Source organism: Vicia villosa, linkage group LG3 (genome assembly GCF_029867415.1).
Source record: "Vicia villosa cultivar HV-30 ecotype Madison, WI linkage group LG3, Vvil1.0, whole genome shotgun sequence".
Lineage (NCBI taxonomy): Eukaryota > Viridiplantae > Streptophyta > Magnoliopsida > Fabales > Fabaceae > Vicia > Vicia villosa.
The window spans coordinates 56,912,314-56,982,668 of NC_081182.1; the positions used below are offsets into that span (position 1 = coordinate 56,912,314).

Here is a 70,355-nt window from a genome sequence, read left to right on the forward strand (position 1 = left end):
CAAAATAAGAGATATTGAAAACTTTTGAAAAGATATAAAAAAAAGTTGAAAATGTTTGTGAGTGGGTTTGTGAAAATTGTTGATCTTTAGAAAATTATTGATGGAGAAAATTTTAGAAAATAGTTGGTTGGGGGAGGATGAGAATTGTTGATAATTGTTAGAATGAGGGCTAGAAAGTTGTTGGTCGAGGAAAGTTTCAGGAAATTGTTGATTCTTTCCTAAATTATACAATTATGCAATATTAAAAAATATGAACAAAAATAAAGATTTTAATGAAAAAATAATATTTTAAAAATGCCTAATAAACAAATACGAAAATAATAATTAAATGATGAAAAAAAATACTATTTTTGATTTTTTTTAATATTTTATGATTTTTGGTAATTGTTTTACTAAAAAATACATAAAAGTAAAAATTGACTACTTTAAAAAATGCCAATTTAATTAGTACAAAAATTAAAGTTAAAATGATAAAAAAAATGCATTTTTTGTGATTTTTGAATAAATGGAAATAAAGTTAGAACTAAAATTAAAAAGCAAGCAAAAGGGAAAATGTTCGAGCCCTGGACCTCTCGCTCTTGTACCTTTTAACATCAAATCCTTACCAACTGTACCATGTCAATTATTCAAAATAAAATAACATTTGCAAATACATGAGGGCAAATTTTGGGGTATGACATAGCGGTTTGTTTAGTTTCATCCTATCAATTGTTACTTTTGTTGTTGGTACTAAAATAAATATTAAGGGCATTGGGTAACTAAAGAATTTAGGGTGGATTCTATAAGTTTTGGTAATTGTTTTTTTCTTACTAAATGACTGCTGACTATTATGATAAACATAAGTCATTTGAGTGATCAAGGTCTGAAAGTATTTATTATAAAGGGAGAATGTTTTGTCTCTAATGAGATGTATGAAGTTCCTCTGAGGATTTAAAAACAATTGCTATTTTTGGACTTCACAAATATTTAATTGCTTATCTTTTTGCTTGATGTTCAAGGAAGATGAATTCAAGATGTCACACCAGAAGGTGCAACATCAGAAAGTTGCAAAAGCTTTAGAACATGTTCTATGGATCTGATCAGTTCAATATAAGATGAGTGTCCTGGTGAATAGAGACATATATGTGATTTTCTTTTGTGACCTTAACAAAGTAAATCTATTATTTGAGAAGTCTTCAAAGGTTATTATTTCTCCTTGAATGAGAATAAGGTATGCTTCGGAGTTACCCTATTGAGAGAAGTACTTTTAGTGATGATTAACATCAGGACCAAAGTCAATGATTTGTTCATTGAGAATGGTACTGATGTTCAACCAGATGTTGAAACATGATCATAGTAGTTTGATTATACAAACATTGTGGAAGACTCTAAAAGACTGGGAAGCATTGAATAAGAAAGTTCTCAAGAAAACAATTAGTTGTTTAAAAAGGGAATTCATTATTCGAAGTTTATTTTGGTCGGTGATCATCAGTTGTTTCAAAGATGAAATATATAATGATTTTGAGTCTTGGAGTAAAAGGCTATTGGCCAAATCTGAAGACGATTGTAATATTGGGGGATATTATGGTCACTTGATTAGAATTAATTGAGTATTGGTATATCTCTATGATTAGGTACATTGCTTAAGAAAAATGATTTTTAAAATTAGGTTGGTTACTAAAAGAGTATAATGTGAAAGTGGATGTCCTGACATTGAAGTGTAATATGCTTCTGCAATCAAGGTACAAGGATCTTGTTCTGCTTACACAACAAATTCATTAGTTTTGTCATCATTATGTCAGGGGTATTGCTACAGGCAAGTATTGGAATTCCTATGCTTGGTATGGTTGAGAAGCTTTGGGAAGTATTATTCCTTATAACTTGAGGTGCAAGTTACTTTGAGAAAATGAAGGATAATTCTGGAAGTGCACTGCTAAAGTAGTATGGTAGTAATTGTTTGGACGGTTGTACCAACTATTCTCTCTCACATAGTGATGTGTGCAATCTCAGAAGAATCATTTTCAATGGAATGAATAATGTCATTTCAAATGTAACATTTCAAGCAGTCAAAGCTTGGAAAAAGAGAAAGTTGGGCAAGAACGTGTCTCTCTCCCATGGTGAGTGGTGCACTATTACTAAGGTTGATCTTATCTTCTTAAAAAAATGCTCTCTGTGATTGGATTGTCGTTACAAACAAGGTGTCGTTACAATCTAGATAACCCTCATTGTATTTAAAAGCCTTACTATAGCACCATCCTCACAAGCTGGGATTCAACATGAGTAAGTCTTCTAAAATTGCTGATGCAAAAAAGGTTCTACTGCTGGAAACCAAGAGGGAAGTGTGTTTTGGTCAAAGAAAGTAGTATCTAAAATGTGTAACCAAGATGATGTCCCCCAAGAAAAAGCATGATCAAATACTTGATTCAGACCCATATGCTAATAAATATTAAGTCACTTTTATTGATTCAGAAGGTAGAGTTAGATAGCTAATGTATGCTATCTTTATTATAAAAATAGTGTATTCTTCTGTTTGGACTTTTTCTATTTGTTGAGTCTATTTTTTTCCTTATGTTTTCCTTTTGCAGTTTGGTTTGCATTGTATGTGTCTTCTTTTGTTTCTTTCTATTTCAGTTTCTTCTTATTTTTAATCAATTGGCTAAAAAGGGGGATAAAGGTGTTAGTAAGGCTAGTCCAGTATTGTTGCTTAATGTATGAAATAATTTAGGGGGAGCATGATTGTCCATCATGTGATTATGTTAAGTCTGTCTTGTGTCTTGCCTTCAGCTACTCTTCTGTTGTGGTTGTTTGCAGGATGTCCCTTTGAATTTTTTAACATCCTGCATGTTATGTTTTTCTCTTTTGTCTTGTGTTCTGAGTTATGAGCATAATTGTGTCTTGTGCTCTGACTTATGTGTGCTGCTTCTACTGCATGTTCTTCTAATATGTTGAATTGTGATAATTCAATGTTGTGTTCAGGCTAGCTCTCTTGTGCCTCTTGTAAAGGTTCTTTTTCCTCTTGAGGGGGTGATTTGACTTTATGTGATGAGAATTGCTTATGTGTTTCAGGGGGGAGTCTTACATCTTCTTCATCATGTACAAAGTTACATATTTATCATGTAACTTGTAGTCGTGTAAATGCTTTATCACTAATATACATATTTTGTGAAGTTTGATTTGTGGTTTTATCCCTTTCTCCAGATTGTTTGATCTTTGGTTTTTTAGTCAAAATTTACCAAAGGGGGAGATTGTTAGTACCATGGTTTTAGGATTGGCACAATTTTGCTAAAACATGGGTTACAACAAAGATGTTGTGGAAGATGCTCTAACATGTTATTCAGGAAGGATATTTTGACAGATGTTGTGACATTATGTACCAGAACATGTATAGGTTGTTTTTAGATCTTGACAGATTTGATTTGATTCTGTGATATCTCTTTTGGATATATCTCAATAGTTTTCGCAGGTCAAGAAGATTTAATTTGGAACAAGTTTCATATCTCCCGCTATACACAAGTTTCCAAAATTGGATGAAAATACAATTTAGGAAACTTGTTATTTTTGTTCCAAGATTTAAGGAGATTCATATGTACAATTAGTGTATCACTCAGCTAATGAATCAAGAAGTATCTGGATGCAGATTTCGAAGCCCATGAACTACTAAGGTGTGTTTAAAGAGAAAACCTAACCTAATGTAATGAAAACTTTCACATAATTTGCAAATTAGGGGAAGCTTAGAGTCTTAGATTTTGAGAATCCCTTCTGTAGTTGTAAGTCATCCTTGTATCTTTTTATACTTGTGATAGACGTAATGTTCTCACTCAGAAGCCTTTAGGTAATGAGTTGAGTATTATTCTCACTCTTGAAGCTTTTAAGCAAAAAAGTTGAGTTTTTGTAATGGGAGTGTAATCTTCTTGTTGAGTTGTTTTTTTATGCAGTTATTGGGATTTGGACTGTTAGATATCACTAAGGTGATTTAGAAATTTTGCATATTTGGAAACCTATTTAATGACATTAAGAAGTGAAATGTTCAATGCTACTTTGCAGAACACGTCCAATATTTCCTTGTCCCTTTCTTCCTCATCCATTTTTGTTGGTTTTAACTAATCTTTATGGTAAAGAAATTGGTGGAACATACTCTTTCTCAATAGCAACTTCAAATATGATCTCAACAACCTTTTTATTTTTCCGAGGTTGGTTTAAAACTTTTCCGGATCTTAATGAAATTGCACTTACATTAGGGCATTTTGGATTCATTAATATTTGGGAAGGTAGTTGGTCGGATCCTTGAACCTGCATGGCATTCATTGAAGTGTCAAGTTATCTAATATATGTCTCTAAATTCAGAATATTAGAATTTTTTTGTTGTTGAAATTGGAGAATTTGTTTGTTGCTTGATTAGGTTCTCTGATGATGGTTCATAAGCTGCAAAGGTAGTCACTTGTGGAGTGTTTTTGTGGTGATGGATTCCCATACCAAAGGTTTGGATGGTATTTATACTAGTTAATGTTCTGATGATTGTAAATGTTTTCTATGTATGCTTGTGGCAAAATCGATAATTGCACCCTCTTGCAATGTAAGACATGTAGTTGTTGAGTGTTCATGGGAAGTGCAAATGCAACATAACCTTGTTGTTTGAGTTCTCCTACTACCAATTGTATCACAAATGAAGTAAGTTCATCAATTTTGGTTTCTAAATCCTTGTTGGAGGAATAAGCTTAAATTGAATTAACTCATTTTGTTAGGACCACGCAATTGTTTCTGGTTGTGAACTGTTGGGAGTTGAGTGACATGTTCTTAATTAAGGTTTTGGCTACATGTGGGGTCTTGTCAACAAGGTCTCCTCCACCAGCAACATCCAAAATATTTATGTCCATAGGTAACAGTCCTTCCTAAAAGTACTGGATTAGCAATTTCTTTTAAATCTAGTTTTGAGGACAACTTAATACTAACTGCTTGAATCTCTCTCGCTATTCGACCAATGATTCTATGTCAACATGTCTAATGCCACATACTTCTTCTGATAGAATCAACTCTTGAGGCAGGGAAATATCTTTCTAGGAAGACTTTCTTCATATTATTCCAGCTCGTAACAGAATTTGGCTCAAGATAGTACAACCAATCTTTCACAACCTTGTAGTGAGAATGGAAAGGCTCTGAGCTTGACATGATCTTTGGTTATTCCTCGAGTCCTCAATGGTGTATAGCACACAACCTGAAATTCTTTCAGATGTTTATGCGGATCCCCACCTACAAAACCACTAAATCTTGGCAACATGTGTATTAACCAAATTTTAATTCAAAAGGTACAACAACTTCAAGATACCCAATACTCAGTGCATTATAATTCACCTCCGGTGGATCAAGTTCTTTTTCACCCATGTTATGATAATTAAACTCAAACTCAGAATCAAACAAATTATGAGAAAAAACAGGCTTAGAATCATTAGTAGTTACACATCATGAATCAACAATGCAATAAATATGAAAATAGAAAAACGATTAAAATAAAATTTTAAGAAAAAAACTGAAAAACATAAATAAAAATCAAATTAAATCAAATAAAGACTCCATAATTTTTTTGGATTTTTTTTTTTAAATACGAAGAAAAAATAAAAGTAGAAAAAAGAGGAATTTGCGATTTTTATGGTCAAAATCTCTTAGAAGTTTCTTCAAATGGAGTATTGTTTGTTGATTTTTTTCTAATTTACTGAAAAAATCCTGAGCAATTCGAAGCAGTAACTTACAGAGTCAACAAATAGGCTGGGATACTTACCACAATACTGCAACACTAAAAATCTACAAATAAAAACAAAAAACAAAAGGGGGTTTAGGTTTTTGATTAAGATTATGATCAAAATAATTTGATTACAAAAAAGATTAACAAGTTTAACTATTGTTTCTGTTTCCAGCTTATTATCGATTATTATAATCTCAAAACCCTAAGCGGATTCTATTCCCTTTTTTATTACAGCAACAATCAACAAGCGCAATTGATGATATGTGTTTGTAATTTCCGAATTAAGCAAACGGCTAAAGCAAATGCGAATTAAGGAAACGCGACTTAATCAAATGCGAATTAACGAAAAAAAACTATGTTAACGCGATTATGGTATGCATCAATCAAAATAAATCAATTCTATTTTATAAGCAACAAGCGAATTAAACAAGCGATAGCAATCATATTAAGCAATCAAATTCATAGATTGAATTTAAAAGAAATCAAAATTAGTCATTAATTATTTTCATGTGTTTGGCAATACATATTATATGTTTATTGGTCGTGAATAAAGAAGAAAAATTGATCCAAAGAGCGACGATGGTATTTTTATCGGCTATTATATCAATAGTAAGGCGTAATGAGTGTTTAAAAATAATTAATGCTGGAGTCTATAAATGACGAACAATCTAAAGCGTCACTGAGGTCATATCCCAAATTTGCTCCACCTTTCATATGTTTTGCAGTGCTATTTAGTTTTAAATAAATAATAACATATCACAGTTGGAAAAAAAAAAAAAAGCATGTCTAAGAAAGTAGAAGTGAGAGGTTTCAAATTTCCTCACTTTTTACATTCTATTTTATTTTAACTTTTTTTTTCATTATCATATAAAAATCACAAAAAATAGTATATTTTTATTATTTTATTATTATTTTCGTACTATTTAACCTAATTTCTCCATCCTATAAATGGGACCTTTTTCAAATTTGCACAATTTCTATTCACTAATATTCACATTTTTTTCACCCCAACTTTGTTTTGTTTTTGTCTTGAAATGGACACTAATATTTTCCATGAACAATTCTAACTTCTCTCACAAATTCCATTCTAATACACTTTTTTCCAAAAAAAAAAAAAAAAATTAACAATTTTAATCTATTTACACCAAGTGATGACTATATGATGATTTAGCGATAACCGTGGTACTACTAACAGGGGCTGGTGTGTGAGGGACAACCGTGGTAATTTTATCTTAGGTGGCACAGCTTGGGATTTGGATCTTCTTTCCGTTGTCGAAGCAGAGGCTTTGGCCTTGAAGGAGGCAATCCAAGGAGCCATAGCAAATCATTTGGACAAAGTTATTTTTGAAAGTGATGCTCTAAAGGTGGTTCAAGCGATTCATTCTCACCATTGTGGAAATTCTGAATTTAGTATGCTTATTTTATCTATCCAAAGCTTATTACAAATTTATTCAAACTTTGAGGTTAAGTTTGTTAAGCGCCAAGCGAATATGGTTGCCCACTCGTTAGCGAAGGCGGCCATTTCTTGGTCTAGGCGCAGTTATTTTAATGTACCTCCTTCTTGTATTAAGAATACTTTGATTAATGAAATGTGTTAAGTTTGTTTTGTTCCAAAAAAAATAAAATTATATCTTATACTCTTTGTGCAAATTCTACTCATACACACACATTAGAAATCTATCTTTCTCTTCACTTTTTCTTTTTCTTTTTTATGTTATTCTAATATTAACATTGATAACTTGTTACATTTTACTAACACTACTAACTTCTACAGTTCTACTCATATTTTTATCTAAGTTCCTACTAATTCTCTTTAGTAATCCTTACTAATTTTTCAACTAACAATTTCAAAACCACTCTAATTTCAATATCTTTCCAAAATTTTGACAACCAAAAATTTACCTTTGAAAGATCACTTTTTCCGTTAAATGAAAAAACTTTATCTTCCTTATCACACAAAAGCTCCTATTTTTCTTTAAACCCACTAAAAAAAAAACTCAAACCAAAACCTTTAACTCTTTTTCACAGTGCACTAATTAATTTTTTCAATTAAAACTCACTAATCAACACAACATTACCGTCATAATAACAACTTGCACACAACAATATTTCATTTCATCCAAATAAAGATCTTCAATTTGTAACAACAACACCATTTAACCTAGCGGATTCATTTTCAAATCTATCATATAAGAAAAGAAGGTGTTCTTTAAAAACCTAAAATACCCTTCTTGCTTCATATCATGCCAAGTGGATGCCTCTAACTTCAAGCAATTAAATAAATTAAATAAAAGTAAATAATAAACTAATAATTAATAATGATAATAATTACTAATTAATTTTTCACACAAATTTTCTCCACTTACAAAAATCACCTTTAAACCCACTATTTCATTAACTTCTTCCATCATCCATAAACCACCTTTAATTCCACTAATTCATTAACCCCTTCTATCATTCATTTGTTCATAGATTTTATAAATCATTTCATATTCTATTAAATCTTTTATATCCATACTAGTGTCTCTACCCGTGCGAGGCACGGGTTAAAATTTCTTATACTTAAAAAATATTTTATAATTATTTATAATTTATAAATGAAGTTAAATTAACATTATAATTTTTATTTGTTATTAGTTGTAGGCAAAAAAGTTTTTATCAATAATAAACTATATTACATTTATAAAAATATCTTTATTACTTAAAATTTTAATTTATTTAACTATAAAAAAATTTTAATTTTTAAATTATGATGCTAATTTAAATCGAGTAGAATTTGTTAATTTTTTTTAGGTTACCAAAAAAATATTTAGTCTTAAAATATATTATATCAATTAAGAAATTAAAACGAAAATCTATTTTAAAGTTGCTCGATATGAAATAAATAAATAAAATTTAATTTTAAAGATGACCTTTATTTCTGACAAACAATCTATATGAAATCAAATTTAATTTAGAAAACATATATATTTATAAATTTTTGTGAATAAAATGATAAAGATTAGAATACAATCAAAGAAATTATAGAAATTAAAAGTTTAAATATTTATAGTATGTTATGATTTGAAGAGATTTAGTTTTTGGAAAACAATTTAGTTTTATTATTCTATGTTTGAAATAATTTATAAGATTTAAAATGTCAAATAAAAAAGTTTTGAGTAATTTAAAATTAGTTTGTCAAAATAATAATTTTTTAAAAAAAATTTTTTTTTAGAACCCTAGATTAGTTGAGTTTATTATCTATGTAAGTGGATTGATACAATTTTAAATGATTTTAAGTTTTTCTATCATTTTAGAATTTAATTAAACAATTATGAATTTGTGGTAAAAATAAAAGCATTAATTTTTTAAAAGCAAAAGTTCTAGAAATTTTTCTATTTAGTTTGAAAAAGTTATTGTTTTTTATTTGGCACTCGTACTATTATAATGATTCAATTTGTAATTAAATTATTAATTTACTACATAAATTTTTATTTCATTTTTAATTATTATTCCCTAGATTTATTTGATAGTGAATATTTTAATAATATTTAATTATGAATAAAAAAATAAATAAGAGATCAATTTGATTGTGTCTTAAAAAAACAATAGATGAATTATATCTTAAAAATAGTAATAATTGCAAATATTAAAAAAGACGACTAATTATTATCACCTAAAACTACATATTCCCAATCATATTTTTTTGAAACTCTACAAAATACATTAAGTCTTATTGATACAACTAATAATTACCTACAATTGCCTATAAAATAAATTATTATCACTTAAATTTAGTTACAACTAATTAAAAAAGACGATTAATTATTACTACCTACAACTAAAACCTACTTCTATTGGGTCCTTGCGATAAAACAAAAACAAAAAATATTTAATATTTAATTAAATTAATTAATCATTTTATTAATAAATAAATTATATTAAAAATATTTATTTCATCAATAGAACTTCAAATAAAAAATTAAACGACAACATTAATTATGATAAAAAAAATAATAAAAGAATTATATTGGACAATAAAACTTTTCTTATCAAAGTGATAAGATTTCAGATGAATTACTCCATTTATTATTAAGGGTTTAATAATAAGAATTGCAATTATGAGGCAAAAAAACTTTACGACTCCCTTGAGAAATTATGTTGCTTAGCCCACTAAAGAAATGCAGATGAATGAATCTGAATTGAAGAGGGTGAGTCATGCGTGATTAAAATAAAAGCGATAAGGGCATGAATTGGTTTATTTCAACAATCAATTAATAGATTTATTATAAATGTTATGATTTTTTGTGAGTATCATACGTTATTATAATAGTAAATTTCATAGTTAAAAACAATATAATTTCTTCCCTTAAATACATACTTATAATTATAATTACAATTTAAACAAAATTAATTAAATATAAAAATAAAGATAAATATAGCAATATTTCTATTAATAATATTTTTGAAAATAGTAAGGACTCTAATATTGTGACAAATGACAAACTTGCCAAAATACTCATTTAACTTTATTATATTTTATTATATTTTATGATTTTATGATTCATGATTTAAATATTATACAATATATTTAAACGTATATATAAATTTCAATTAAATTTTTTAATTATAAAATAAAGAATAATTATATAAATTTAATTGTATTAGATAAGTAAATAACTAAAAATTGTGAGACAGAGAAAAAAAGAATAATTTTGACATTAGAAGATAATTATTTTGCCTCTTAAATAAAAATAGGTATTTATTAAAATAAATAAATATTTTAATGATACTATATCAAACACCATGGAATGTTTTAATATAAAAAATAAAATAAAACATACAACAATTATCACACATTTGAGATGCATTAACCGAAATGTAATATTAGTTATGTATCCTAAAAAAGTTTTTAGTACAATAAAAAAAAAATTTAAGTTGAATAAAATGTCGCACAATATGCGTGAAATAGAGGAATGAGTAGATACAAAATATATCAATATATTTTACATTTTTCTATGTAAATTTTTTTTTTGACCGAACATTTTTCTATGTAAAATTAATCATGACTTCAATTTTAACGATGGAAAATTAAATGCCTTCTCCCACATCAATTCCTGTGAAAAAGGAATGAAAAAATTATTGCCATTAACCAATAAATAATTAATAATTAAAAAAATCCTATAAGATAGCTGGTTTACATTATATCATAAGGAACATTTTCTAAGCATATACCATTCAAGATGTATGATTCTATATAGGCACTTAGTGACTGCAGTCTGCACAAATCTCTTTCACATTTTCAAAATTGTTTTCCCGATATATATTAACAAACTCAGGGTTAGTTGTTCACCTATACTTAAAGGAATATATATGATATGAAAGCATGAACTAAGCACATGATAATATATTTGTGAAAACAATTCAAAATTTTCTTTCAATGAATTTGGTATTTCATTTGAAATCAGTTTTGACATTAAAGTTATTCCAAAACCTTCTCGATAGCAGTTGTAGAGATTGAATCATGGTTATTCTTAACAAATTTAGCGTCAACTGTCACTCGACCAACTAACAATTTATATTGATCTGTAACTTTTATCACACGAATATTTGTTTGACATCATAGTTTGAGAATGATTGTAACTCAAAAGGTGAAATAAACAATAATATTTTTATAGCCTCACATCATTATGAGCAACAACAAATTAAAAAAAATAGTAGAGATTCAAAAAGATCTGCCCTTAAGAATGAACATGAGTGAAATCTTTATGAGTATTAAGTCACCATAGTTCCATCTCAATCTATCGTTCCCGCTCAGGCATAATCTGCATCAACCGAGTAGCTGAAGAGTTTAGAATTACGTCATAACAGAGTACATGAATAGAATGAAAATTTGAAATCAGACCAAACAATCTATTTCAAACCTATAGTTGTATCTAGTGATGATAACAATAAAAGGATTAATTACCTAGAACAATGGTATAAGAACCCCAAATAATCATGAACTCTGCTAAGCACACAATCTCAGGTTTTTAAATGGAATATGAATTTCCGAGGTATGCTAAGCACACAATTCAACATCATCTCACCTGTAGCTCGCTCCATGGATCCAATAATTAATTTTCAAAATCCACCTTTGAATAGATGATATAAAACAAACCATTTACCTTAAACTTATTTTCAACAAACATCAATTTATAAAACCAGTTTGCTAATATATTAAAAAACCAACAGTTTGCCCCTCACTTTGGATGAATAAAATCCATTTGTAAACTATAATCAACAACCATTGAAATAAAATAAACACAGTAAACATCTGCAATAAGCAATAACCATTTCATTATCAATTGGATTTCAAAGTAAAATTTTAGAAATGGAATAGTTAGAGTATAGGTGTTCCACCACCTGATAGATAAAACAGATCACTGAAGTCTGAAGCTCGATAAAATGGTCTTACTTCTATGTTGATGCATTGATTGCCTAACACAGGAGAACCAACATATCTCAGGTACAAACTAATGTAAAATTCAAATAATATTTCTTGGAGAGCTATGAAGTCGAAGCAAGTAAATACATTGATAGCAGAACATTGAAACCAAGAAAATATTGACAAAAGATGAAAACACGAACATTACTATCAATGAAACCATGAAAACATTAACACTAATTTTAGTAAATAACAGTACAACACAACCATGAAACAGATTTATAAATGCTATGGAGAACCGGTTATGCGAAGATGAAATGAGCATATTTATAATTGTCATGGATAGTTAATAGACACTAAAGATGGGAGAACTTGGGGAAGACAAAGTTGTTTTGATAAAACAAAAAAATTCAACCGGTTTGTGTTGGAAACAATAACAAATATGAAATCTCAGAAGGTTAGTGGTGATTGGTTGAAGGGAAAGGTGAAAGTAATCTCCATGTAGCTTTTAATGTATAAGAAGAAGAGGATTGTTTTGATTGGTTAATAGAAAGGCAAATGATAAGTTATGAAAAAAAATATATTGAAAGGTGAACCGTTTCTTGTATTTTGATCGTGGAAAACATTTACAGAGAAACCAAATTGAATGTGAATTAAACTTAAACAACTTAAAAATAATAATCAAAATATTAATTAATTATACATTAATAATAGTGATAATAATAGAAACATTTCTATAAATAGGAAACATAAATATAGTAAGGGCTCTATTTTTTGACAAATGGCAAACTTGCCAAAATACTCCTTTTGCTTTATTATATTAAATGATTTTCTAACCAAATGCTTACTCTTTGAATGTATCTAACTTGACTTTCCCGTTATGATATTAATTTTTCTTCTTTTTTCAATGCTTAATGTTATTGTTGTTTTCTTCTATGGTGGCTAGCTATATATTTGTTAGAACAAGATTTGTTCTGATCAATTATCTTAGTTTTGATGATAACAATAATATGAATTTTGCTTAAGATAATATGGTACTCTAATCCAATGCAATTTCCTTTTCAGGAAATATATAAAGAGTACGCATAATTCAGCGCTCAGAAGCTTTGTCTCAAAAGGTTCAGCATGCAACATCAGAACATGGTCTGGCAAGACATCAGAAGATGGTCGAAGCAGAATCAGAACATGGGTCTATGGAAGCATCAGAAGAACAAGAGAACAGAAGCACTGAAGTACTGATGGTATCACGCTCAGAAGCACTTCAAGGTCAGAAGATCAGAAGATGCTATGCACCAAGCTGTTTGACTCTGATGATATTCAAACGTTGTATTCACAAACATCAGATCAGAAGGAAGTACAAGTGGCAAGCTACGCTGACTGACAAAAGGAACGTTAAAAAGCTACTAAAGGCTACGTCAGTAGACACAGCGTGAACAAGGCTCGAGGTAGTTGACAAAAGCGTATAACATTAAATGCGATGCTGTACGGAACACGCAAAGCATTAAATGCACTCAACGGTCATCTTCTTCAACGCCTATAAATATGAAGTTCTGATGAGAAGCAAGTTTAACGATTCCGCACCAAAACAACTCATATTAACTTGCTGAAACGCTGTTCAAATTCAAAGCTCAGAATCTTCATCTTCATCAAAACTCACTACATTGCTGTTGTAATATATTAGTGAGATTAAGCTTAAACGTTAAGAGAAATATCACAGTTTGTGATTATCGCTTTTAAGAAGCAATTGTAATACTCTTAGAATTGATTACATTAAGTTGTAAGGAACTAGAGTGATCGTGTGGATCAGAATACTCTAGGAAGTCTTAGAGGTTATCTAAGCAGGTTGTAACTAGAGTGATCGTGTGGATCAGTATACTCTAGAAAAGTCTTAGAGGGTATCTAAGCAGTTGTTCCTGGAGTGATCAGTGTGTGATCAGAAGACTCTGGAAGACTTAGTTGCTGACTAAGTGGAGAACCATTGTAATCCGTGCGATTAGTGGATTAAATCCTCAGTTGAGGTAAATCATCTCTGCGGGGGTGGACTGGAGTAGTTTAGTTAACAACGAACCAGGATAAAAATAACTGTGCAATTTATTTTTATCTGTCAAGTTTTTAAAGCTACACTTATTCAAACCCCCCCTTTCTAAGTGTTTTTCTATCCTTCAATTGGCATCAGAGCGCCGGTTCTAAGGTGCAAGCACTTAACCGTGTTTAGAAAAGATTCAGGAAGAGAAAAACGCTTCAGTAAAAGATGGTTGATGAAAGTGAAAAGTCTACACCTGCATCTACATCTGGCTCTGCTGAGCAATACAACGGTAACAATGGTTATACTAGACCGCCGGTATTTGATGGTGAAAACTTTGAATACTGGAAAGATAAACTGGAAAGTTACTTTCTTGGTCTAGATGGTGATCTATGGGATCTTCTGATGGATGGTTACAAACATCCAGTAAATGCCAGTGGCGTAAAGCTGACAAGGCAAGAAATGAATGATGATCAGAAAAAGCTCTTCAGGAATCATCATAAATGCAGAACTGTTTTGCTGAATGCTATCTCTCATGCTGAGTATGAGAAGATATCTAACAGGGAAACGGCCTATGACATATATTAGTCCTTGAAAATGACTCATGAAGGAAATGCTCAAGTCAAGGAGACTAAAGCTCTAGCTTTAATCCAGAAGTATGAAGCCTTCAAGATGGAGGATGATGAAGACATTGAAAAGATGTTTTCAAGATTTCAAACTCTTACTGCTGGATTGAGAGTTCTTGACAAGGGATACACCAAGGCTGATCATGTAAAGAAGATCATCAGAAGCTTACCCAGAAGATGGGGTCCTATGGTGACTGCATTCAAGATTGCAAAGAATCTGAATGAAGTTTCTCTGGAAGAGCTTATCAGTGCCTTGAGAAGTCATGAAATAGAGCTGGACGCAAATGAGCCTCAAAAGAAAGGTAAGTCTATTGCATTAAAATCCAATATCAAGAAATGCACTAACGCTTTTCAGGCTAGAGAAGAAGATCCTGAAGAATCAGAATCTGAAGAAGAAGATGAACTGTCTTTGATCTCCAGAAGGCTAAATCAACTCTGGAAGACCAAGCAAAGGAAGTTCAGAGGCTTCAGAAGTTCAAAGAAATTTGAACGTGGAGAATCTTCTGATGACAGAAGATTTGACAAGAAGAAGGTCATGTGCTATGAATGCAATGAGCCTGGACACTTCAAGAATGAATGTCCAAATCTTCAGAAGGAAAATCCCAAGAAGAAGTTTCATAAGAAGAAAGGTCTTATGGCAACCTGGGATGAGTCAGAAGATGATTCAGACTCTGAAGATGAGCAGGCTAACTGTGCGCTGATGGCGACAGAAGATGATAGATCAGAATCTACATCAGAATCAGATTCTGAAGAGGTATTTTCTGAACTTACTAGAGATGAGTTAGTTTCCGGTCTAACTGAACTTCTGGAATTCAAGTCTCAGATGAGTCTCAAATACAAAAAGCTGAAAAAGCTATTTGAATTTGAAACAAAGAAGCTTGAGTTGGAGAATTCTGAATTAAAAGAAAAACTTTTAAAATTATCCAATAATGTTGGATCTCCTTCTGATTCAGAAAAATCCACTCCTAGTCTAAACCATATTCTGAAAGAATATGATTTAAGTTTCAGGAAGTTCTTATCTAGAAGTATTGGCAGAAGTCAGCTAGCTTCTATGATATATGCTGTGTCTGGAAACAAAAGAGTTGGCATTGGTTTTGAGGGTGAAACCCCATACAAACTTGAACCTGTTGATGAAATGAAATTCACATACAAGCCATTGTATGATCAGTTCAAGTATGGCCACTCCCATGATATTAGGCACACTTCACATGCTCAAAGTTTTCACATAACACACACCAAAAAGCATGTGACACAACCTAGGAAATATCATGGAACTCACATTAAGAATTATCATGTTGTTCCTCCTATTGCTTACAATGTTAAACCCAAGTTCAATCAGAACTTGAGAAAATCTAACAAGAAAGGACCCAAAAAGATGTGGGTACCTAAGGATAAGATTATTCCTATTGCAGATATCCTTGACTGCAAAAAGGACAAAGCACAACATGTCATGGTACCTGGACTCTGGATGCTCACGACACATGACAGGAAGAAGGTCTATGTTCCAAGACCTGGTGCTTAAGTCTGGAGGAGAAGTCAAGTTTGGAGGAGATCAGAAGGGCAAGATAATTGGCTCTGGAACTATAAAGTCTGGTAACTCTCCTTCCATTTCTAATGTACTTCTTGTAGAAGGATTAACACATAACCTCTTATCTATCAGTCAATTGAGTGACAATGGTTATGATATAATCTTTAATCAAGAGTCTTGCAAGGCTGTAAATCAGAAGGATGGCTCAATCCTATTTACAGGCAAGAGGAAGAACAACATTTATAAGACAGATCTGCAAGATCTTATGAGTCAGAAGGTGACTTGTCTTATGTCTGTTTCTGAAGAGCAGTGGGTCTGGCACAGAAGATTAGGTCATGCTAGTTTGAGAAAGATTTCTCAGATTAACAAACTGAATCTTGTCAGAGGACTCCCTAATCTGAAATTCAAATCAGATGCTCTTTGTGAAGCATGTCAGAAGGGCAAGTTCTCCAAACCTGCATTCAAGTCCAAGAATGTTGTTTCTACCTCAAGGCCATTAGAACTCTTGCACATTGATCTGTTTGGCCCAGTCAAAACAGCATCTGTCAGAGGGAAGAAATATGGATTAGTCATCGTAGATGATTATAGCCGCTGGACATGGGTAAAATTCTTGAAACACAAGGATGAGACTCATTCAGTGTTCTTTGATTTCTGCATTCAGATTCAATCTGAAAAAGAGTGTAAAATCATAAAGGTCAGAAGTGATCATGGTGGTGAATTTGAGAACAGATCCTTTGAAGAATTCTTCAAAGAAAATGGTATTGCCCATGATTTCTCTTGTCCTAGAACTCCACAGCAAAATGGGGTTGTAGAACGAAAGAATAGGACTCTGCAAGAAATGGCCAGAACCATGATCAATGAAACCAATATGGCTAAGCATTTCTGGGCAGAAGCAATAAACATTGCATGCTATATTCAGAATAGAATCTCTATCAGACCTATTCTAAATAAGACTCCTTATGAATTGTGGAAGAATAGAAAGCCCAACATTTCATATTTCCATCCTTTTGGATGTGTATGCTTTATTCTGAACACTAAAGATCATCTTGGTAAGTTTGATTCCAAAGCACAAAAATGTTTCCTTCTTGGATATTCTGAACGCTCAAAAGGCTACAGAGTATACAATACTGAAACATTGATTGTAGAAGAATCAATCAATATCAGGTTTGATGATAAGCTTGGTTCTGAAAAACCAAAGCAGTTTGATAATTTTGCAGATTGGGATATTGATATATCAGAAGTTGTTGAGCCAAGAAGCAACGCATCAGAAGCAGAACCTCTCAGAAGCAAAGAATCAGAAGATCAAGTATCAGCTTCTCTGGAGAATCTAAGCATTTCTGAAGAACAATCTGTCAGAAGATCATCCAGACTCATCTCTGGTCATTCAGAAGATGTCATTCTTGGAAAGAAGGATGATCCAATCAGAACAAGAGCATTCCTTAAGAACAATGCAGACTGTCAATTAGGTCTTGTATCTTTGATCGAGCCAACTTCTGTTGATCATGCTCTAGAAGATCCAGACTGGATAATTGCTATGCAAGAATAACTGAATCAGTTTACAAGGAATGATGTTTGGGATCTTGTTCCTAGACCAGATGGATTCAATATAATCAGTACAAAATGGGTCTTCAGAAACAAGCTCAGAATGAGAAGATGAGAAGTTCTTATGTATGAGTATCTTCTGAAATGAAATTTTTTTTAAGAAGTTCTGATAGAAATCAATTAGAAATTGTGATTCTGTTATTACTAACGTTTCATTGTCTAAGTTGATTCAGAATCTCTATAAAAGCAAAACAGCTGTAACTGGCTATCCAGATGGTAAACACGTGTTCACTATTCCTGGACAAGCGTGCGTGCAGTTGAGGGGACGTCTACTTAGGTAACTGTGCAAATCACGTCTTTTGTCATTATTATCTCTCCTCACGTCACGTAACATTAAATGCTTTTCATCATTTACTCTCTTTCAGTTTTCTTTTTATATTCTTCAAACGTTTCTTTTTCCCTCTTATATTTCTCTCACTTTGCATTCAGTTTCTTTTTCGTTCTCTCTCTTTGCATTCATATCATAAACCCTAGCAGTTTCCAATATCTGCAAATTCATCATGAATCCATCGTCAAGCTCTGGGAATCAAGATAATGATCGGAAACAAAAGAGAAAGGCAACTGCTGAACCAGAAACCAAACCAAAAAGAGTAAGGATCACCTATGGCCCTCTCAAAGTGTATCAACCCCTTGACGGTACCCCTCAATCACCTCCCTCTTCAAAGACCTCCACCACCTCTTCCTCCTCATTCATCCTCTCGGAACCACCTTCTTCACCATCTGATATCTCCTCTCCTTCAACCCTTCCATCAGATATTTCTTCATCTCTTTCACACCCTTTTCCCACCAGAACACCTAATCCCTATAGTGTTGTTCTTCCCGACGCCAGGTTCACTGTCAACCCTCCAAACCCTACCACTCAATCATATCTGGAGCTTTTACATTCTGATGTAAATGGCTGATTGGAGATTCTAGGTGCTGCTCACCTTAACCATCTGGATGAGTATGCTACAAGCAACCTTTGGAATACCTTTCGTCAGGATTTTCTGGCTAAGGCTACAGACACTCAGAGAAGGATTATGTCTGAAGCTCCTGGTGTTCGTGGTATTCGGTTGGAAGTTGGTGAAAGCAGCCATCATCATCTCATCAGGAACAGCAGTGTTCTTGAAGGGAAGATACCAGCAGATGAGTTGGAAGAAGAAGAAAATCTCTGCAGAGACATCGTGGTGTGGAGACCATGGTTTCCTGTGATGACTGGAGATTTTCAGTGGCTGTTCAACTGGTTCACAATGAACCCTTCTGAGAAAGCACCTCACATGGTCTTTCCAGTAGTGGTTTATCCTGCTGAAGTTGCTGGTCCTACTCCTCCAACAAACCTAGCAGCTATTCTTCAAGCGTTGGAAGATGGAACTTCTGAGCTGCCTGAACCAGAATATGCCAAGGCTACTTCTGAGTCAGACTCAGATGAGGAAATGGAAGATGCACAAGCTGAAGATCTCCCAGAAGATCACTCTGCTGAGATTGTTGTCCCTCTTGGCAGAAATACTGGTGCCTCCTCTTCTGGTGAAACCTCAGCTCTGATGGAGACCTTGGAAGCTCTTCATCAGAATCAAGCTATGCTGGCTTCTCGTTTGGACGCACAAGAAGTAGCCAATGCTGAGTTTCGCTCCTTCATGGCAAGGCAAGCTACAAGCACTGACGGGATTCATGATGTTCTGGCGCGGATTTTGCGTAGGCTAGAATCTTAGTCCTTTGGTCTTTGTAGTTTTTCTTTCCTTGTTGCATCTGTTTTCCTGCATTCCTCTCTTGTAATCTTTTTTGATTATCAATGAAAACTTTCTTTGATTTACATTCCAGTGATTTTATTTATCGTTTTATTCATCTGAATCTTTTGAAATATTCTTTTTGATGTTATGACAAAAAGGGGGAGAAGATAAATGATAAATGATTTGATTAATCTATCAGTTGCTGGGTAAAGCTCCCACACATTTACTAACAAGAACTGCAAGTTCTATATGGTTTAAGTGTTTTGCAGGTATAAAGAAGTAAAGAGGATCTTCAAAGCAAACACAAGAAGCAAAACCATAAGAAGTGTTATTCTGTAAAAAGAATAAACTCATGGAAACTGAAGCAAGCTGAGTGCTGTCAAGCTTCAGAAATCAGAAGCAAGAAAGAAGAATGAATCAGAAGCACTGACAATAGAATTTGATCCATATTTGTCTATTTGATCTGACAAAATTCTATTTGCTCAGATACATTATTTTAGCCTATATGGCTCTGATACATATAATGTGTTCTAATATACATTTTATGTTCTGACTCGTTCATGCTGACTTTTGTCGTTTAGTCTTTGTTCTGTAACATTTCAGGATGTAGAGATGCTCAGATGATGCTCTGGTACATTCAACAATGTTCTGATACAAATCTAGCATGAAGTGATGTTGGTAGAAATTCAAAGCTCTGAAGCTATCCGAGGGAAGCAGAAATCAGAAGCTGTGAATGTTCTAAAGATCCAGAAAACTCAAGTTCTGAAGCTGTCCTAGATGGAAGCAGAAGTCAGAAGCTGTGAATGTTCAGAAGATCAAAGAAATTCAAGTTCTGAAGCTGTCCTAGATGGAAGCAGGAATCAGAAGCTGTGAGTGTTCTAGGGATCTAAAGAAATTCTAGTTCTGAAGCTGTCCAATGGAAGCAGAAGTCAGAAGCTATGAATTCTCTGAAGACAGAAGCTTATATGATCGTCTCTACCGAAATAATCAGGGAAGTCTTTTATTAAAGTTCTTCGAGTATTTATTTCAGGGGGAGATTATTTATCTCAGGGGGAGATTGTTAATCTCAGGGGGAGACATATTCATATGCTTATGCTATAGCTGTGTAATTTGTCTTTTGCCGTCTATTCTTTCTGATCGCAAATTCATATCATTTATATATGTTTTTGTCATCATCAAAAAGGGGGAGATTGTTAGAACAAGATTTGTTCTGATCAATTATCTTAGTTTTGATGATAACAATAATATGAATTTTGCTTAAGATAATATGGTACTCTAATCCAATGCAATTTCCTTTTCAGGAAATATATAAAGAGTACGCATAATTCAGCGCTCAGAAGCTTTGTCTCAAAAGGTTCAGCATGCAACATCAGAACATGGTCTGGCAAGACATCAGAAGATGGTCGAAGCAGAATCAGAACATGGGTCTATGGAAGCATCAGAAGAACAAGAGAACAGAAGCACTGAAGTACTGATGGTATCACGCTCAGAAGCACTTCAAGGTCAGAAGATCAGAAGATGCTATGCACCAAGCTGTTTGACTCTGATGATATTCAAACGTTGTATTCACAAACATCAGATCAGAAGGAAGTACAAGTGGCAAGCTACGCTGACTGACAAAAGGAACGTTAAAAAGCTACTAAAGGCTACGTCAGTAGACACAACGTGAACAAGGCTCGAGGTAGTTGACAAAAGCGTATAACATTAAATGCGATGCTGTACGGAACACGCAAAGCATTAAATGCACTCAACGGTCATCTTCTTCAACGCCTATAAATATGAAGTTCTGATGAGAAGCAAGTTTAACGATTCCGCACCAAAATAACTCATATTAACTTGCTGAAACGCTGTTCAAATTCAAAGCTCAGAATCTTCATCTTCATCAAAACTCACTACATTGCTGTTGTAATATATTAGTGAGATTAAGCTTAAACGTTAAGAGAAATATCACAGTTTGTGATTATCGCTTTTAAGAAGCAATTGTAATACTCTTAGAATTGATTACATTAAGTTGTAAGGAACTAGAGTGATCGTGTGGATCAGAATACTCTAGGAAGTCTTAGAGGTTATCTAAGCAGGTTGTAACTAGAGTGATCGTGTGGATCAGTATACTCTAGAAAAGTCTTAGAGGGTATCTAAGCAGTTGTTCCTGGAGTGATCAGTGTGTGATCAGAAGACTCTGGAAGACTTAGTTGCTGACTAAGTGGAGAACCATTGTAATCCGTGCGATTAGTGGATTAAATCCTCAGTTGAGGTAAATCATCTCTGCGGGGGTGGACTGGAGTAGTTTAGTTAACAACGAACCAGGATAAAAATAACTGTGCAATTTATTTTTATCTGTCAAGTTTTTAAAGCTACACTTATTCAAACCCCCCCCTTTCTAAGTGTTTTTCTATCCTTCAATATTAACTTTCTTTGATGTTGTTTTAAATGTTAATTTGAATTTGGATACGCTTGAAGTTTTTGTGATTAAGAGGAGAATCAACATATTAAGGATGAAGGATTTGCAAATAAAATTAAGGTATTTTTCATTATTGAATTATGTTGTGTTACGATTTATTACATTGTTTATAACTATTTAATCGTCAAAAAATTATAATAAATAATAACTATTAAAATTAAATAGATATAAATATTTAATTGAAGTTCTATTTCTAATAAGTTGCATTTCTACGCATAACATGTATAATTGAGGTAAAACAAGACAATAATAAAAATTGAAAGAAAACACAATCTTCTTCAAATTTGAGAATCATTTTGCATTTCTGTTTCAGATTAAAGAGAAAAAACAATAGTGGCCAATTATAAAAAAAATAATTTTAACATTTAACTCTACTAATTTTTTTATAGTTTTGTTCGTTTCTTCTTTATGTTATGATATATTATCTCTTTTTTTCTTTATTTCTATTTACTCATAAGTTATTTATATGTTGAATGTTGAATAAATAATTTTTATTATTTGTTATTATTTATATGTTGAATGGTGAAGAAATTGCTTAGACTATAGATTTTGTTTTTTTGTGTGTTTTAATTTAAGTTTTATATTCTTTCTATTGGTATATTTACTTTTAAATTGAGAGTTAGAGTTTGTTATTGATTTTCATAGTTATAAATGTTTACATGAATCGTGCCGAGGATGATGCACCGTTTTCTTGCGACGGTGAATGTGACTATCTAAAGGGGTTTCGCGTTTCTGGATGACATATGATTGTGGCAATGTGAAAGACAAAGATTGATCTGTTGTGCACGGTAAGGAAATGTTTAGTTTCTGATAACATAAACTTAGGCAAAAAGTGAAACAATGAAATAACTAATGATGCTTTTGTTGAATTTTATAATAATAAATACTTTATAAATTAAAAAAATTACAAAAATGGAAATACAAATAATAATATTTATAAACGGGAAAATAATCTTTTTATTCAAATATTTGTATATTTGAAAATATTATATTTATGCTTCAAATATAAATAAAAATATGTTTTACTTTTAAACATATTAAACTTTCTTGGTTAAATAATTTTGTCTTTTAGTTTTTTCATTCATATTACATTTAAGAAACATATGCGCGTAACACACCAGTACCCGTACGAATGCACGGGTATCCATATCAGAATTGTATGAATCCGAACACGAGTAAAATATATTTATTTATGGTACTAATATTTATTTATACAATTAAAATAATATTTTTAAATATTAATTACGTTGTTATTTAATATTTACATGCGAAAAAATATAGGGTTGATCCAAATATTTGTATATATGGAAAAACAATATTTATGCTCCAAATATATTTAGTTTTTTAAGGCATATTTATATTATTGTTTATATACTTAAAACAATTTATGAGTTCAAATATGAAAAAAAGTGTGTTTTTTAATTATTAATGTTATTAATATCTTTAATTTAAGATATAATTTTTTTTTTATTTGTCAAAAAAAAAGATATAATATTTTTTTAAAAAATTAATATACGTGAAAATACAAAACAATTATCACTAATTTTAATTTATACAATTCAAAACATTAGTATCAAGTGTTCTATCCGACCCTAGCATCTAGGGATGACAATTTGACTGATCTCCAATGGGCACCCGCAAAAATTATCATTAACGAGTATGGTAAAACCCGTAAAATAGGCACGGATAATTACCCACTAAAATAAACGAGAATGGGCGCGGACGCGAGTACCTTAGGTCCCACCCTGCCTCATACCCGCATAATGTATATTTATATATTTATTATTATTATTATATATACATATATGCTTATCAATTTTATTAAATACATCACTATTAGATTTATACGCTTTTTAATACAAACGTTTGTTAATTTCTTAACTCAACAATAACATCTTTAATTTTTTTATGAATGTTGTTAAAAAAACTTAGAATCACATGATAAATTATAATTGATCAGGAGTTTTTAATAAAAATGCGGATAAATGGGTATGGGTACTTAGGTACCCATAGGGTACGGGAACAAGCTCAAATGTTGATGCCCACGCGGATATGTGCTCGAGTACGGGGATTTTTCGAACTGCGGGTATGAGAACGAGTACTATAGTACCTTATCGATACCCTACCTATTGTTATCTCTACTAGCACCTATCATTTGTTATGTCATTATCTTTTTGTTGTTAAATAAAATATTTAAATCTTTTCAATGTATTTAATATAACCAAATTTAAATCACAATTAATATTATTAATAAATTAGATATAACATTAGACTACTACTACCTATCAACAACATAAATGTATTTTTTAATTATTTATATTGTTAATAAATACAAAGTTTTTTCACTGATTCATAATAGTTAATAATATCAGAGATATCAATACACAGAACAATATTTTTGTAAATAATACAAAAAAAAATTATGTTTATATAAAAAAAATTCATTTAAAAATTTTATATATATAAAAAATATAGACACTAATTTATTATTTTTTAAAAATAAAATAAAATTTGTTGGTTAAATTAATTGACTTTCTTTTATTACATTTTGAAAACAAACATGTGTACCATATCAGTACCCGTGCGAACGCACGGGTATCCCGCTAGTATATTCAATCAAAAGCATCACCATAAAAATGGCCACACAGTACCAATGAGGAGTGTTTGCGGTACGGTTTGAGTGATTTTGACGATAAAAGTCATCTGAATCGCAAGAGAAAAAGACGTACGATTTAGTTTGATTCGATTGGCTTTTAAAAAAAACGAACCAAATCAAATCAAACCAATGTGGTTTAGTTCAGTTCGGTTTTTTACAAATATTTATTGAGTCATACATACACATATAAATGATAACATAACTTTGTATTTAATCATTCATACACTATTAAATAACCACAAAACTCATCATATTTAGAGTGAATTTTTTTTTTGACGTGCATATTTAGACTGAAATTGAAAGAGAAAATATTTGTATAAAAATGAGAAGGTAAAAAAGAAAGAATATAACAATAGATATTACATAAGAAGATGTAAGATGCAGGGCCGGTTCCGACTTTTAAGAAGTTCAGGGCAAAAAAAATGGATCCTTAATAAAAATTTGACTTTTTACTCGCCTTCAAAATGAAGAAGTATCTTGGAGACAAGATCAAAAATTTGAAGTCTTGGTTGTTTCTAACTACAAAAAAAAAATTTAATGCGGATAAAAAATTATATGCAAATCATTAAAATCATTAAAGAATTTAAAATCACATTATAATTAAGTGAATTAAGAATGAGAATTTTTTAAGGGCCTTGCTCTAATTTTTAAACAACAAATGATAGCTAGTTTGATTTCATAATAATTTTTTTATAATAAATTAGTTAATTATATGATAAACTTTTTTAAATATATAATTATAGTAATATATAAATATCTCTAAAATTTATACTAAAATAAATTAAGATAAAATTATAAGGATTAGAATAAATAACCATAAAAAATAATATTTGATTTAAAATTTCATTATAAATTTTAATTAATTATATAGAAATTCTTTTATAATTAAAATTTGAGAAATATTAATTATCACAATAATTATATTAAAAATTTATTGAGAAATGCTAATTTCTTTTTTTGTTGAGTAGTGAGAAATGCTAATTTTACTGAAATGAGTTATTTTCTTTCAATTTAATGTATTGTCATTTTATTCATTGAACTGAGTTATATTCTTTCATACCACAATTTAATGTATCGCCATCTATATTTACTTTAATGTATTGTCGTGCTAATTTATTCATTGAAGTGACTTATATTCTTTCATACCACAATTTAATGTATCACCATCTATATTTAGGGTCGGCCCAATTAACGCAAATTTTGAAAATGAACTCAAATTTAAAATATAAATATAATTATAATAATTAAAAAAGACACATAAAAATTATATTTATGTATTAATTAATAATATATTTTATTAAAATTATTTTGAATTTTGATCTATCTCAATTTTTGTATGTATTGAATTTTTATTATAGAATTTTTTGATTTATTGAATTTTTATCATAACATTTTATTTATTTCAATTAATATTTATGAAAAAAAATTGGCCCAAGTTTGGAGCCCCTAAAATTTAGAGTCTGTGCTGTAGCACTTCTTGCACATGCACAGGGCCGGCCCTGTATATATTTATTGGACTGAGTTATATTGTTTCTAAATGAAGAGTTCCTGATTTGTAAAAAAAAAATGAAAATTATAATTTATATATTCCCAAGTGTGATGACCAAGCCACGAGGCTACATGCAACGAATTGATTGACAATTTCGCTAACAAGTATATATTATATTTCAATACTATATCTCTACGATAATTCTTAAAATTGAGGCTCTATTTTTTTTAGGTCCTGGCTTGTGCATTTGTTTGTCCGGATCAAGGGGCGGCCCTAGTAAGATATATGTGGTGAAGATGGTGCGATAATGCTAAGAGATATTTGAGATGACTGAAATTGAAACCATAAATGTAAGGATGAGAAAATTGTTCGTAATCATTAGGTTAATGTAGAATAGGTTTAGGTTTGAGTTGGATGTGAGTTATGGAAAACTTATGTTGTAACATAATGCGGTTTGATTCGGTTTTGAAAAACAAACCGAACCGAACCATACGATTTTGTTAAAATATGACTCAAACAAATTCGAATCAAATGCGATTTTTTGCAGTTTCAATTTGATTTGGTTTGATTTTGTAGTTTCAATTTGATTTGGTTTGATTTTGCAGTTTTCTATTAGGATGGATTGGTTTTGAACATCCTTAACAGGAGTAACATGTAACAAAGACATGTTCAAATTCAAACACAAAACTCACATTGCTTCACCAAACAACTTACCAAAATCCAACACCATCACTCCACCCACCGCTACCATCACTCCAATTTCGGTATGTGTTCCTAACTTAATTTATTTTTGACATTGTGTTTTTTTTTTTTTCAGGTTGTTTTGTTCCGCAGATTTGAGAAGAGAATTGAAAAGGTTGAGACTCGAGAGGAAGAAGAGAAGCAAACAGCGCTGCGTTTTGAAAAGTGAAAGAATTGATGTATTCTTATTGGTATATCATATGGCCATCTAATTGATTTGAAAGGTCAAAATAAACTCTCCATAGACAGCATCATGCAGCGCCCCCTTAATATGCTGTTTGTTTTTTGTTTTTTGTTTTTTGTTTATTTATTTATTTATTATTTAAAAATTAGGGTTAGTCATTATATTTGGGCCTTGGGCCATTCTATTAGTTGTCTAATTTCACCCATCCCTCTTACTCGATCTCCTTCTTTCCTTTAATTGATTATAGTAACTACTTTTTGTTTTAATTAATTTGTAAAGTATGTGTTATTTGGTATATATGCTAGTTATTGAGTTGATTATGTGGGTAATTAAACTTAATTGGTTTATATTAATACTAGATTGTCGACCCGTGCTCCGCTCGGGTATATTAGAAACAAAACTACATTATTTTATAATAATTCATATTAAATTTTTTATTTGCATATAAAATTACTTTATAGTCTATTTAGATTATGTTTAGAATTATACTTTTAATTTTTTAATGAGAAACAATTATACAAAAAGTGTTTTGTATTATTGTTTTTTCTAGGTTATCAGAAGATCTATTATGATTGCATTAATATATTAAAATAAGTAAATTATTTTAAAACAAAATGAGTATAAAAATATTACTACTTGAGCTATAATAGAATAAAAAAACATATTAAAATAAATGTATTTATGTCAACAACAATCTCATATTTATAGTAAATATACTATAAATATCAAATTTGAGAAAAAAATAATTTCCACTACTGTATTGAAAAATATAGAGCTATTAAAATTTCAAAACACAATTATGAAATTATGTTGTAGTAAATCATGTTATTCTATATACAAAACATTTACATGTAATAAATCTATATAATACACAAATGATTAAATACACAATTATTTATTTTATTTTATTAATTAGATCATATAGTATTGATTAAATAAATATTTTATTTATTAGCATTATTATCAAATTTTGAACATTACAATTTATTTATTACCGTATGATTCTATATTGAAAATAAAAGGACAAATCAATTGCACAACATGCTTGCAAGTTCCAATTGTTCTGATTATACTCATTTTTGGTTCGACATAAGACCAACATAAGACCAAAACAATGTCACTGTCGTATCTAAAACAACATAAGACTAAAACAATGTCACTGTCGTATCTAAAACAACATAAGACTAAAACAACTGAAGAAAAAATGAAAATGAAAATTCATCTAAACTAAAATAATATCAAACAAACAACATCAATGAACCACATGCCATCATCACACTTACTGTATAATTTTTATATTCTTCTTTCTTCCGAACATTCAAATCATGTAAAAATTTGCATTGAAATCTTACCCAATTTAAAAAACTCACATAATATAGACTTGGGATCAACCCGTAACAAAATTCAGACACATTAGTTCCCAGCACCACCGAATAACACAAACTTATTAAGAAAAGTATGAAAAAGATAGAGAAAGAATAAAAGAAAGATGATGGAGAAAATATGAGTTTTGGTGGAAAACCTAGGAAAGTGGTTTGGAAACCCTATTTTCACTTTTTTTCTCTTGTCGAAGTTGAAGAGATTTGAATGAAGTTGTTAAGCGGGCAGATCTGAATCCAAATATATCGGTGGGAGTGTGAAGAAGAAAAAAGTCTAGGTAGATCTGCAAATGAAGTTATTAGATTTAGGGTTATTTATGGGATATGTGGTGCACATGTAACGATTGTGAAGTAATGGTTGTAGGAACCGTTTTTTTGTATATGGAAGATAAATTATTTTATAACCGCTATAGAAGGAGAAGGATGCATCAAATGTGAAACTGTCGTAGAAGTTGGAAGAAGAAATATCACGTTGGATATTTTACCCATTAATAAAAAATAGTAACCGATAAACAAAAATAAAGTATTGTATTAAAATAATAATTTTTATGGCACCTTTAATTAATAGTTTAAGAGATGAAAAAAACTGAAAATTAAAAAGTTGTAGGTGGTTATGAAATATAAAAAATATTTATATATATATTTAAACCAAAATATATTATTACTATTAGAATTAGAGTAATATTAAAATTTTAAAAAAATTATAATATAGGAATATAAATAAAATATAATAATAATTTTTTAAAAATAAATTTATATTTTGAAATTAAACAATGAATGCATCAATTAAAATTAAATTTTATTATGAAAATGGTAAAATATAATAATATCTTTATAATTGTTATTATTATTTTATTAGATATCATTAATAATTGAAATAGGAATGTAAATATTTTTATAAGGCTTAATATTTCAATTTATTAGATACCATAATTTTTTAAAATTGATTGTTTGAGTATAATTGAACATTATTTTAATAGATTGGTTAGATTATCAAAATTAACTAAGTATTATAAAAATAGTAGTTATGTAGAGTATTTTAAATATTTTTTATGAAAAATTATGTTTACACATCATTTAGGGAGAAAATAAAAATGTTAATTTCATTGCAAAACTAAACATTATGGAAACATTGATATTCTGATTTTCACATGGCTGCCTTAAATTGATAATTGGTATTGTTTTAATTCCTGTAACCAAAAGGATGATCAAAGATAAAAATAAAAAAAACTAAAAAGTTATAGAATATCAAAATTATAAAAAAATATTTAGAAATTTATATCATATACCATCACCTTTTATAATTGTCTTAAGAAATAAATTATAATATAGGGATTGATTTTTTTTTTTAAATTGTCAAATTGTTTAAATAACAAATAATAAAATAAAATATTACATAAAACTTATATAATGCAAACTCACCTTTATAACTGTGGGAGGAATGAATTTTTATGTAAACACTGCAATTTTATAAAGATTGCAAAATTGTTAAAATAATAAATAATGAAATAAAATAATACATAAAAGAAATTTAAAATGAAAAAAATATAAAATGTGAATGATATTTAAAAGAACATTGTTGAACAATTGTATGGACAAATTGGTGAATGAGTTCAGGAGCAACAAACGCTAAATATATATAGTATTTTATTTGTTATGAAAAAATTAATTAGATATCTATGAATTCAAAATATAACTGATTTTGTCATTCAAAACTTATAAATTTTAATAAAATCTATTAAAGTCAATATAGTAGAATGAAATATGTAGTGTTACGTTATAAAATATAAAATTGAAATTAATTTATTAAATGCTTTTGTCTCTTAATAAATAGTATAATAGAATATAAATGATAATAAAAATACTTTTTAATTCACTTGCAGCAAACGTAATAATAAAGTGAGACATGCACAGTAATAAAATATGGTAATGGGTCAAAATATCTTAGAAGTTTAAATTGTAACAGATAAATATACTTAATATAAATCTACTTAACATAAAATAAAATAGAATTAAAATTGAAAAAACACTCAAATAAGAAATGATTTGCTGCAAATAAATTAAAATCGTAATATATATATATATATATATATATATATATATATATATATATATATATATATATATATATATATATATATATATATATATATATATATATATATATTTTCTCTATTATAAATTAATTATATAAAAGTTATTTACAGTTTTTAATATAATTTAAGAAATATTTTATTTTATTTTTATTTTTACATAAATAAGTTATTTCTCAAATGTTTTATATATTACATATTTATATAATTATTATTAATATTTGTGGTTTCATATTATATTATATTATGATTATTATGATTATTATATTTATTTATTTTTAATATAGAGTTAAATTAGTAAAAATCAAAATTAAGATTTTTGTTTAGATTTACTATCAAGGTGACATATGGCAAGTTTTGTTTAGAGATACTACCAAGGTGACATGTGGCTAGGGTTGCCATCATGACAGCCTTGGAATTATATATACTAGATATATGGCCCGTGCGTTGCACGGGTATGCATATAATTATTACTTCAAATATCATTTTTCAAGAATTTAATTGGAGAATAATTCAATAAAAATTTGTATTTCCACATACAAAAGTGAATAAAAATATAATATATATATATATATATATATATATATATATATATATATATATATATATATATATATATATATATATATATATATATATATATATATATATTTTACTAATGATATTTATTTTTGTCTATTAGAATAATTAAATTTTTGTAATAATAAGTAATATGATTGACCTTATTATCAATTATAATAATTATTATTAATAAATAAGTAATCCATCTTAATTAAGAATAAAAATGTTTATTTTTTTAAAATGAATGAATAATAACGTCTCATTTATAAAAGCAATCACAAATTTTTTAAGTTAAATTTAAAAATAAAATAAAAGTGCATAGAAAATAATATTTATAGATTTCAAGTATTTGTTGTAAAATTTTATCAACATTTTTTTCAAATAATTTGTTTATCCAATACAATAAATTAATTTCGTGTGATAGGTATTTTAATCTAAACTATATATAAGTTAAAGAATATAATTATTTTCAATACAATCAACTTAAAAAGTGAATAAATATTTCAATATAATTTAATATAAACATCTTCAAGACTATAAATTAATTATAGTAATATAATTTTTTATTTTATTAAATTGATTACACCATATCAATATTTTCGTAAACAATTTATATTTAAATTCATAATAAACTCAAATACATCTTATCAACAAAACTTATAATGTTGTATGGTTTATTATAAATTCAATATAAATTAATAAAAAGAAAAGAAAATTTCAATAGTGAGAGGGCATGACAATTACAATTAGAATTACAGTTAAAATTAAAGTAATAATAAATTTAGAAAATACAGTTAAAATATAGGACTATTAATAATAATAATAATTTATAAATTATTTAAATTAATTTGTATAAAATATAGAGTTGTATAACATATTTATTATTATTATTATTATTATAACTATTATTATTATTATTATTATTATTATTATTTTATTACTTATAGTAGTGGTATCTGAATTTAAATTTTTAATATTATTACTAATTTTAAAATTAAGAAAAGTAATTTAGTTTTTTTTATATTCAATGATAATTAATTGGAGTTATAACGATAGTAATATGCCTTTATGAATGATAATTGTGATATAAATTATAAAAAGTAATATTGTAGGAGTTTTTTTAAGTTAATGAAGATAAATATCACAATTACTATTAGAAGTTAAATAAAATAAAATAAAACAAAGATATTACTGAATAAAATTCGTGCAACGAACGGGTAGTTTACCTAGACAATTATTATTATTATTATTATTATTATTATTATTATTATTATTATTATTATTATTATTATTATTTATAGTAGTGGTATCTGAATTTAAATTAATACTATTATTACTAATTTTAAACTAAAATAAAGTAATTTGAAATTTTATAATATTCGATGATAATTGGAGTTTTAAAGGTAGTAATTTAAATTACATATTAAATTGTATAAAATATTAAAAGGAATTGGAAGTTGAATATGAAATGTATAAAATATAAAATTAAGTAAAATATTATTATTATTATTATTATTATTATTATTATTATTATTATTATTATTATATAGTTAGATGTGTTAATATAATTTATAGAATTCCATAGGTCTTACTGTATAAATATAAAAAATTGTTATATTAATGTTAATTTGTATTTAAAATTTGAGTATTATTATTATATAATATGAAAAGAATTTTTCTTAACTATTTATTAAAAACAATTTTTTTTTATAATATTCATATTTTTTAAAATATAAATTGCAAATGATTTTTATTTTTATGAGTTTTTATTTTATTAATTTGCTAAAAAATTGAATTAAATTTATGGATTTTTAAATTTAAAATGTCTTAATTAAAGTCAAATATATTATTATTATTATTGTTGTTATTATTTAATAGTGTTAGCAAAATATTATAAGGTTATTATTATTATTAAATAAAACCAATAGTTAACAACAATAGTTATATTCAAATAAACAATAAAAAAGAAGAAGAAATTATAAAAGTAAATAACGAAATATTATATTGATTCTTAAAATAAATTATTACTTAACACTATTGATAAAATATTTAAATAATTGATACATAGATTAAGTTGAGTCAATGACAGTTAAAAATTCATTTATTCAAACTTCTTCCTCCAAATTTCATTTGATCCTTCACCATAAAATTCTGCACAAATATTCCTCCATGATTTGACCTTCCATTAGAGTACCTTCCATAGAACCTGAAAATTCAGCTTCACTAACCTTAAACTCATTGAACTCGCACCTTCAAATCAACACAAAACCATACACAAAAACTTCCTCAACCTTACCTTCAAATTCTGCATAACTTGACAATTCCTTCAAAATAACCTATCACACATGTTCATCATCTTCACCAAACTAAATTCACCTGCAGATTTTAGAAAGAACAACACGCATCAGTTTCAAATCGGATTTCACATCCACACACTTTCATCACCTACAAACCGAATCATAAAAACAAAACTCACCTGTGAATTTCAAAGTTTCACACAGCTTCAACGATTCGGCTTCAACTTTGCAATCCTTCTGCAATCAAAAGACAGTTAAAATATAAGTGATAACTAAGAAAAAATAAAATAAAAATATCAACACAATAGAAAAAGAAGATCTCATTTCCATATAGACTTTGAAGGTAAATAAGACCTATTTATATTGAATATTTTTTTAATAATTAAAGAAATTGAAACCAAATTGATGGGTTACCATTTTATCATCAAGAACATTTAATGTATTACCGTTTTATTATCAATATAATTTATATAATTTATTAGAAGAGTTACAAATAATATTTAAGAGTAGCTTTAATTTTGTAATCATTATAATTAAAATATGTTTATTGTTCAATATTTCTAATTTGAACACTTGTTTTTAATTTTTTTTATTATAGAAACAAAAGATTAAAATTAACAAAAGAATTATTTGTGAATAGCATAACATGTCTTTTTTATTTTTTATTTTAAATTTTTATTGAGTAGTAATTAAAAATGCATTTATTTTTTTTCATGTATAATATATTATTATCAACATATTTTATTAGTTGCAATTTTAAATAAAGAACTAAATAATTTATTATTGTAATTATCAAATTTAATTCATAATAATAATTTTGTTTTAATATTAATTGTTAATTATAATGGTTTTAATCAATTACATATACAAATTCTCATTTTAAATATAATAATGAGCATGTGAGAGGTCATGAGTGTTACTAAAAATCCATAAAATTAATAAAAATAAAGTTTTTTAAAATAATAAAAAATTAGAGCTATTAATAAGAGAAATACAGATTTTATATGAAAATAATTGAGAATTAAAATAATAGAATTTAAAAAAATGAGAATTTAAATAATATTGTAGAAGGATTATTTAATAGGGACTTTTTTGGGCTAAAATTTTATATTAATAGAAAAATTAAAGATTTTATATTAAAACAATTGAGAATTATAATAATGGGAGTTACATAATAAAAATATAATTTAAATATTTATGTGGTATTATTATTTATAGTAATAGGTGTTATAGTCTTACAGAATAGAAAAAGATGTAATTTAAGTATTTATGTAATATTATTATTTATATTTTATAAATTACATATTTAAATTATTATTTTTGTAAAGAATGAAAATTCTATTATAATGCCACATCAGCATTAGGGTTAAAATTGTGTCTAGGGTTGTCTTCATGACAACCTTAGATTTATATTAAGTAGATTTAAGTCATTTTATATTAGGTGAACATATAAATAATTACAGTTTTATCTGAACGAATTCGTGCATTTGTATGTATTCCCCCAGATTTCTATCAAATTAGCTTAATTAATTTTTGGCAAAATACCCTTTTTGGTCTCGTATGTTAATCTCGGGGTTCATTTTGGTCCCTTAACTCTTCTAAAGATGTCATTTTAGTCTTTTCTGTCATATTAGCGACTGATTTAGCGATCGAATTTTGAGTTTTTCCGTCGCTAATATGACAAAAAGGACTAAATTGACACCTTTTGGAGAGTTAAGGGACCAATATGAAACTTTTTGAAGTTAAAGGACCAAAATGAACCCTGAAGTTAACATACGGGACCAAAAATAATATTTTGCCTTAATTTTTGTAGTCAATTAATTATTACTGAAGGAGATAACAAAAAATATAAAGATATAAAAAAAACACTTTCATTCCATTAGAGTAATTCATTAACCTTAATTCGCTTAGGCAGAAAAAAGAAATACAAAAAATAATACTGTTAATTATTTCTTGTAAATAAAATGTAAATTATTTTGTTCCACTTGTAAATAAGTCTCAATCTATGATGCTTGTACATAACTAAGTAATTGAAGTATTTTTCGTAATTAAACTAAGTAACCTTTTTCAAATATCAGGATAGGTGGATATATATCCATTACGTCCTTGAGTAATTAATTGGTTGATTTAACGCATCGAATGATTTTTCAAATCAAAACTAACTATGATTTTTTGCAAAGAATAGGATAGGTGGATGCACATCCACCACATCCTCGAGAGTAACTAATAGGTTGGCTTAACACCATATCAATTAATTATTCAAATTAAGACACCAAAATTCATGCAACTCATCAATCTATTTTTTTTCGCATATGTGTGATAAATCAAATCAATTTTTTTGCCCCGCGCGATTTAAATATAATTCAAGACAAACACCTTTCAAAAACTAAAAGCAACCAACCAACCCTTCGAACTAAAATCAACTATGAATTTCTCATTGTACTATGAGAATACGTAGGCACACGGTTGTGAAACCAAGGCAAGTCAGATAATAGTTTTCCCGTTTTGATCCCCTTGTACATAAAAATTAAAAGCAGAATAAGCAAGCAATAGATAAACACTTAGTAACCCTAGGTTTAGATAAGGTTCCCCTTCAGTACAAGGGAGGTGAGGGGTTCCTAACACATTCCTCTTGTCTAATCGACTCCTGAACCCTTAACTTGGTCGCGATGACCGCTTTATCCATACCTTTAGGGTTTTCCTATTATCTTCCCGTTCTTAGGACAAATAAATAATACTAGCGACTTCATTGAAATATTTTCCAGACACAGAAACTGACTAGGATGAAAATGAAGATGAAGATGTTAGTCTCTCAAGTCAAAATAAGGAGAAAGATGTTCCAAATGATGTGGAGAACAACTTGCAGTCTGTTGAAGAGGGTGACAATTTAGATAATGATGATGAGAATATTATTGATAAAAGAAAAGAACCATCATCAAGAATCATGAATAATCATCCTATTGAAAACATCATAGAAACCTATATGAAGGAGTCATTACACCGAGAAAATAACCAGCTAATTACATAGAGATGGTATCCAATATGTGTTTTATTTCAAATATTGAATCCAATAATGTAAAAGAAACCCTCATTGATGAGTTTTGGGTCAATTCTATACAAGAGCTTGTTCAATTTAAGAGAAATGGAGTATGGGAGCTTGTTCCTATACCCAATTAAGCAAATATCATTGGAACCGAATAGATTTACAAGATTAAGTTTGATGATAATCGATATGTTACTAGAAATAAAGCTCATATTGTGGCCCAATGCTACACTTAAATTGAAAGAGGTTGACTTCGATGGGACCTTTGGTCCTGTTGCTCTTATCGAAGCTAACATATTATTACATGGCTTGTAATGTGTTTCTAACCATGTCTACAAACTCGTAAAGGTCTTTATAGCCTTAAACAAGCTCCTGGGGCTTGATATGAAAGACTTATAGAATTTCTTACCATGGATGGTTATGTCCGAGAAGGAAGTGACAAGACTCTATTTTTGAATAAGGACAAACCGAATTTTATTATAGCTCAGATATATGTTGATGATATTGTGCTTGGAGGGATACCAAACAAAATGGTGTATCATTTTGTCTAATAAATGTATATTGAATTTGAGATGGGCATGGTTGGTGAACTTACCTATTTTCTTAGATTCCAAGTGAAACAAATTGAAGATGACATATTTTTCCCCAAAGTAAATACTTTAAGAACATTGTGAATAAATTTGTCTTAGAGAATGAACGACACAAATGCACACCTGTTTCCACTCATGTCAAGTTGTTAAAAGATGAAAAGGAGTATTGTTGATCAAAACATTTACATGAGTATGATTGGTAGCTTCTTGTACCTCACTGTCAGACATCATCTTTTAAATGGGAGCATGTGATTGTTATTAAGTGAATCCTAAGGTTATCCATCTCACTTAGGTCAAACATATAATCAAGTAAATAAATGGAACATTCGACTATGGAATTTTGTACTCTTTTGATATAAACTCCTCATTGGTGGGATATTGTGATGTTGATTGAGCAATGAATGGTGAAGATAGTAAAATACATATGGTGAATATTTGTTTCTTGGGAAAAACCAAATCTCTTGGTTTAGTAAAAAGAAATTTTATTTATCCTTTTTGTACTCGCTAAAAGTTCAATAAAGGGTGAGAGTCTGCTTACTTAGAATTGCAAGAAACCATGTATGTGTATTTTATGTGGAATCAATGAATGCATCCTTTTCTAAACCTTGGGAAATTATTAAAAAATGCAATTTTGTAATCTTTTGAAATACCAAAGACATTAATGAAAAAGGGAAAATAAAAAAGCAAATAAAAATAATGCCCACAGTGGGATTTGAACTTGGGACATTGTGCTCATACCTACTTAAACTCCAATCTTTACCAATTGTGCTATCTCATTTATTGAAAATGAAAGAATGAAAAACCATATAATGGTAAAAGACACAGACAAAATAAGGGTATGAAAGTTGCCCTATTTAATTACCCTTCGACTCGAGATGGCAAAAGACGAGGTCTTTGCACGTTCGTGGTGAAGGATAATTGAATACATGAAGACTTCGATTTTGTCCTTTCGGAAGAAGAAATGTATGAAGGACCAACTTGCTGAGGATGTGCGGGAAAGAACCCATCTACTGTGTAATGTTGTCCCTTTGAATTTTGATTTTGCCTTATAGGACTTGGAATGAAGTTGGTCCCCTACTTAGATGCAGTGAGGACGCCAAAGAGATCGGGATAGACCGGTGTCATAGAGTTTGAAATGTTCTGGACAAATCAGAGATGATTTAAGTGATTATGGACAAGGCTAAAGAAAATGGAAAGGTTTCTAGATGAATCATATTTGATGAAATGGGAAGCTTTCAAACATATTTAAAAAACTGAGAAACTTTCAATACATAAAATATAATAGAAATAGAAAATATATTTTAAAAGATGATAAATCTTTCAAGTGCGTCTTGATGCTTATGAAACACATCATGGTCCTCCACCGTCCACCGGCCTCCATTTTCCGTTCAACGTCCTTTGTTCTCCATGCATCGTCTGCCGCCTTCTTCATTATAATGACTAAGGTTAGCTTCTTCCCCTTTATATTTTCTCTCATCAAAATTTATGGTTTCTCTTAATGTTTCAACTCTTTCTTTTGAAACCTTAAAACTCGCAAAATTTTGACCCATCTTTCTTTCTCGTTATCTATCAATCAATTGTAGCAACATAGAACAATAAGAAGGTTTAATTTCTATGAAAAAAGTGATTTAGGGTTTAAGAGTTATCAACAAAAAAATGTTTATTTTATATTTTTGTATCTAAAAATTTGATTTGATTAAGTGTCCGAGCTTTAATGAAGATTACTAAGGAAGAGTGTCATGAGTCTTTGAATGTGAATGCTTTGGTTCATTGAATATTTGTGTTGTTATTCATTCTCGTGACCCTGTTTCAATTTATAGTGTTGTTGTGTAAGCTTTGAAGATATAAGATAGGGCTATTGAGGTAGCTAGCCAGGAGGAATGAATGGATTCAATGGAAGCTAGTTCAATTAGAGCGTTTATCTGTTGTCAATATTGGACTGAAGCAACAATGCGGAGTGTAGCCTCTGTTTGCCAGACTCATACACCTTATAATGTCTCAGATGGGCCTCCAAACGATGCTTAGAAGTTGGTTTTTTTCTATGGGATTGCTAATTCTACGACCTGGTCAAGCGATGCCAGTGATTAAGAAAGACTAACAGAAATTCAACATGACATCTGGAGGGTTACTAGAGCCATCCAAAGATTAAAAAAAATAGCAGTCAGCAAGGTTTACATAAAGGCTTTCGTGATTAGAGCTAATCAACTTCATAGATTAGTGCTAATCAATTAGATATTAGTTAAGATTAATATTACACCATTATAAATACAATACAAGTTCTGTGGTATGAGTTAGCTCTTTGTCACTGGCACTGTATTTGAAATTTAGGTATTGAAAAATAAGAATTGCTACTAGTTGTGTGAATTTAAAAATTGTGGATTTTATTGGATGAAGTATATTATATTGTAATGAAAAGTTGTTAAAATAACCGGTTCAAATAGGTTGTAACAATTTCGTTTTGAAAAAATAATCCTAAAATTTGGTGGGATTATTTTTTATTTTTTTAAGATAATAATAATTTGCGGCTGTTCAAACCGTCATAATTTACCTTCAAAACAAAAATGCTTAAATAGTTGGAACTGTCGCAATGTCTTTTTGCTGGCGGTTTAGAACCTCCGCGAATAAGTATGATGGTCAGATCGACCATATTTCGAATTGTGGCTCGCTACACACACTTTTACGATAGTTGAAGAATCGTCGCGATACAGATTTTGCAACAGTTAGAACCATCGTAACTTGCCAAAATCCACTTTTAAAAATACAACATAAACTAAAATAAAATTTAGGACATATTCTTTTTGCACCCCTTAATACTAATAACGATCCCATAGTCATTTGAGCTTTTTTAATCTCTCTTTTAAATTTAAAAATTGATTTATTAACAATCAGACTCAACCATTTTAAAATTTAGGGTTAATATCTATTTTCCTCCCGTCATATAAGGCTCGTTTGAAAAATCCCTCTGCAAAAAAAAAGTTGCATGAATTCTCCTACTATTTGAAGATTCTCTCGTTTTAAACCTTGTAAAAATTTTGTTTTTAAAACCAACCTTACCATTTAAAGATTTGGTCATTAAAAACCCTATAAACTTGAAGATTATGTCATTTAAATCCTCTGCAATATGACGGCCAAGGTTGGTTTTACTAAAAAAAAAATTTACAGGGTCCAAAATGATAGAGTCCTTCAAGTGGCATGGTTGGTTTTAAAAATAAAATTTTTACAAGGTTTAAAATGAGAGAATCTTCAATTATTAGGGAATTCGTGAAACTTTTTTTTTGCAGAGGATGTTTTTCAAACGAGTCCTATATGGCAGGGGAAATAGGTATTAACCCTAAAATTTATTATTAGGGTATCTCTATAACTATAAGCACTCTTTGAGTCTTGAGGCATGCCCTAACTCTGGTGAGTTTCTAGAGTCCAATTCACACAAATTTTACTTAACCAAATTTATTTTATTGGTCAAACTCCAACCTTTCAAACTTTGATACGACACGACTTAAAGTCACCTCTAACTTTAACTATGATAAATTATCTTTGGGTTAAATATGTTTTTGTTCCTTGTAAATATCTCAAATTTTATTTTTAGTCTCTATTAAAAAATTATATATTTTGGTCCCTATAAAATTTTTATGCATGCAGTTTTAATTCGTGTTATTTTTTAAAATTTTAAAAAGTGTTTAATTATCCTTTAACCAGTGGCGGAGCCATGGGGTGGCATAGGAAGGCCACGGCCACCCCATTGTGTTTTTAAAATAAAATCCATATCTTGATGCAATGCAATGCTTTTTCAATTTGATATGAATGAATAATAAAAGTCAAGTTCAAATACAAAAATATCTTATTCATTTAATATAAATTTGAAAGTATTAAACATTGGAATGTAATGTATAGTCCTAATTAACTCCCATGGTCCCACACCATATACTACATTCAACTAATTAATTTGTGTAAAACAAGTTAACTCATGGCCATATTGATAAGTAATTAGGTATCGGTACCTTTAGTGTAAATTGATTTAGATTTCGATCGGTTCGACCGGCCGATTCAGTTTTTAAAATAATGTTTGATTGGACAAAAGTACTGATACTCAACTAAACTCAAGGGTACTGGAGTGTTCTTTTCAAGCCACAAATTAATTATTTCATTTAATTTTAATATTCTTAATTATGTTTGAGACATAATTTATTAAAAAGTAAGTAAAATAAATAGCAATCGTGTATTTTGTGAATTTTTCGTCTCAAAGATTCTTCATAATTTTGTCTCGAATCCGTCTTAATATTTCATAGAGATTTGAAATGAAATATTAAAAATATTAAAATAAATAACAATTTTATATTTTGTTTAAAATCTTCTCAAAGTCTTAGTATATCACACGAATTTGCGACAAATTTTCCATATAAGTAAAAAAATATAACAATTATATATTTTAGAATTGTTATCCTAATAAATTGCATTACGGTAAACAAAAAGTTACGTTGTTGTCACTGTGGTTGTATATATTTAGCTATATTTTGTTAATATTTTTTTATATTTAATTCCTAATTATATTTTTTATATATATTTATAACTTCTAGTTTATCATAGCAGCCATCCCAAAAATTTTAGTCTGGCTCCACCACTGCCTTTAACATTTAAATATTTGAATAGTTTTTTTCATACATGTTTAGAGTACTTTAAAAATATTTATTTACTAAATTTTAGAATATTTTAAAATGAGAAAAGTTAAATATGAAATTTTAAATTTCAAAGGATAATAAAAAAATAATGAAAATTTTGACTTATAAATTAAATTTTGAGTTTTTTTTCATGAAATTTTTTATAACATTTAAAATATGTTTGAAAGATAATCATTCAAAAATATATACTTGTTTAACATCAAAAACTAGAACTACGTGTATAATAATTTCGTAAGATCGAAACTTATCATTTTTTTATAGAAACCAAAAAACAAAATTTAATAATTTATAAGAATTAAAAACATATATAACTCATTACTCTTTTAAATAGAACCAAAGAGCGAAAAATATTTTATTATATTTTATACGATTTAAAAAAAAAGAGAGAATGGTTGTAATTATTTAACTTATAAATTGCTATCTTAAAAGTCTAAAACATCAATTAAAAAGTATTTTCTCAACTAAGAAAAGTTATTAAAAAATATAGATATATTATTGTTAAAGCATCGAAAGAAAAAGGTTAGAAATTTAGAACATGTATGGTTCAAAAACGGATGCAAATAAATCATTATTCAATAACAATGGCCCTTCCTTCATCTATGTATTGTCACTCAACCATACTCTTTACAAAGAGCTCTTAATTTCATTCCAACTGCCACCTTCCTACCTCAACTGTCCATTTATTTCCGCCTCCTTCATTGATGGTATTAGCGTGCCCCTTCAAATTCTATCGTCTGATTGAAATTTGTTTCCATTACTGAATATAGTTATGAGAGTACTATTTTGTATTCTTTGCCAAAAATAAGTAAATAACATTAATGGCAACAACATGGCTATGTGTCGATTTAATTACTCGTAAATGAATATTGTTCGTTCATTAATTTTTATAGAACTTTCTTTAAAAAAATTAAGTTAAATAAATATTTATGGAGTTCTATAAACTGTTTATTATATATTAGTCTGTAACAAACTATAAAGTATAAATAAATTTTATTTTTTATATTTATTGAAATGATATATTTATTTTATATTAAAAAATAAAATTTGCTTATAATTAGTTAGAGTATAAAACTTACATCGTATATTAGGGAGTAGTTGTTAATGAAGTTGACTAATTTTTTTAAAGTTGTTCTCTGTGAAAACTTATTAGTTTAATACTTAATTCAATGAGAAAAGAATTTAGTGGTAGGGTGTTTTTCTAATTAGATTTAGTATTAAATTAATGAATATTTTATTAAAGAAGCTTAAAAAGTATTTACTCGGTATCTTGATTTGATGGGCACAAATCTCTCTTTTATGATAGGAAATATTTTCTTTGGATACATATGTTTAAGCCTAGGGGTGGCAAAACGGGTCATGCCCTCCTGACCGACTCGCGCACCAGCCAAAAAATGGCGGGTTGGGTTGGGATTTTAGGCCCGCCGCTCGCCAAAGTCCGCCCCACCAAAATCCACCGCCCGTCATATCCTGCCCCACCAATGCCCGCCGCCCGCCAAAGCTCGCCCCTCCTCCAAATTCCTTCTTTTTTAGTTAATTCTAATAATTCCAATTCTTGATGGTTTATTTTATATATTTATTTGTAAATATATGTAATATTTTTTTAAGTAAAATTTGTTAAAAAGTTGCTTTTATAAAAAATTGTTTTAAAAATTAAGTGAAAAATTTAATTAAAAGGTAAAAAAAAAATCTATTAATCTATTAAAAAAATGAAAAAATATAAATAAAAATAGGCGGGCAAGTCCACCGCCCGCCAACCCGCCATCTTGGCGAGGCAAACGTGATTTTTATGTCCATTTCACTTAATGGCATGCCTGCCCTACTCGTTTTTTGGCGGGCTTAAGGCGAGGCGGACGGCCAGTTTTGCCACCCCTATTTAAGCCCAAAAGAAAGAGAAACTACAAAACAACAACTTTCATGGGGTGTAAACCAAGAAAATCTTCGTCCAGGATGAACCTTAAGTTGACATGCGCTTCATCATAAATGCGAAAGTGATTTCCTAAATAATCAATGTTAGCTAAAGCATATGCACATCTATTTGTGTCCATATAGGTATGAGAGATTATTACTATATCATGCTCTTTAATAAGTTTTCGAATATCTCTGAGCAAAGCCACACATTCCACATTGCTTATCTTACCTTCCTCAATCGCATTCACCACCAAGAGAGAATCAATATTTAACTCCACTCTCCTCAAACCTAAAGACTTAGCTATCTTCAGGCTTTCAAAGACTCCTTAAAACTCTGCTAATAAGGCGCTACAAAGACTCAGATTTTTAGAGAAACCCTTAATCCAAGCACCCATATTATCTCTAATAACCTCACTACATCCAACAACATTATCTATTTCTTGGTCTCATTCTTGTTCAATTTAACCATGTTTTGGATTGGGGACTTCCATCTCATAGCTCCATTCCCACCGTCTTTCCCTGACATTTGCATGAAAAGATTTTTAGCACTCTCATACTCATTGTATCTCTTCAAAATATGGTTAATCGAATCATGCAGTCTCTCATAGTTATCCTCATGAACTTCTTTATTACGCCACGTTCATAACGCTTGACAAGCTGTAGCCCATACACCATTCCAATTTTTATTTCCTTCTCAACAAAATTGAAGATTGAGGTTGACCCATCCCTTAAGGTCCAATGTCATGAATTCTCTCATGATTATGCTTGGCACTAGACTCTTCCGCACATGCATGTTTTTAGAACAATCTCTTAAAGCATGTATAGTTGTTTCACAAACATTACAACAAATGTTACAGTCAACACTTTCTAACCTTTTCTTGCTCATACTATGGTTTGTAAGAAGTTTATCATGATTGAGCAGCTAGATGCGCATTGGTTTTCCAGAACATCAACCAAATTTCGTCTTCCGTATCACTCTTATAGTCTGCAACTGCATTGAAAACTTCCTTCAAAGAGAACTCACCATGACTTGCACCTACAAAATAAAAAACGTAAAGAACTTGCTCAATAGAAGGAGGTAGACACGATTAGATTTTGTCAATCCACTGATATGGCAACTAGTCTTGGATAATGTTTATGTTTCACTATCCATGATATATAACCAAAACACACAATTTAGCTCCACGAAGATCTTCCAGAATGTCAACATCAAGATTGTTCATGCAAAATTATTTCCCCAGCCAATTAGCATTCCAAGCATTGATACTACTATTGTCTCCTATACTCCAAACACCCTTATCCATTAAAATTGGGATGCTTCTCACAATATATTTCCATAAACTAGAATCAGTACTTCTAATTTTTGTGAGCTCACCATTCTCTCTTGAAAGATACTTGCTTCTCAGGATATTACACCAGAGATCAGTAACATTGTTATAAAGCTTCCACCCAAGCTTCATGATGCAAATCGAGTTTAGAACATCCAGATTTCTCAGCCCTACTCCACGTATGGCTTTAGGTTTTGTGAGAGTATCCCAGCCAACTGCGTGAATTTTCCTTTGATCATTCGTATCTCCCCAAATAAACTTTTGCTGCAATCCATGAATTTCCTCGATACAGGCCTTTGAACTCTGATTTATTATCATTGGGTATACAGGAACTGCTTCAATAACACTTTTGGCCAAAGTTATCCTTCATGCAAGAGATAAATTGTTTCTCTTCCAATTATTTAGCTTCCCGACAATTTGATCCACTATATATTGAAAGTCTTTTCTACCAGGCTTCCTTCCACTAAGGGGGGCTCCAAGGTACTTATCAAACTTGTTAGTTACAATTTGAGATCTGTTTCAGCTTCAGTTGCATACTTCTCGGAACATTTTTTGAGAAAAGAATGTTGGTTTTCTCTTGACTCACTTCCTGCCCCGACATGCTGCAGAAATCCTGAAGGGTATTTATAACACAGTGCAAATGATGCTCAGTAGCTTCCCCAAATAAGAGAAAATCATCTTTAAACATCAGGTGAGAAATTATCTCACCGTGTTTTCCCAGCTTGATGGCTCTCCAGTTCTGTTTGATTGGTAATCCGACTTATACAAATTTAAAATATGTATGAAAGAAATACAATTCTTTATATAAATTTTATAACTATAAGATTTATAAAAAAATATCTATAAAATTATTAATACAAATAAGTTGAATAACAATCTTACATAAAATTATTTTCAAAATGTGAGGGAGGAGAATTTTTTTTTTTGTTTCTTTCAATTTTTTACTCCCACTCAAAAATACGCCGCTTTAACGATTTAAAAAATAAACACAAAAAAATCATCTTGTCAGTTCAAAACACCATTAATTCATTGATTTGACTGCTAAATTTCTTGGATTACACCGATTTTCACCAAACCAATTGCAACTATACTCATATAATCTTATGGGACTACCATACCATTCAGTTCCAGTCCAACCACCAATTCGGGTTGAGTATTAAAACACTATTATCTTCATTTTTTATTATAAGTCGTTTTGACATTTTTAACACATATGTGGTTAGATTCGTTGAGGATTTTCATGAAAAGACAAAGCTTACTAAAGCGTGCACTTCATCTTTCCTAGCTCTAATCCCGAAGGTTAAAAATCCATAACTTTTATCAGAGTATAGGCCAATATGCCTAGTTGATAACTTGCACAAGTTGTCATCCAAACTTTTGGCGGCTAGACTTAAGAAAGTTATTGGTAACATTGTTTCGGAAAATCAATCAGCTTTTATCCCGATGAGAAGCATTATGGATGGGGTTTTGATTAATGAGATTTTGGATACTACAAAACGTGAGAATAAAAGTTGTATGATTTTCAAAGTGGACTTTGAAAAAACCTATGATTGTGTGAGCTAGAATTTTTTGAGGTATTTATTAACAAAGATGAGATTTGGTGATAGATGATTAAGATGGCTGGAAGGTTGTGTGTTCTCGTGTACAATGTAGGTCTTAGTCAACAAAAGCACAACGAAGGATTTTAAAGTGGAGAGAGGTCTCCGTCAAGGAGACCCTATTTCTTTGTTTTTGTTCGTTTTAGTCACGAAGGCTTTAACTTGTCTTATGAATAAGGCAGTGGAGGAATGGGACTTTCGGAGATTCAAACTCAATGTGGAGAAGGAAGTAAATATGTTGTAATTTATGGACGATACGATTATTATGGCGGATGGTAGTAGTGACAAGCTTTGGAGTATGAAAGTGATTCTTAGGGGTTTGAAATGATATCAGAAATTGAAGATTAATTTTCACAAAAGTAAGCTCTACGGTATTCATGTGGGAGAGTGGTTCTTGAATTTCACCTGGGTTTTCTTATCTTTCAATATTTATAGCCTTCCTTTTAAATTCTTAGGTGTTAAAGTGGTAGATAGCCCTAGGAATTTATTTATATGGATGGACTTGATCAACCATTTTAAGAATAGGTTGGCCTGGTGGAAAGGTAAATATCTCAATATTGCAGGTCGTGTAGTGTTGATTAACTCCGTGTTTAACATTATTCCTATTTATAATTTATCCTTCTATAAAGCGCCCTTTAAGGTCTTAAGGGAGATATGTAGTATCCAAAGTAATTTCTTGTGGAATGGTTGCGAGAGTAAGAGAAAAATTCATTGGGTGAAGTGGAGTTTTGTGGGCACTTTGAGTGATAGAGGGGGGGTCTTGGTGTGAAATATGTCGAGGTGATGAATGTGGCGCTATTGAACAAATGGAAGTGGAGGATTTTGAAAGACCACATTGCGGCTTGGAGAACTATCATAAGAAGTCGATACAAGAATATTGAGAACAATGTTCTTGTTGGAGGCAGTTCGATTTTGAATAATAGCAATTCAGTTTAGTGGAGAAATTTACTGCTTTCTAATTCTTCCATCATTCCTATTGAGAATGAGTTCTCTAGTGTTGTTCATTGAATTGTGGGTTACGGAATTGGTACAACTTTTTAGCATTCCAAGTGGGTATGCAACCAGCCACTGCAGGAGGCATTTCCAGAATTATTTGAGCAGGCCTTTAACTCCGACTGTTGTGTGGCTGAAATAGGTGCGCCGGAGGGTTCGATTTGGAAATGGGATTTATGGAAGATTGCACTTGTTCAGATAGAATTTGGAATAAGGTTTATGAGTGGATGGGAACTCTAGTGGATTTATCTTTAGGAAAATTTGTAGATTTCTTTTCCAAATGTGACAAGATGAAGTGTTCTTCTCAAAGGACTATCATAGCGGTTATTTGAATAGCTACGGTTTAGAGCCTTTGGCTTATGCGAAATGTCATTATATGATTTCATTTTTTATGATTGCATGTTGACAATTGTTATGAGGGCGTGGAAGTGGTTTTATTCCTTTCATAAAAAAGCTTACTTATGTAAATTTTATTATTAGAATATTCTACCACTCCTCTGTTTCAAAAAGTGAAGGTTTTCTGAGTTATTCTTTCAAATGGAGTATCCCTTATACTCCTCTTTAATAGAATTATTGTTTATTAAAAAAAAGAATAATCATTATTATATGAAAAAGAGAAATTATAAAAGATTTTATAAAATTAGTTTTCATGAAATATATGAAAAATACAAATTTAAAGAATTAAAAGAATGAGATTAATTTCACACAATTGTTTTCTCTAAAACTATTTATAATTATAAAAATGGAGGGAGTATAATTTAGTATCATGATGATATGAATTTGTCCACTTTATACTGTAAGTCATTTTGAGTAAAAGTGAAAACTTGATAAGAATACTTTTATAAAATATTACTCCCATAAGTTACCCTTATGTTTATTTTCATTTCATTTAAACATTTGATTAGAGTAGTTTTATAAAATTATTTTTTCTTTTGTTCGTATATTTTTCTTAATCAGTAAGATATGATGAAATCCTTATGAAAATGATGAGAAAAGCTATTGACTGTGAAATAAATAGAGTAGTTTTTTTTGACCAAGGGAAAAGTAGTACTAGTAGCTACTATAGTTATAGAATTTGGTTGAAGTGAATTAATTACACAAGTTGAGTTGTCAAATAAAACAAGGACATTTATCTACCCTAGAGTACAACGTTATTATACCCCTCCTCAATCTCATCAATAAATAGAACAAGACCACACTATACCTCATTTACTCTTCACCCTCTCCACACCAATTTAAAACGCCTCTTCTCTTCGATCACATTTCACACCCTAACAAAAAAGATGAAACACCAAACATTCACATGCCTCTGTGTTCTGGCCCTTACCATCATAGTCTGTTCCAATGTATCAAACGCAGCTGAAGACTTGTCCAAGACATGTGGCCAGGTGGTCTCAAAGGTGATTCCGTGTTTGGACTTTGCGACGGGGAAAGCACCGACGCCGAAGAAGGAATGCTGTGATGCAGCGAAGAGTATTAAGGATACGGATCCGGAGTGTCTGTGCTATATCATTCAGCAGACTCATAAGGGGAGTCCTGAAAGTAAGAGCATGGGGATTCAGGAGGATAAGCTTCTTCAACTTCCTGGTGTTTGTGGTGTGAAAGCTAACATCTCTGATTGTCCTAGTAAGTTTTTCTTTTCCAACACGCAGTACTGTTTTTTATTGGTTGAAATTCACGTGTTTTCTGTTCATGTGGTTTGTTTTGTTTTCACGATGAGTTTGTATTAGACGTGTAAAACCCTCTCTAAAACGCGTGATGTTTTGTCTTTTTTTTAGCCTTTAAACACACGCATAGAATTTTACCGTTACGGGATAAACTCTACTCTCTTTTCTTATTTTTACCGGGAACAAACGGTTCTTTTGTTTCAAATAAATTACACTTCTCATTGTTTTTACCATTTTCATATGTTCTTTGAAAAACTACATTAGAAAATTATATTCTTCATATTTTTAGTTAAAATATAAAGATTATATTCTCTTATTGTCTTATTTTCGATCATTTATATGTCTCTTGTTTTTTTCACATTAAATTGAAAGTATTCACGGTTACTGTGCGTTTAGCTAGAACTTCGAATCTTTGTATTCAAATTTATTTTCTTATTATATAACATTATTATTTATTTTTCTCTTTTTATATTTATATAATAATTTGTTAATAATTATTAAATTTGATGCAATTTATATTTGAAATCTATAACTTGTGTGCTAAAAAATATAGCTTATAAATTTCATTTTTGAGGGTACAAGTTTGTGTGTTAATAAATAATTTATGAATTTTAGTTTTTTACTATTTTTAGCAAAGAATTTTTATTAAATATTCTATAGCACAACAAATATATATTTAAAAACATTAATTGTTATAATTTGTTTTTATAAGTTTAGTAGTGTAAAATAATTGATAATCAGAGTTTTACCATATAAAGATGAATAAGAAAGATATTAGCCGGTTTAGTTGAATAATTTGCATACATAAAAGACAAAATTTTCAATTTTTAAAAAATAAAAGAATAAAAGTGCATTTAGATTTAATTTTACTATCATAATATAAAAGTAAATAATAATCTTGAATTATTTATAATTATTCTCTCCATAATGATTTAAGCAAAAATAAACATTTCACTGTTATTAAGAAATGTCAAATTTTTGTGTCTATGTTTTATGAGAAAATGTAAAAATACTTTTAATTCAATTTTGTTTATTGGAAAATTTGGGAGAAAAATTTAATTAAATTTAATTAAATGTAATTTACATTAAAAAAATTAAATATTTTAGATTAAAATGTTTAAATAAAGTAAAATAAATATTTTTTTGTTTATAATGTGTAAAACAATATATGTTTTTTACTTATAAATTGTTACAGGAATATTATTTAAAGTGTGCAATTTAAAAAGTAAAAAATGCATTTGGATTTAATTACTACTACGTCCGATCCTATTTGTAAGAGAAAATTTATTTTTTAGATTCATAAAATAATTAATGTATTTGGACTGTATCATGGATCAAATATTAATTGTTCAATGAATATAAAAAATCAACTTTCTCTTATAAATAGAACAAGAGAAAATATTATTCAATAAAAAAAATTTAAAAATACATTAAAATTTAAGAATTAGTATTAATCTATTTTTGGACCAATTTATTCTTTTTAATTATAGGGGATAAGGACAAGGAGTACAACTATACTCAATTATGAATGACCAGTTACCTATATCGGTTAGGAGGATGGGAAGTTATTGCATATAGAAATTAATTGCACAGCTTGCATATAGATAGTTTAAGTTGAAATAGTAGTAGCTGTAGCCAGTCAAACAAGGAGAGTCAATTACATAAACACATGTTTTGTTTCCAATTTTTCTAGTTTTGGGTTAATTATGTTTTACATTAATTGTCCACAAATACTAACTCAATTATCAAAATTATTATTCTTAGTTTAGAAGTTATTATTAGAATTTTAATTATGAACCTTTACGATAATGTGATAATGTATGAGTTTTTAATGGTTATTAATATGAATGTGATGGTTATTGTGACAGAGCTTTTGGGTCTATCTCCAAGCTCTCCAGACGCAGCAATATTTAAGAACGTATCAAAGATCAACCCTCCTTCATCGGCTGCATCATCCACCGGAACTCCGGCCACACCGACCCCGAGTGGCTCACATAAACTTAGACCAGTCATGATGGGTGAGGTCATGATGGCGACTCTAGCCTTTGTTCTTGCCGCAGTACCTACCGGATTAATCAGCATTAAATTGTGATGAGTTGGATCTTTAAATGCTTCACCTAACCCAAAGTGAAGTCTGGTTGGTTGTTTTGTTTAGTGTTTACTGTTGCATCTGTTTTCTGTAGGACACTTAATTGGGCTGCATCTCTGTAATGGTTTCTCGAATTGTGGAAACCTGCTCTTTACTTTCATTTTCCTTTATTGTTATCTTCTTACTTATCTTCTGTTTCCCATTAATATGGAGTACTAGTTTGTTGGTGAGATCTTTTTCATATTTAAGATATTTTTATATGTCAAAAATATTCTACTGGTTAATTTCTTAATAGCTAGATTTCTTAATAATTATGGAAAAGACAGTGACTATAAAATGATGCCTATTATTTCCTTCTGCCTTAATACTATTTTCTTAACCGCGAAGAATATTAGCATATGTCACGTTTTGATAACCGTTTGACAATAATTTGATTTGATTTTCAATATTGACTCCCTTAAATAAAAAAGAAATGGTAAATTCTGACATTTCAAATGTTTATCTTCAATACGTAATATATTTAAACTTTCAAAAACTTTGTAAAATTTTTGCAATTTCTTTATCAACAAGTAGTTTTTATGCTTTGATCATCTATGTCAAAAGTCATGATTTTGGTTTATACTAAGTCAGATCAATATCATAAAGGGTTTTATTTTTCTATTGAATCTTTGGAGTTTGTTCAAAAACATATCGTAAGTGAGGTATTCAACTCTAGGGGTGAATACTTTCAAATTCCACGTGATTTTCTAGAGAGAGGGCAGACCTTCTCTCTCTAAAAAAGTCTTATCGTGTATCTTCGCCCTCTTCTTTTGAACGTAGTGGCTTTTCCCATCCCCAGTGCCTCTGGTTATCTCTCAACCTAGCTGCAGCTTAGGTTTTATCCCCCCGTTACATCGGAGACCGGCTCCTTACCTGATCCTTGTGTTTTGTCTCTCCAAAGATGGAGAATTGGAAAAACTACGCTATTTCAAAGGAAGAAGAAGAAGGCGTCGTTGCGGATGAGGGGGAAGTTTTTGAAGACGAATCGATCCAGAGAACCCTCGCTGGAAAACTGTGGACAGAAAGCAACTTTAACTCTAGAGCTTTTAAAAGTACGATGGTGAATGCATGGAAACTAAAACACACTGTGGAAGTTCAAGATCTAAGCAAAAACCTGTTTCTCTTCAAGTTCAGTTCAAGGAGAGACATGGAGTATGTTCTTAAAACCGGTCCTTGGAGTTTCGACAGAGCTCTCCTGGTTCTAAAGCGCATCTCTGGGGAAGAGCAGCCGTCGGAATTGCATCTACACTTCAGTTCTTTCTGGGTAGGAATATATGATCTCCCTCTAGTTCTCAGATCTGATACTATGGCAAAGAAGCTGGGGAATATCATAGGTACCTTTGAAGAAATGGATGCAAAAGAGGCGCACAGGAATGGTAGATTTCTGCGGGTTAAAGTCACTCTGGATCTAAAGGAACCACTGAAGCGTGGCACTGTTGTTACTTTTAAGGAGAAGAAGATTAGGGTCCACTTTAAGTACGAAAGACTCCCCATTTTCTGCTTTATATGTGGACGAATGGGGCACCAAATAAAGGACTGTGAGGCTATTGAAGAACTCAATGAGGAGGGATTCGAAGACATTGAAGAACAAGATCTGGCGTTTGGACAATGGTTGAGGGCGTCTCCTTTACCAAAACTCACTGATGAATCGAAGAATCGAGAGTCCAGCTCCAGTTTATGCAGCAAGGATCTCTTTAATGCTTCTTCTAGCCAAAGTCGATGCGAGATCAAGGGGAAGGATAAAGAAGAGGATGTAGAAGTTCAACAAATCACTACTGTTGCAAACAATCAGAGTAGAGGAAATAAGGAGGAAGAGGTAGGTCCAAAAAACCAAGTTGATGTTGAAACTGTTGCTGAAACGCTAGGTGCGGTTATGTTGTCTACAGGATTGCACAAACCAAAGGCAAGCTTGAAAATAGAATCTGCTCAAAAAAATGGACACGAAGGAAACCTTCAAAGAACTCTGGAACGACAGTGGAGAAAGCTTCCAAGCCAAAGATAACCAAGCGACAGCTAGTGGATGTTATGATTTCGGAAGGCCCATTGGATGATTTGGCAAATGGTGATAAGAAGAGAAAGCAATTTTTGGAGGGCAGTGATGTACCTAACAAATTTCCAGAGGTGGTGTTGGAGAGCCAACACCGCCTTCCCCAATGAAAACCATCAGTTGGAACTGCAGAGGGTTGGGGAGCCCTCGTGCAGTTCGAAGCCTTGCGAGGCTTCTCAAGGTAGAAAATCCCCATCTTGTTTTTCTTATGGAAACAAGATTAAAGAAGGAAGAGATGTTAAAACTGAAAAGAAAATTTAAGTTCAATTCTGATGTTTCTGTTGACTGTAGTGGTGCTGGGAGGGATAGAGCCGGTGGCTTATGCTTGTGGTGGAATGACGACTTGGACATCAACATCACTTCTTATTCCCAAAATCATATAGCAGGTAAGTGCCTTAATGAGGATGAAGACGATGCCTGGTTCTTTGCAGGGATTTATGGTTATCCTGATGAAGCTAGGAAAATGGAAACTTGGAACCTGATTCATGCCCTAAAAGAAGAAGGGGGTTCAAAAACTATTTTCTTTGGTGATCTAAATGATACTATTTCTGAAGCCGATAAGGTGGGGGGAATCAACAGAACTGTGTCACAGCTTCAGAGGGGCAGAAATACTATGGCTACATGTGGATTGCAGGAAGTGTCTTTCGAAGGATATCCTTTCACGTGGACGAACGGGAGAGTTGGGAGTGAAAATATCCAATGCAGACTTGATAAAAGCTTGACCTCGTTTGAGTTTATGCAGAGTTTCCCTCTCACAAGAGTTTTCCATCTCGAACGTTATGGCTCCGACCATGCTGCACTGCGAATTGTCATACAACGAGAAGAAGAGACCGGCAAACAGAGACACTTGTTCCGGTTCGAGGAAGCCTGGACCAAGGAGGGGCGATGTGGGGATTTAATAAAGCTTTTATGTAGAAGAAACTCAGGACCTCTTCCTAAACGGCTCAGATCTATGCAGGAGCTTAATTATGAATTCAAGGACCTGCGGACTAATAATATAAGAAAAGAGATTCTTCGGCTCGAGGAACTCATCAAAGCGGATAAACGATGGTCAGGGGATCCTGTGGAAATTCAGGAGTATAAAGCAATTGAAATTCAAAGAGATAGGCTGCTGAAAGTTGAGGAGACCCTATGGAGATAGAGAAGTAGAGCGGTGTGGCTTCGGGACGGAGATAGAAATACCAAATTTTTCCACCTAAAAGCGGATCAGAGGAGGAAGACTAATCAGATTAAAAGATTAAAGGACGAAGAGGGCAATTGGATGAAGGGGCGTGATAATTGTGAAAGAATTATGGTTTCTTATTTTAAAGACATCTTTACCTCTTCCAATCCTACAAATACGAGAGAGGTTTGCAATTCTATCTGCGGGAAACTTTCTGACAACGATAAACTCTCCTGTGCTAGACAGTTTACAAGTGAGGAGGTCACAGAGGCTCTATTTGAAATGCATCCCACCAAGGCACCGGGTCCGGATGGTCTACCGGCCTTGTTCTTCCAAAAATTTTGGCCCACTGTTGGAAATGATGTGATCCGCTTCGTGCTGGAAATTCTCAACGAAAATGGGGATCCTACAGCCATTAACAATACCTTCATCACTCTCATACCAAAGAAAAAAAATCCCTCCAATCCTAGAGACTTTCGCCCGATTAGCTTATGCAACGTGATTATGAAGATTGTCACCAAATCAATTGCTAATAGGATGAAGTCTTTCTTTCCTGAGATCATTAGTGAGGAGCAGAGTGCATTTATAAAGGGAAGACTTATAACGGACAACGCATTGATAGCGATGGAGTGCTTTCATTGGATGAAACATAAAACGAAGGGGAAAAAAGGAACTATGGCGCTGAAGTTAGATATGTCTAAAGCATATGATAGATTAGAGTGGAGTTTTGTGGTGGAATCCTTAAGAAGAATGGAGTTTCCCCCAGCTATTGTTTCTCTCATTCACAAATGCATTTCGACGGTCTCGTACCAACTGCTGATCAATGGCCAGCCAAGCAAACGGTTCATCCCAGCTAGGGCCTCCGTCAAGGAGACCCACTCTCACCTTATTTGTTTGTTATCTGTGCAGATGTGCTATCCTGTATGCTCAAGAACGAAGCTGAGGCGACGAGGATTCACGGAATCAAAGTAGCCAGGAATTCCCCATCCATTTCTCACCTCTTTTTTGCAGATGACAGCTTGCTGTTCGCCAGAGCAAATGAAGTGGAGGCAGTTCGTATTCAACAGGTTTTGGACTCTTACCAACAAGCCTCAGGTCAGAGCATTAACGCTGATAAATCCGAAGTCTCTTTTAGTAGAAACATTGGAGAAGAAGCCAGAGAAAGAATCCAAAAAAAGCTGGGATTCAAAGGAGTAAATAGTCACTCCAGTTATTTAGGACTTCCGGTGGTTTTAGGGAGATCAAAAAAAGAGGTTTTTCGACTGGTTGTCGACCGGATTTGGAAGAAAGTAAAAGGCTGGAAAGAAAAGTTTCTATCAAGGGCCGGCAAAGAAATTCTGATCAAGGCTGTAGCACAAGCTATACCGACATATATCATGAGTTGCTACCGTTTAACGGACAGTGTCTGCACTGAAATTGAAGCAATGCTTGCCAAGTTTTGGTGGGGATCTAAAGAGGGGGAGCGCAAAATACATTGGCTGAAATGGGACAAGTTGACAGTGTCTAAAAGGGAGGGTGGCTTCGGTTTCAGAGGCATCCAAGACTTCAACACTAGCCTCCTTGGAAAACAGTTCTGGAGGCTCCTGCAGGCTGACGGTTCTCTTATGCAGAGGTTCTTCAAGGGTCATTATTACCCTCAATGCTCTATTGCAGACGTGAACACTGGATTCAAACCAAGCTATGCCTAGCGCAGTATAATGAGCTCTAAAGACCTGGTTTTGAGAGGATCTCGCTGGCGGAATGGAAACGAGAGAATGTCAGTATCTTTGGGGATAGGTGGATACCGTCACGACCTGACTTCAAACCATCTGCTAGAGCCCGTGTCCTAAGTGAATCAAGCAAGGTAAGCTCTCTGATTGACTCTAACAGTGCTTCTTGGAATATGGATATTCTTCGTGAAAACTTCTGTGAGGAGGATGTTAGACACATAAGCAGCATATCTTTATCTCATCGACTCCCTGCTGATAGCCTTATCTGGCATTATGAAATTGATGGAGCCTATTCAGTGAAGACAGCCTACCATATTCAAAGAAACTTGAGTCATCAGAAGGATCCTGCACCTTCAGCAACTCACAATCACTTTTTCTGGAAGCAACTTTGGAAACTTCAAGTGAATCCAAGGATCAAAAATTTCTTGTGGAGGCTTTTAAAAGACATCCTGCCAACAAAATTGAACTTGTTAAAGAAAGGAATACCATCTGATGGAATTTGTCCTATGTGTAACACCGAACAAGAGAGCTCTCTTCATCTGTTCCTCTATTGTGACTTTGCTAGAAGAACTCTCTTTGCTGGCCCATTGGGAATCCGTACTCCAGGAGCGGGAGACATTGCAGACTAGCTAAATGTTATTTATAAGAGAAAGGATATGGTGATGGGGCAAGTTGTTGCCATTTTCTTGTGGAAAATTTGGCAAGTCCGTAATAATCTGGTTTTTCGTAATCTAAAACCAAGTCCAGGTGCGGTTGCCATGGACATTTGGAACTCTATCCATGAGGAATCCTTGGGATGTTTGAGCTCGAAGATGAGCACGCAACAAGCCGATTCTGCTATGAGAAGGTATGAGGGCTGGACCGTACAAACGGACGCGGGCTGTTTTGATGAAGGAGTGGTATCTTTTGGATGTGTCATTCGTGATCCTACATCCAATATCTTCCTGGCTGCTACGAAGAGAATTAGTAGTATTACAGACCCGGCTAACGCTGAAGCACAGGCGATTCGATGGTCTTTAGAGGTGGCAAAGGATTTGGGACTCAAGGATATCGTTCTCCAGTCGGATGCTATGACTGTTGTGGGCTGCATTAACGGTTTTGCTACTAATGCAGAACTGAATCCTATTATTCTTGATTGCAAGGTTTTAATGTCTAGCTTTAGTAATGTATCTGTTATGTTCATTAGTAGGTCTGTAAACATTGATGCACATCAATTAGTTGGTATTGGCAAAAACTCTGGATCTAGGACTTGGACTGGTTTTATCCCCAGTATTGATCCATCTGTCTGTAATTCCTCTCTTGTTTCAGTTTAATGGAATTGCTTTGCCTTCAAAAAAAAAACTCTAGGGGTGAATAAAAAAAATAAATTTTAATTGTTCTCTGCTTTGTTGCTTTTTTTACTTTTTTTTATTTATCTTTTTATAGAGTAGTATCCTTCCTTCAGTACCGACTAATCCATCCGAAAACATTACTGTCCTACGTAGTCTCTGAAAATTAGTCCTAAGTTCCTTCAGCTTTTTTAATAAGAGTATGAATTTTTTATCCGAATTCTTGTTCCGAAATGATTTTCAAAACCCCCAACCAAAAATAGTGAGATTTACTATAAATCAGTCAATCAACCAATATGGATTAATCCAAAATAAAATTCACATTTAATATAATATCCTAGGGTAATTGCTTACTTGTTATTATCACAATATATATTTTAGGAGTATTGTCACAAAAGTAGTTGTTATTGTTGGCGGTAGTCATGAAGGCCAATTGATTTATGACTGAAGTTAAAAAGTGTAGATTATTTGTAATAAAAGTATTTTTTTTAGAGGTTAAAAATAGTGTATTGACAATGTAAAATAAATTTAATTAGAATTTTTTAATCAATCATGTCACATAATTTTTTTAAAATAACAGTGTGACTTAACACTTAACATGGTTGTGATTGGTTGACAGTAATAAAATTCAATTGAGATTCTTCAATCGGTCATGTCACATTTTTTTTTTAAATAATCGTATATATTTTTTTCTCTTTTTTTTTAATATGTAAGTTTTAAAGTAATAAAATCTTTAATCTATTTAATGAAACATTAATGGCCTGTTTGTAAAAATGATTTTTTTTTTTTGTGTTACATGTTTTTGTTTAAAAAATTTTACAAATTTTTTTTTCATAAAAGTTTCAAATAAAAAAATTGGTTTTACATATTTTATAATTTTATAATTTTACATGTTAGTTTACGTATTTTATAATTTTATTGAAATTTATTTTACATATCAAAATTTTAAAAAATTACTTAATTTTAAAGTTGTTTCAAATATATTTCATAAAAATTATTTTTAAATTTTTTTTTTTAAATTGTGATTTAGACAATGTTTTAATCTCCAATAATATTATAAGATGTCAAATTAGTCTTAAAATTTCGAAAAAACCAATTTCAAAAAACATATTAAAAAACATATTTATAAAAATCACATTTAAAAATACAAAGAAAAAATGTATTTTTAAAAGGTAAAACAAGTAGGACCTAAGTGTGAGTTAAATGTGAAACATCATTAAATATAAATATAAGGATGTCATTAAAAAAATATGGTTGAGTTTTACTCTCAAATGGGATAATAGGAATGCATAAACGTTAGTATTTAGTATTTCATTCTCATAATGGTATATGCCACCTTTTTACTTAAAACTATAATGACCTCGACATAAGACTTAATCATAAAGTAATTAATTAGGTACTCAATGAGTCATGTGAAGGGATATGAGCGACATAGATGCGATTTTCCTATCCTACATATGTGAAAGTAATATATACAAGTTCATTGATCGAGTATGAATGTAAAATGTATGGTCATGTTGAATAAGTTAATATAGGATATTAAACTTATTTATTGTTACTAAGTGTACTCGAGTATCAAGGAATATCCTATTGGACTATATGAGGGTGGCACAAATCATGTCTTGTGTGCAATATAGATATTATGGCAAAACGATAATTACACACGTGGTCATTATCACTTAAAGGTTATGTCAGATCACATTTCATTCTCGTCACTTGGGTAGAAGTTACGTGTTGCCAGACTTTATTCTTTATTTGTAATACTGAATAGGCAATTTAATAATATTGTCAATGTTACAAGAGCCTTTGAGACCACACACATAAGAACAAATAAACAAGAGATTAAATAAATAAATAAGATTCATGTATGATACGATGGTGCATTATTAAGATGCAATATCGCCAATAAGAAAAAAAATAATGTGTCGTAAGCTACAGTGTGCATAAGTGGTTCTATAAATAGAACCATTATACTTAAGTGATAGTCACTCGTTGACGTATTCTCAAAATCCTAACAACCCCAGGCTTATGAGTTTGTGTTCTCTCTAAGAACTTCATTCATTTATAGCTAGCATTCTAGGTGGAAGACTCTCATGTTACATATTATGTTCGTGTGGAGTGAGTATATGCATTTTTGTTTATGTCACACTCATGATCAATTAGGCCCGGTCTAAGGGCTAGGCAAACTAGGCATATGCCTAGGGCCAGTGGCGGTTCTATAGCCCGGCGAGCCCGGGCACGCGCCCGGGCTCAACCCCTATTTTTTTGTATTTCCCCCAATTTTTTTTGTATTTCCCCCAATTTAATAGTCGAATTCTAGACGAAATTAAGGGCAAAATTAATAAAAATAAGAGTGTAAAAACTAAAATATATGAGTACCCAATGGTCCAGACAGGACCAACCCAATTAATTATATATGAATTATAACAAAAAAAATTTAAAAAAATCAATTATACTACAGTATTATAGACCGACTGGTGTTTCATCTTTCCCCTCTTTATCTTTAACGGTTGATGTTTCATATTTCCCCTGTCTTTGACGGTTGGTGCTTCAAGATATACATATTTAATCATTATTATTAAATATTATAATAATAAGAGTTTTATATTGTTGATAAAACTCCAATCAGCTAATTATCTTCTTAGTCTTTTTTTCTTGAATGATACCATTTTCATTTTTTAGTCTTCTTACAATTTATGCTTTCAAAAATTTATAATTAATTAGACCTTCCCTAATTTTATATTTTTTTTAACTTCTTTTCTATTATAATTTTATAACGACATTATAATTTTCCATATATTATAAAATCAAACAAGAAAACATGGGCGTTTAAATTTAATTAAAAGGTAAGAGTAATACAAATTGAAATGTATGAAAATGATGAGTTTTACTATGTGGTCAAATTAGAGAGTTCAAGCAAAATTAATTTGTCAATATGAGAAATTATCTAAGTTTTTCGGACTTGGATCCTCTCCTTCAATTTCTTCTCTCCAATTATCTCCTTCACACTTTTCTCTCTATATCTCTCTAATATTTTCTCTCTCTTCTTCTTTTTATCATTTTTCTTGATGCAATTAATTCTACTACACTTGTTTTTGTGAAGGAGAGAAAAGGAGAGAAGGAGAGGATCCATGGTCAAGTTTTTCACATAATAAATAACATTAAAATTTTTGGGGTTTTTTTTAAGAAGTAAGTTGAAAATGTCCAACTTTTATTTTGTTAGCTTTTGAGGGATTATATTTTATGTCCCTCATTTTTTATTTTATTTTTTTTATTGAATAAATTATCTTTAATTAAAATAATATTAAAATTAACGTATAAGTAAATTTATAGTTATAAAATAAAATAAATGCATAATAATTTGAAATTCTCAATTATAGATATTATAATAAACCAATAAAAACTAAAGTGGAAAAAAAAAACTATTTGAATTTTTAGAGTTTTTTAGTTTTCTCAAGGGCACACACGTTTACAATTGAACATTTACTATTGTTCAATATAAATAGATCTAACAAAAACTAAAGACAATTGGAATACTCTTTATTTCCTTCCGCGCAAACCCGGACACGCGTCCGCGCTCAATCCCTCCTTCCGTTGTATACTCTCCCACTTAATAGTTGATTTTTAGACAATACTAGGGGCAGAATTAGTAATTTTTAGACAAAATTAAGAGCAAAATCAGTAAAAATATGGTGTGAAATTTTTAGACAAAATCAAGAGATTTTTTTAGATAAAATCAAGAGCAAAATTAGTAGAGACATGATGTAAAATTAGTAAAAACAAGGTGTAAACTTTTTGCCCAGACTCCCTAAAATTTTTGGCTCCGCCACTGCCTAGGGCCTCCAAATTTAATTTCATATTAACTAGTACAACTTAACTACAGATCCTGTAAAAGAAAACAAAAACTAATAGCATTCAATTTTTACTGCTATCATTAATATTTGTTCCTTTTCAATAAAATGAGAATAACTGCACTTTATTATTATTAGACGATATATTCACTTTTTTCAACAAAAATCACCGTGTTGTTGCTTATGTACTAAATTTTGGTATTAGTATCATATTAATTAATAATATAAATTCTTACTATCAATTTTTCTTAGAAGTGTACTCTTACTTTTTTTTTTGAGTAAAAAGAGAAGAGTTATTACACAAATTAGATTTTATTTATTTAATATTTAATATTTAATTTTAATGTAAATTTTTTAATTTTATTTAATTATTTTATTTTTGATGATTTTTATATTTGTGTTAATTGTAAAATGTTTATTATTTCATTTTACGTCATATTAAAATTTTGAATCAAAAAATTTAAAATTAAAATAAACATAATTGAAGTTTTAATTGAAATATCGAATGAATTTAATTATCATATTTCATAAATAGTTGTGTATTTTAAAAATGTAAAATATTGACTTTTAAATAAAAATATTACTTTTATAAAAAAAAATATTATTAACAATAAAAAAATTTATTATAAAACTCGTCTTAGGCCTCAATATCTGTTGGGTCGGCCCTGTGATCAATTTGTTTCAAAGATCAAAGGTTTTATGCTATAATATATAAACAACCAATTCTTGACTCACGACAATTCATAAGGTTCCACGTTAAATCAATTTTTTTTTTGCAGTTTTATTTGTTGCATTTACTTTCATTACTAGATTGTTGGCCCGTGCTTCCCACGTGTATATTAGAAATAAAATTACATATTCTTAATAACAATTGATATTTAATTTTTTATCTGCATATAAATTTATTTTGTAAGCCATTTAGATTATGCTTGCAATTATATTATTAATTTTTTAATATGGAAGACAATAAATTAGAAAAAAAATACTTTTTAGTCAATAACATGTGAGATTAAATTACACCTATTTATATTATATTTACTTACATAGACATATTATCTAGACCTTTATTTCTATACAAATTTAATTTATAGTATTTTGAGGCTATGTATATAACTTGTGTGTTGCATAGGTTTTATTATAATATACTTATTTGAACTTTTTTGTTCGATGAAAAAATATAAATAAAAATTGATGACATTAATGTATGGTTGTATATAAATGTTTTTTCTCATTTATTTAATTTCTTTTTAACTTTTTTATTATTTTGATTTTACTTTTTCCAAATATTGTATTCTGATCATTACTTTAATTATATTTCAAAGAAAATAATAATTATATACAAAAGAGTATAAATTAAGAGATAATTTAGATGGTCGAATTAAATTTCTTACAAATCATTTTAGTTGTTTTTATAACATGTAATATAATTTTTTAATCATGAACTTTATTATTAATTGTCCACCTTAACTGAATGTATGTGATCATACTATCAATTTGATCAAATGTTTCTACATAGAAGGGAAATAAAAAAATGTAATCTCAATTAAAATCGCAATAAAATAATCATTTTTTTAAAACTCAAGCTTAGATATTTTAATCAAGAGGTGGATAAATTTAAGAGATGACGTCGGTAAGATCATACAAAATCATAAGATAAATTTTTTATTAACATATTTATTTTATTTTTTAAAATAATAATTTAAAAAAATTTTAAAATCAATTAGATACATATTTTAATAATAATAAAAAATTCATTTTTATCAATCTCATTATATCAAGTGAATCAGAAATACCTTTTTCTCAATAAAATATTGACAAAAGATACATTTTTTGTATTATTAGATTCTTTACTTTTTTTATTGAAGATCTCCAATAATTAAATAAATAAATTTAAATCAAATACACATTTCTCTTAAAGATTACATGAGCTGCAATTTTTCTCATGATTTTCAAGTAATAAGGATGCAAAAATAATATGAGTTTTCTTTATCCTCTTCTTTTCGTTCACATAGCAAAAATAATTATATTCAAATTAACAATAAAAAGAAGAGAAAATCATAACAGTAGATAGGGAGGGAAATATTATATTGACGCTCAAAACAAATTATTACAAAACATCATAGATAAAATATTTAAATAATTGATAGGATAAATAAAGTTGAGTCTTCAACCAATAACATACATCAAATTTATTAGTCTGCAACGTAAATTAAAAAATAGTTAAAACTTAAAAGAGAGCTCAGAAAAAGTAATCGAAATATGATATAAAAGGAAAAGTAGATCTTGTGACAACAAAAAAAGAACAAAAAGTGATAGGTTAGGTGGTAGATGTTTTGTAACCTATTTATATTGAATACAAATTCTATATTAAAGAAAATGAAAAGATAAAAAAAAAACATCACAATAAAAACATTTAAAGGTACCATTTATTTTCTATAGGAAATATACTTAATAGTTGTGAATTAATGGTCTGTTATAAATGTAATATTAAATTATATTGATTATATTTATAAATTTTAAAACGTTACACATAAAGTAATTAGTTATAATGATTTAAAATGAATTAGTTATAATGCTATAAAATAAATTAGTTATAATTAGTTATAATAATTTAAAAACGTTACATATTAAATTAATTAGTTATAATAATTTAAACACGTTACATATTAAATTAATTAGTTATAATAACTTAAATAAAATATAATTCAAATTATTGATTTATATAAATTGTATGAAATTTTTTAAAAAATTGTTAAAATATAAGAGAGAGCTCTGAAAAAGTAATCTAAATATCAATACAAAAAGAAAAGTAGAGCTTGTAATAAAAAAAAAGAAGGAAAAATAGATCTCATTTCTATATGAGTTGGGTGGTAGATGTAACATATTTATATTGAATAAAAAATTTATATTGAAGAAATTGAAATAGATAAAATATTTAAATAATTTATAGAATAAATAAAGTTAATATATACTAGTCGTACACCCGTGCGATGCACGGATAATTATTATAATTTATTTTAATAATTTAAAATATATTATTTAAAAATAATAAATTAAAAATTTTATTATGAAATTAAAATAACAAAATAAATATTTCAAATGATAAAAGATAAATAATAAAATTAGAAGAGTTCATTATAAGTCGCTGAAATTTTAAATAAAAAAGTTTTAAACAAATTTAATAGTTTATATCTTACGCATCTATTAATGTTTTATATCTAATGCAAATAATTTTTAAAACTTAAATATAGTTGACAATCTTATAAAAGAAATTAAATAAACAGTGCATTAATATAAAATATATTTTATGATTAAAGGATTTGTTACCCAAAATAATATGAAGTAAATAATATTCAACACCCTATACATAATACAATTAACATAAAAAATTATATTAAATTATAAACTATATTCATGAACCATAAAATATATTGAAACTGAAAAAAATTAAAATTTAAAATACAAAACAAAAAGAATTTTGATTATATATCAAACCAACGATTGGTAACACTATTTGAATTAAAATTATGATTGTAATCAGTACAATTTAAATACACAATTAAAAATAAGAAAAAGCTGCACCAAAATAGAAAACATAAAATACAACATCATACATTTTGTGAGCGTTTTTGAAACTGCTAAAACAGAAGATTTTATGTGGTCAGTGTTATGCAAAACATCCTGTGAATGATAATGGTAGCAATGAAACAGGGGATCTTTGATATCTTCTAATATGTAACTACATCCATATCAATTTGAATGTCCTTCTCACTGCATATGAAAAGACCACAAAGGACTGAGGTGTAAATAGAAGTCATAATTTGAATGTCCTTCTTATTAGACCTGAAAAGAAACAAACAAAAAGACATCAAACAAACTTTAAAAATAAATAGATACATCTCCTGTAGTTATTAAAACCTAGTAGAATTGGTTATATTGTAGCTACTTTTATAGTAACAGAAGGAATTGGGAGAAACTTAAGAGATCTTACAGAGTAGTGGAGAGTGGTTCTAAAGAGATCTCACAGAGTAGTGGAGAGTGGTTTACAGAAAGTGAAGGAAACTGCTTTTTTATGGTGGACCAATTAAATAAATTAAATAATTAACTTATTATTTGGAAAATATTAGGGAACGTGTATGTTTTCAATTTATTAGGAAACCGTTTTTTAGAATTAATTTTAATTTAACATCTTTATTATTATTATTATTATTATTATTATTATTATTATTATTATTAATTTTTTAATAAATTTAGGAAATTTTAAAATTAGGAAGTGGGTAGTGGGTTATTTTGGTTAATAGTTAGTGGATAAATGAGTTTTATTACTATTAATATTAATTTAAGGTTATTATTATTAATTTTACTTTAATTATTAATTAATAAGTGGATTAATTTTGGAGGGAGTTTTGGAGGGAAAATGTAGGGAAGAAGTTATAGGATTATAATTTAGTATGATATGATGATGATATGATATATATATATATATATATATATATATATATATATATATATATATATATATATATATATATATATATATATATATATATATATATATATATATATATATATATATATATATATATATATATATTTTGAGGTTTTTCTATTATTTATAGGAGTATTCTTAAACCTTAAATTATAAATACTTATTTTAAAAATATATTCTAAAACTATATAGAAAATTTAAATAATTATTTTTTGAGGTTTTTTTATTATTTGTTGGAGAATTGAATTCTTGATTTTTGAAATTATTATAAATTTTAAATTTCCAAAACTGCACGAATTAGATTATTATTAATTTTATTGAGGTTAATATGGTTATATAAATATATTTATAATTAATTATTAATTGACTATATAATTTTAGAAATAAGAGATTTTTAATGTAGAGATATCTCAATTAATAATAATAATTTAAATTAATATTAGAAATTCTAAGAGGGAAATACCCACAATAAATGCAAGGGAAATTAAGACAACAAATAAATTACATCAAAATTTATTATCATTTATATTATATTAATAATTTAACTATTTATTTCAAAATATTATGATACAAATAGTTAATTAATATTAGAAATTTTAAGAAATTGACACGTGAGCATTAGTATTATATGGGAATGACACATCATTCTTAGATTTAGGGTTGTTGCAAAAGTTGTCATCATGACAACCTTGCATTTAGATTAAGTAGATTCGTGATTTTCCTTCAAGGGTACCAAAGTCCTTACGAAACCATGAATTGGTTATGTATGATTATATGTTTAATATTATTATGAATCATATTTTGTCTTGTATGTTGAAAAAATGATTGTGAATTAATCATATGATGATTATAATAACACATTTATATGTATATTTAATACATATTAGTTCTATTCGATTAACATATATGACATGTACACAGTTAGAATCAAAGTGCTTCTTTGAATAAGAAAATCAATATTGTATTCTTATAGTTATAAAGAGTTTCGCCTAGGGAGATGCCTTCAGACCACCCTATAAGAGGCGGCATTGGAATGTCGCCCAAAATGAGGTATCACCTCGCCCTAGGACTTTCCTGTCACACTAGTACAAAAATACTTTTTTAGCAGATGCTGTTAAGTCATTTCACCTGTCACCTGACTTAAGAAGTGAGGCGGTGGAAATTCTTTAAATATTTGTAACATAGTTAGGTCGAGTGTATTTAAAACTGACTTAAAAAAGTGTAAATAAAAATATATAATTCGCATTAAATTTCTTAAGTCGCATGTGTTCACTAACTTACTTAAGAAGTCTATTTATTAAACCAGGTGTTACCCACCCGACTTAAGAAGTTTTATTTTATTCAATCAAATTAAATTTTAATGTGTACCAGACTATATATATCCTTTGATTGTACTTTTCTTTAAATTTATTATTGATTTGCTCTTTATGCTTTCCTATCCTTTTCAATTATTGTTAATGGTATTCAAGCTTTACAATGAAGAATATTATTGACAAAGTGAAATTTATTTGGTACAGGAAATGCATGTTCATACTGATATCTTAATAACAAAACTAATGTCGAGATAGATGTTCTGACATCTATTATGACATCCTGAAAAAGATTTTAAAATTGTATGATTATGCAGAAAATAAATATGCAAAAACAAAAAATAACACACGAAAATGTTTACCTAGTTCGGTGCAATATCACTTACTCTGGGGGCTACCAAGCCAGGAAGGAAGTCCACTATAGTATTAGTTCAAAGCCTAAACAAGTCTCATGCTTGCAACTTTCCATCCTAATCACTATCCCGTGCAATTTCAACCTGAGAACCTCCTAGATATGAGAAATTTCATCCCACTTTCAATCATTGCAGCAATGTCTAACAGTTCCAGTCCTAGTTACTGAATCGACGGCCTTTCACCTAACTGATGATCACACTTCAAATAAATTAGTCACAAACTAGTGACAAGGGAAGCATGCACTTCCAGTAAAATATGCTTATTCTTGCTTCATAATTTCAACTAAGAACAAAAATTGATCTTGCTTAAAAGCTTTGATCAAGAACAACCTTCAACTTTTTACTTAAAAGCTTAAAGAGTGAGAACAAAAACTCAACTCATTATCTAAAGACTTATGAGTAAAAGCAACACTGTCTACCACAAGTATCAAAAGATACAAGGGTGACGTACACCTCAAGTTACACGAGAGACTCTCAAAACCCTTAAACCTTAAATTCTAATTTATAAATTATGAAAAGATAAAAAGATGCAAAATACTAGGTCTAGGGCTGTGTATATATAGTATTTATAAATTATGAAAAGATAAAAAGATGCAAAATACTAGGTCTAGGGCTGTGTATATATAGTATTCTGAAGTCTTTGGGCTTCAAATTCTTTATTCACATATGTTTGATCCAAACGCTTGCAGCTGTACCAATCTTGTAATAAACCCTCCTTAAATCTTGCAACAAATATTCAAATCTTCAATCTTCAATATATAAATATTAATTCTGTTGGAGATTTGATTTCCGTGTTCTAGAGAAAATCATCTTGACTTGCGAAATATACTGAGATATATCTGAAATAAATCTCACACGATCCAACTAAATCTGTCAAGATTTAAAACAACTTTGCACTGATGTTTTGGGTCATGATGCCATGACATCTGTTAGAACATTTGTCGTTTCAAAGAAGCTCAGACTCTATTGTACCAAAACAATTCTGCTTAAAGTCCAATTCTGCTGTAGCAGTTAGGATGTTATGATATTCTATCTGATATCTTCACCAGAGACATGTTTTAAGAAAATAAATGTCAATCAACATGAAAGTTTATGGAGCTAACACAAAGTATCCATGCTTACATATTATTTTATGGTTGTTACCTTTGGTTTCCAATACCTAGTTAAATACCTAACAATTTTGTTAGTTTAATCCTAGTTTGGAATAGTTTTACCCAATCCTTTTAAATATTCCACAGTGTGGATAAATGGTTTTCACATATCCATAATGGTTTCACAATTATTCATGTGAACAATGCATATGCGTGAACTTGTTAATTTAGAGAGTTTTACATTTTTTGGCTCTTCATATATGATTTCCAATACGTCATACATTGCATTGGCAGATTTGCAATGAGAGACACAAATATATTCACCAACTCTAAAAAAAGAGATTATAATACACTATCTTGTTTTCAATTTATGTTATTTGACTTGTGGTTTGTAAATGACTTGTTAATCTATAGTCATAGTAGTCTCAAAACGACCATTGACAATATGCTTTTGAACCTCCATATCAAAAGCCATGATATGGACCTGCATGCAATCTTTTCGATATATATTTTTTGCCTTTGTAAAGTTTGAGTTATAATATGCACCCCTTTGGGTATAAGTTAGTCATAAATTAACTTTTGAAGTTGCTAATCCCCTAACCAAAATTCCAACTCGTGATATCACTTGTTGATCTGTTATAGACTATTATATATAGAAGGATTGAGATTAAATACACAAGGCATGTTTTGGAAAACATGAAGGATTCTTGGAAAAAGAATTATTAACTACGCATTATTGGAAGAACACAATTAAGTAAAATGCTAAATCGAATGCAAACATAATATTTAAAAAACCAACAATCTTAAATATTCAATATGATAATTGATTACGATAATTAATTAGGATTTATGATATTTTTCCAAATCCGTCAATTCTACAAATTATGTTGAGCAGGACTATCCAAACTAAATTGACCAACAAAACAAATATACTACCTCCGTTTTTTTGTTATAAGTCATTTTGGAGTTTTCACACATATTAAGAAAAATAATTATTGTTGTATGAGAATAAGAAATTATGAAGGTTTTTGCAAAATTGTCCTTTATTAATAACATGTGGAAGATAAATTTACATCATAGAAAGGAGAGAGAATAGTAAATATTTAAGAATATAATTGAAAAAATATCATTAATTATTTATTGGAATTGTAAAGCGACTTATATTAAAATACAATTTTTATTTCCAAAACGACTTTTAATAAAAAAAACAGAGGGAGTACAAAATAGAGTAATCTAGATACAATTATGAATCAATGATAGTAAAATTTTCACCATTAAGACTTGACAATTTAAACTAAAATCAACGTGACTATCTAACTTATTTTTAAAATAAAAATTATTCAAAATTAAGAGTTTTTACAAGTGCAAATGAGGGTTTTACATGTTAGATGTATACTTTCTATACCTTTCAAGACCCTTTAATAGATACCATTGATCGAATATTTACAAAACCTCTTGCAACAATATACATAATTGAAATTGATCAAAATTATGAAAATTTGTAAAGTTAATAGGAAAATGATTACAAACGTGATTTTATACTAGTTCACCCAAAT

The 70,355-nt window shown here is 29.7% G+C and overlaps 3 protein-coding genes across 3 annotated transcripts; all 3 read left to right on the forward strand.

The window, feature by feature from the left end:
• Positions 1–48,782: 48,782 nt before the first annotated feature.
• On the forward strand, positions 48,783–51,597 carry LOC131661536 (non-specific lipid transfer protein GPI-anchored 1-like). Its single transcript, XM_058931109.1, has 2 exons — positions 48,783–49,230; positions 51,140–51,597. The coding sequence occupies exons 1-2, from the start codon at positions 48,888–48,890 to the stop codon at positions 51,361–51,363; spliced, it is 567 nt and encodes a 188-aa protein (XP_058787092.1). The 5' UTR covers positions 48,783–48,887; the 3' UTR covers positions 51,364–51,597.
• A 703-nt stretch (positions 51,598–52,300) lies between these two features.
• On the forward strand, positions 52,301–53,401 carry LOC131658113 (uncharacterized). Its single transcript, XM_058927447.1, has one exon. The coding sequence runs from the start codon at positions 52,301–52,303 to the stop codon at positions 53,399–53,401; it is 1,101 nt and encodes a 366-aa protein (XP_058783430.1).
• Positions 53,402–53,552: 151 nt separating this feature from the next.
• LOC131658114 (uncharacterized) lies at positions 53,553–54,587 on the forward strand. Its single transcript, XM_058927448.1, has one exon. The coding sequence runs from the start codon at positions 53,553–53,555 to the stop codon at positions 54,585–54,587; it is 1,035 nt and encodes a 344-aa protein (XP_058783431.1).
• Positions 54,588–70,355: the final 15,768 nt, after the last annotated feature.

Coding starts and splice junctions, on each gene's coding strand:
- LOC131658113 (XM_058927447.1), top strand. CDS start 52,301: ATGGAGAATTGGAAAAACTACGCTATTTCAAAGGAAGAAGAAGAAGGC.
- LOC131661536 (XM_058931109.1), top strand. CDS start 48,888: ATGAAACACCAAACATTCACATGCCTCTGTGTTCTGGCCCTTACCATC. Junction 49,231..51,139: donor TAACATCTCTGATTGTCCTA/GTAAGTTTTTCT, acceptor TTATTGTGACAG/AGCTTTTGGGTCTATCTCCA.
- LOC131658114 (XM_058927448.1), top strand. CDS start 53,553: ATGAAAACCATCAGTTGGAACTGCAGAGGGTTGGGGAGCCCTCGTGCA.